At 41.9% G+C, this 60948-nt stretch overlaps 2 protein-coding genes across 6 annotated transcripts; both read left to right on the plus strand.

Moving 5' to 3' along the window:
- Positions 1-5793: 5793 nt before the first annotated feature.
- Positions 5794-13470, plus strand: LOC127206441 (guanylate-binding protein 5-like). Its single transcript, XM_051165725.1, has 8 exons — positions 5794-5889; positions 6092-6299; positions 6766-6893; positions 7823-7945; positions 9745-9987; positions 10741-10843; positions 10951-11132; positions 12453-13470. The coding sequence occupies exons 2-8, from the start codon at positions 6110-6112 to the stop codon at positions 12567-12569; spliced, it is 1086 nt and encodes a 361-aa protein (XP_051021682.1). The 5' UTR covers positions 5794-5889; positions 6092-6109; the 3' UTR covers positions 12570-13470.
- A 7795-nt stretch (positions 13471-21265) lies between these two features.
- On the plus strand, positions 21266-60071 carry LOC127206633 (guanylate-binding protein 4-like). 5 transcript variants are annotated; one of them, XM_051165969.1, is made up of 11 exons: positions 21266-21372; positions 23593-23788; positions 25271-25398; positions 27199-27308; positions 27507-27703; positions 28592-28837; positions 30408-30688; positions 31514-31726; positions 32762-32864; positions 33174-33367; positions 33634-34164. In XM_051165969.1, the coding sequence occupies exons 2-11, from the start codon at positions 23599-23601 to the stop codon at positions 33853-33855; spliced, it is 1884 nt and encodes a 627-aa protein (XP_051021926.1). In that variant the 5' UTR covers positions 21266-21372; positions 23593-23598; the 3' UTR covers positions 33856-34164. The 5 variants fall into 5 exon arrangements, with proteins under 5 accessions (XP_051021926.1, XP_051021927.1, XP_051021925.1 ...); XM_051165970.1 differs by lacking the exons at positions 21266-21372; positions 27199-27308; positions 27507-27703; ... (4 more) ...; positions 33174-33367; positions 33634-34164 and adding exons at positions 45196-45305; positions 45507-45703; positions 46647-46892; ... (3 more) ...; positions 52082-52275; positions 59345-60071 and having other exon boundaries at positions 23310-23788; XM_051165968.1 differs by lacking the exon at positions 21266-21372 and having other exon boundaries at positions 23310-23788.
- The last annotated feature ends 877 nt before the right edge of the window (positions 60072-60948 follow it).

Consider the following 60948-nt stretch of genomic DNA (forward strand, 5'->3'; position numbering starts at 1 on the left):
ATTTTGCCATGGATCTTAGGAAGGTGGAGGAAGTAGAGCTTTGTTGAAGACCCATTAAGGTAAGGCTATTTCTTCTTGGTAAAGCATAGCTACTTTATAGACCTATTTTAAAAATTGTTTTAATTCACTCTGTTGCTTGAGATTTGCTCATAATAATTTGACTTGGATCATATCTCTTAGGACTCTGCTTTAGTCTGCTTACCTGTGATATCGTTGCCTACCTGCTATGGCGGTGTGGCCCTGCCCAGGGCTATCTAAATGGACAATCCTACCGTGTCCCTCCCTCTTATTATTCTTCCTCTCTCTTCGTCTTTCTCTCTCTTCTTATCCCTTACTCCCTTTCTCTCTTCCTCTGTGTCTGTCTCTCTGACTCTGTCTCTCTGTCTCTGTCTCTCTCTGTCTCTCTGTCTCTGTGTCTGTCTGTCTGTCTGTCTGTCTCTCTCTCTCTCTCTCTTGGGTACCACTCCCCCTTTCCTTCTTCCCCATGCTCATTTAATAAATCTCATATATTCTAATATCTGATATCTGGTATCTTCTTATCACTTTTTTATATTAAATATAAAAATATCATTAGCTCTGGAGGAAGACATGACATTCCATGCTGTACCAAACAGTATAAGATTATAAACACATATTGTTCCCTTCTTAAGAGTTTATCTAAATGAGCCTGTCAATCACCTGGGCAAAAAAATGCCCCTTAAAAAGTTCTAACTTTTATATTTAATAAATATGAAAATAATTAAAAGGTAAGACAATAAGGGAATAAGATTATAAAATGCTAGGCAACAGATATTATGTTATAGAGGACAGAGAGAGAGAGACAGAGACAGAGAAAGAGAGAGAGACAGAGAGAGAGAGAGAGAGAGAGAGAGAGAGAGAGAGAGAGAGAGAGGAAGAGAGAAAGGGGGTAAGAGAGAGAGAGTAGAAAATAAAGAGAGAGAAAGCCATGAGGGGGGGGTTTGTCTTTCTATATAGCCTTGGGCAGGGCCACGCCCCGTGGCAGGTAGGCAATGACATCACAGGTAGGCAGACTGAAGCAGAATTCTAACAGTAACTTCAAACACTTTTTATGCTTGCAGATGTATTACAATGTATGGAGTATTTCTGTAATGAGATAAGTACTTGCATACCCCAGAAGCCCCTCCCCCAGGTAGAGAGTATAACTTGCTCTTTCTCCTCTTTCCATCTTCCTTTTTTGAATACTAGTCAAAGTCCTCAAGCCTGCTGCTGGAAAGCTCTAGGCCTTTCCATTCTGTCTGTAGAAACATCTCCCACTCCCGTGCAGCTGCTTAGGGCTCTCCCGCTGAGTTAGTGTGCTGCCTTGGTCTCTAACACAGAAAACAAACCCAAAAATCTCTTTTTCCTTAATCGCCTCCCGCTTATGGTCACAGGCTGCGATCTGCAGTTTGTCTGCCCTGTTGCTTTTTTTCTCTCCAACTCCAATAGTCGTCCTCAATTTTCTTTCTAAATCTGTTTTTATTTCTTTCTTTTTTTTTTTATATGGGATTTAAGAACCCACAAAAGACACTGTGTTCCTTAGTCAACCTACTGCCAATGAAATAAGTATTATCCTAAGTGGATACAAATCAATTGAGTCCTCAAATATTATTTTTGAGTCCCTTCAAAATGTATCAAATATTATTTTTGAGTCCCTTCAAAATGTGTCAGTTTCCAAACCAGAGAAAGTATCACTCTAGTTCAAAAGGAATAAAATAAACAGTGCTTCCAATAGTTACAAAAGATGTCCAAATTCTTCTTTAGGAGATAGGGGCAACTTCTGGGAAATCAGCTCAATGGCATCCAAGCTTTCCTCAGACCATACTGCGGGAAATCCCCGGTTACTGGGTGGTCTGAGTTGTGTAGTTTCAGTTTCAGTTTAAAATACCCTGTTGGAGTTTCCAGTGCTTTTCATAGGCAAGTTCTCTGTCAGAGAACCGGAAGGAGAAAGGAAATACAGGGCGTGGCCTTTATTTCTCAAAGCTGGCACAGATAAATACCAGCGAGCTTGCCAAGTCTCTGGAAGCGGCTTTCTTAGCAGCTTTTCCTCTGGTCCTTTTCCTCAAGTTTCATTAAGGTAAGACCAGGCATGGGTAGGACGAGACTGCTACGGTTTGGTTTTTAAAATGTTCTTTCCAGGATGGGATGCATCCTAGCCTGGCTGCTGGATTAGACCTACTTAAAATTAAAGTGTAGCGTTATCAGAGAAACAGAATTGTGCATCTGGCAGTCAGAGTGGGGTTTTTCTTCAGTGTCATTTTGCTTCATATAATGAGAGGCAGCACGGGTATGGACTAAACTGAAAGCTAGAAGTGCCCTCTGGCTGGTTTTCTCCCATTGATCTAATTTTTGGCATTCTTTTTTAAAATTTATGTTTAACCAGGTACGATTCTGATATCATAGGTTTTGAGCTTTTAAACTGTGGGGCAACGCCTCCCATCATTTTGGTGGAGCTGTATCTGTTCTTTTTAATTTGTTTATTCATTTCACATGCTGCTAGCAGCCCCCCTCCCTCCTCTCCTCTCAGTCCCATTCTTGCTCCCTTCCCCCCCATCCTCCTCCCTTATTCCTCAGAAAAGAGGAGGCCCCCTACCCACCCACCCACCCCATCTTGTCAAGTTGCATGAAGACTGAGCACATCCTTTTTTCCTGTGGCCTTACAAGGCAAGCCTGCCAGGGGGAAGTGATCATAAAGCAGGCAATAGAGTCCTTACTGGAGACAGCCTCCCCACAACCCAGTGCTAGAGGACCCACATGAAGCCTGAGCTGCATCTGTGTAGGGGTGCTAGGTCCAGTACATGCATGGTCCTTGGTTGGTGCTTCCGTCTATACAAACCCCTTTGGGGCCTGGTTCATTGGCTCTGTTGGTCTTCTTGTGGAGCTCCTGTCCCATCCAGGTCCTTTTCTCCTTCCCCCACTTTCCCATAAGACTCTCTAGCTTGATTCCTAATTCGAACAGAATTATCTCCACAGAGCAACCTTTCAGTTTCGTTTGCATGAGGAAGAGCAAAGCGTGAGTTGCAAAGTCAAGTGCTAACTGGCCCTCCAGCGCTCCTGACGTGGCACTTCCTGAGTGGGGAGGTGAATTCCCAAGAGCAGGGCTCCATGCTGTGAGGGCAGACTCTGGAAGAGAGGCTCAGAGTGGACAGATGCCTCCCTTGCCGGAGCTTGGAACTCTAAGACTCTAGCCGGGAGAGTCTATCTATACCGGGAAGCATCAAATGAGAGAGACAGAGACTGGGTCGATGCAAAAGCAAGAGGCTTTATTGTTCCAGTGCACTGGGGTCTACCTGCACACAGGGGTCAGGCGACCCTTAACGGAATTTTGTGTTTTATATTCTTAGGCTGGGCAGATTTTGGTCACAGTTCCTGGAGGGGAGAGATAGTTGAAGCTGTGGAAACGTCACAGTTCCTTAGGCAGGTTCGGTGGAGACTGAGTTTCCAGGGAAGCTGTTTTATCTCAGCTAATAGCTCCGGTGGCGTTTCTGAAAACTGCTAGCAGGTCTAGTTTATGGCAGTGCATGGTCATTCCCGCAACGCAGGAAGAAGTGAAGTCACCTGGAGACAAGTTCTCATACAGAACATGGTATTAAATACAGAAAATAAATTACATACAGGATATGGCATTGATTTTGCACCTACAGAACAAACGCAGGGCCAGCTTAGAGAGAATAAAATGCTAAGATGCTAAAGACACAACAAAAACAAAGGAAAAAGCCAAGGGGAAACTTGAGGGAGCACAGGACAAGGGGTTCTGACTTAGCAGGGGACTTTTTAGCTGGACTCTCATCTCTTGAAGGTTCTACGTTTGTTTTTTCCTTGGCACTCATTCACTTTTTTAACCCCTTTTGTGTTGGATTCTGTCTCTGCAATCTCTATCCTTATACATTGATTAATCAGAAATTACCCACTTGGACCATTCAGTATGGTCTAGCTATGTGGGTCACTCCTGGGAACTCTTTCAACTTTTCACCATGTCACATGCCTCCTGCATGCCATATTTAAATATGCAGTCTATCTGCTAAGTGAGCACTTTACCCACCCTATCTTCAGTTTCAGACCAAAAGCAATACAAAACAAGAGAAAAGCAAAAATTTGAAACCCGAGCTAAAACCACTTCTCTTCTAGAAGTTTATCTCCTCCCTGGGACTCCTCAGCGTTTTCTCTCAGATTTCTTTGTGTGTGCGTGTGTGTGTGTGTGTGTGTGTGTGTGTGTGCGTGCGTGTGTGTGTTGAGTATATTTATCTACATCAAATGGTTGCCAGTGTTCACAGAGGTAGGGTTAACTAGGGTTAACAGGTAGTGGTGAGCCACCTGATGTAGGCTCTGGGAACAAAACCTAGGTCGTCTACATGAGCCTCAAGTGCTCTTAAGCACTGAGCCATCTCTCCTGCCCAACACTCTACTGATGTACATGCATATTGATTTATTTACTTCTGGCTTGTAGGGAGCAGGCAGGAAGAGTTGACAGACAGCATCATGCTAATCAGTTGCAAGGCTGAGACTGGAAATCAAAATCGTACCTAACTTACAACAAAGCCAAATGCGATTACATTTTTAAAAATTATGTTTATTTTATTTTATGTACATGGGTATTTTGCCTGTAGGTTCTTGGACTAAAACCTGAGTCCTCTGGAGGAGCAGTCAGTGCTCTTATCAACAGAGTCATCTCTCCAGGACCATAAAAGCTGTGGGAATCTAACAGTTGGAGGGAATGTATTCCTGAGGCATAGGCTGGGTTATACAAGGCAGGAAAATGCAAAAACATCAGCGATTTGGTTCTGGTAGAGTATTAAGGATTGTATCCACGTGTAAGTGCCAACATGTAAATACTATAATTACTAGAGACACACATTGCCCATGTTCTTCACAACGGCTAAAAACTAACTTGAATTAGTTTCTTCTTCCATTACTGACATCATCCAAAACCAAAAGAGGCTATAAGCACCCACATTTCTTATTGATGTTACCATTCACGTTCTAGCCAGTTGTAGATCATTTCTACAAGCTTTCCACATCTATATCATCTGCAGCAACCATTCTAACTCCTGCTGCATGTAAATAAGGCTATCAGAATTCTACCAACACAAGGTAGCAATACCGCACCAGAAATAGGTTAGCATGGAAAAGCCCTTGGCACCCAAGTGCTTGCTCTATGCACATCCTGATGTTCATGACTTGATGCTACTCCCAGAAAAACGACTTCTGTCTCAGCGTGGTCACAGGTGTGATTCATGATCAGTGTGGTCACAGGCGTGATTCATGATTCATGCCCTGGCTCTGGGGACGAAGAGAGAGTGTGTCTTTATGATCATTATATACAACGACAAAGAAATGCAGACTTTTTATGGTCTGCTAGTGCAGAGGATTCAGATCTTGTCATGTTAATGTTGTAATCAAAACGCACTTGATAATGGGCATGGCTTTTTAGCTTCTCTAATAAATAATCATAACTACCATGAAAAATAACTGCTCCCCTCAAAAGTGAAGCCAAAAAGCAAGTGTTGTCTTCATCATTCAGCTTAAACTATTTTATTAGACAGTTGTCAGGGTACAAGTATTGATGTTTTTTCAATTATTTCACCACTTACAAAATGACCATGCATAAAACTTTGAGGCTAATAAAGGCTATTCATAGTTATGTAAAATATGGTTTCTTTTTTTTTAAAGCACACCTTTAAGAAGTGAACATATGTAATTCTCTTGAAAAATGATATGTGCTGGCATTATGGTTTAGGGGCAGTAAAGTAATGCAGTTTTGTCATACAGCTGAGTGAGAGAAAAGCAACAGGTGTAAACAGCCAGTCACTTTGGGGAAATCAGCAGGTATAAACCAAGAAGCATTGGCAAGCCAGCAGCCAATGGAATGGGCTGGACACAAGTTGTCAGCAGGTAGGCTCAGGATACAGCTTTCCTGTGAATCAAGTACTTTAGAGGTGGTAGAGTATGCCGTTACAGGTTCTCTCTGTTTTTATTTTTCTATTTCTCAGAAACCCAGGCAATCGAAATGGGCCATTTGTTCCAGGATTCAGTGGGCAAAATGCCTTCCCTTAACCACTAGAGATTTCAGGTCATCCCATTTCTTTCCCTGCAGACAAGCAACAACTTAGACATGGCCACAGAGACCCACATGCCAGAACCCATGTGCCTCATTTGGAAGACCGAGGACCAGCTAGTGGCTAATGAGGAAGCCCTGAAGATCCTAGCTGCCATCACAGAGCCAGTGGTGGTAGTGGCAATCGTCGGCCTTTACCGAACAGGCAAATCCTACCTGATGAATAAACTGGCTGGGAAAGAGAAAGGTGAGCACCACTGGCAACACTTGTTGAGTCCCCTCTTGTTGACCCACACTATGAGCATCCTGCCCAGGGTATGAGGAGGGAAAATTAGGGACCCAGGTGCATAATGAAAGCTAGAGTTTGCATCTTCTGGTAGGTAAAGGGAGGCCCTCTCTTTATGCGACTTAGCATGTATTTATTACCCAGCATCTTCTGGAAAAAGCAAAAAATATGTTCCCTTTATAAGAAGTAACTCATCAATGAAATGAATGCAACTAAATAGAGTTAAACTACTAAGTTTTTAGAAGCATGAAATCACCCCAACTTTCAGTCCTTTAATATCATCTGCCCATTCCTCTGAGGCCATTTAGATCATCACTTGTCTTTTCTACTGTCTTCTTGTTTTCCTTACATCTTAATTTAAATTCTCAAGGGAATCCATGAATTCCAGAACCCCTCTTCCAGCATCCCTGCTCATTTTGCTTTTTAGGCTTTTCTGTTGGCACCACTGTGCAATCTCACACTAAGGGAATCTGGATGTGGTGTGTGCCTCACCCCCAGAAGTCAGGCCACACCCTGGTTCTGCTCGACACTGAGGGTCTGGGAGATGTGGAAAAGGTAAGGAGAGAGGTGTCCATTTGGATTCTGCTTGTTGCCTCATGCCTTGAAATACTCTTACTGCAGGGAGTTCCCTTCTCAACACCCATTAAACTAATGTAACCTATCCTGCAGAGAATATGGGCTAATAGTTGCCTACTGGGTAGATCAAGTTGCACAAATCATGCCTGCAGTACCTGTAGCTCTATAATTTTGACAAAAAGAGGAAGTCTCTTCAAATGTTTTTCTGTTTGTCTTTTCCAACTCATATGAACAGTGGAAAAATGGGTGCTCTCTAGTTGTACTCTGGTAAGCCCTCACAACAAGTAGAGCACTTCAGTCTGCTGCACTTGACTTTTTCCTAAGTGTTCCTGTCACCCTTGACTTCAGGCTTCCAATATAGAGACTGACTTGGGCCTGGGGAGATGTGCCTTTTATGAACTGGTATGAGCTGGTTCTGGGACATAGCTAGGTCTTTCTCTTGAATGCCCATTGTGAAAGAGCTTTTCCAAAAAAATTTTTTTTGATTTGTCAAGATGCAAAGATGACAAGCCACAATTTGAACTTGATTTACTCATGTTTGTGGGTAATAATACATAATATACATACATGCATATATAATGAATATAAAGCAGTATGTTTTACCCCTATAAAACTTTAGTTTTAAGTATTTTAAATACTAACTATAAATATTTAGTTTTAAGTATTAAATATAAATATAAACACTTAGATATCCACTATTTTTATTCATTTTGTAACTATCCGAGTGTCATTAGAAGAAAGACTAGTGAGCTTGTGACGAATAGATCAGTATAAAATTACTAATGAGAAAATCATGCCTACAATTATTTTGTTTGTTTTGTTTAATGTTTACATATCAACATCTTATTTTTAGTGATGCTCACGCAAGAATGCCCTGAGACATGATTTAAATTTGCTCTGATTTCTAGATTGATGACAAGAACGATGCTCAGATCTTTGCACTGGCAATCCTTTTCAGCAGCACCTTTGTTTACAACACCATGAACAAAATTGACCAGGGGGCTATCGACTTGTTACAGTATCCTTTTATGGTCCAGGGCGAACCATAAACACTCCAAGACAGTTGCAGAAAACATGCCACTTGTGCACCTATGAGACCTTGTGGACTCCTAACAACTAAAGCACAGACCTAAGGAGAATGCTCGGTCGATGAAATATTTGTCACACAAGAATGAGGACATGAGTTTGGGACCATAGCGTCCACATAAAAAGCCAGGCAAGGCACTGTATACCTGTAACCCCAAGGTTGGGTTTGTTTGTGGACAGTCAGAGACAGAAGGATTCCTGGGGCTTGCTAGCCAGCTAATATAACCAACAAGTTCCAGATTCAGTAAGAGACCCTGTCTCAAAAAACAAGATGGAGAGTTATAGAAGAGAATACCCAATACCAATATCAGGCCTTAACAGATATGCATATCTGCACACAGAAGTGCACACACACACACACATGCTACAGAGTAGAAACACAAGGAAAAGAACCCTCATGCGTGTCTTGAATGCTGGTTTGAAACCTAGAGATCCACCTGTCTCTACCTCTCTAGGGCTGGTATTAAAGGCGCATACCACCACTGTCTGGCTGAAGTTTCTTCCATTTTTAAACAGCAGATTTATTAAGGTGTTTTATTAGGGAAAAGTGAGGAGAAACTTGTGTGAGAATACTCTGTCTTGTTCTCTTTAACTCTTTATTCATATCCTGATGTTTTCCTATATTTATGCATTGATAAACCCATGTTTATCTCCGCCACCTTCTCCCATCTTTTCTCTTTCATCTACTGAAATTCTTCTTAGTCCCAAGAAGTCACTCTCCAGTGTGTGTGTGTGTGTGTGTGTGTGTGTGTGTGTGTGAGAGAGAGAGAGAGAGAGAGAGAGAGAGAGAGAGAGAGAGAGAGAGAGAGAGAGAGAGAGAGAGAGAGAGAGAAATGTCAAGATCTTTGCAGCCAGGTCTTTCTGGCTTGCCCGTTTTCCAAATAAACTCATATCAAGGCTTCATGAGTGACTCTCATAACTTTTCATTCTATTGGGGACTGATTTTTTAATTAGTCCTATTTTACCACTTGCCCTCTGTTGACTCTGATGTCTATCAACAAATACACAAAATAATGACCTTCAATTCTTTCTGGAAATGTTGGTCCTCATCCTTGAAAGAATGCTTTATGAAGATTTCCATGGCCTCGTTCTCACAGGTCCTGTGCAGGTCCAACAGCTCCTGGATGGTCTCAGTGGGCAGATGTGCCCTCTGGCTCATCTGCTGGTCATAGTGGCCAATGGCTTTTTGCACTGCAGCCGAGTTCTCTCTCCGAGCCAAGGTTACCAACGTGTTTTCTATGCAGGGCAGTGCCCCGTTGTTGATGGCCTCGACATAGGTCACCACCAGGCTTTCTAGACCTTCAGAGAAGGAAAAGATGTTTGTATCATTTGCAGAAAAGGTGTCTAATCTATATGGATTTATTCTTAGAATGCTATAGTTTGCCTGAAGTGTTTCAGCATCCTGGGCAGTATTCACATGCCCAGAGGAGTTTTTGTTTTTGTTTTTTGTTTGTCTGTTTGTTTTTATATTTATTTTCCTAAAAGGAAAATGTGCCTTGATCATCTAGTTCTTCAAAAGTTCTAGGACAGCCAAGGCTACATAGGGAAACCCTGTCTCAAACAACAAACAAACAAACAAACAAAAAAGGAAGAAACTTCTAATACCAAATAGACAAAATTTTTCTTAGAGTATTATTTTTACAACTTTTCCAGCTTTGGTAAGGATATAATCTTATATACACTTCTCTATAAAATGTAGATTCTTTTGAAAAAACAATTCTCAGAAAGCCTAGAGTGTATCTAACATCATTTTTTTTTTTTTGTCTATTTAAAGAGCCTACTAAGCGCAAAGCAGGATGAGATGTGTAAGAAAAATGTGGAAGCTTCTGCAGGCCACTGCTCAGCCCTACTTCAGAGCATTTTTAAGCCTCTGGAACAAGAAGTGGCACAGGGAATCTACGCTAAACCAGGGGGCCACACTCTCTTCCTTCAGAAGATGGAACAGCTGAAAGCACAGTACCACCAGCAGCCAGGGAAGGGAACACAGGTATTCTCCATCCCCGGTACAGATGCAGTAAGGTGCTTTAGTTCTCTGCCAATGAGGCACTCATCTGTTGCCTAAACACCTGCTTGGCACGGATGCTACGGCAGAGAGCTTGTGCTTCAGCAGCAGATGTAGATTAAAGCACCCATCACTGTGATCATTAGACCGATATTGTAGCCATCAAGTTTCATGTGCATCAAAGGACTGATTAGGACTGCAGAAGACAAAGCCTCGTTTAGTGAAGCCAGTGGAAGGAAACCCAGTAACTGGTTGGCTTAAAAGACTTTTATTCCATGTATGGATACATTCCAGAGTTCAAATGAATGATGTCATTCATTTTTCTTATTTGTATTTCTTTCCAACCCCACCTTCACTGTTCTGTTTTGTTTTCCTGATGGTTGGCTTCATTTTCAAGCCCTGCCTGGCAAAGACCTCTGACATGTCCCAACTTTAGCTTGCCCCTAGTGATTTACATCTCAGAGGAGGACAAGCATATCTGCTCCAGCACCCATATTAATTTTTTTTTAACACCCACACTTTAGTGTTTATCCAGCTGTAAATAAGACTGTTTCATGTAGCATTCCTGAGTGCTCTGATTGGTCAAGCCAGCATCATTCCCAAGGGTGATAGGTGGGTCCTTCATATACAGGCTGAGAATCCCCCAAGAGCGAGAGATAGTGGGAGAAGAAATAAAGACATTTCCCAGGTTGCAGATTAGCATTTCCCAGTTCTAACAGCATGTTTTGGGGTCCCCAGGCTGACGAAGTGCTGCAGAAATATTTGAAGGACAAAGAACCACTGAGCAATACAATTCTACAAACAGACCAGGCTCTCACAGCCAAGGAGAGGCAGAAGAGAGGTGAGAGGGAACGGAAGCCATGCCCGATGTACAAGAAGGTTATTAGCACAGCCTGCGTTTGCAAGGGGAGAACACTCACCCTAGAGATTGTTTTCCTTTTTCCTCAGAGGAACAAGAGAGAGAGGCAGCTGCAAGGGCTGAGGCACAGAGGTTGAAGGCCATTCTTATCAAGGAAGAGGAAAGGAGAGCCGAACAGGAGAGGCAGCATCAGCAGCAACTGCGACAAATAGAGATCGACAGAGCAAACTTCCTGGCGAAGCAAGAGAGGATCCGGAAACAGAGGATCCAGGTATTTGTGAAGCGTTTCCCCTCAGGTGTCACTAGGCTACTCCAGCTCTCTCCCATCTGCCAAGGTGGGAGATGTCAAGATGTCAAGGCCCATGGAGAGAGGCAATCTTATGTGATAGCTCAGGGAGGGGACCCTGGAGCCAGGCTGCCGGGTGGCAACCTCAGGCACAATCTTTTACCAAGTGTATGATCATGCAACTTGTCTCTTCCTTCTGTACTTTGGTGCAGTGTATAGGCAGGAGCAACATGTGTTTTGCAAGATTATTATAGTAAAAGCTCTTGTGTTAAATACTTGTGTTAAAATGATGTTTGGCACAGAGTATACATAATTATTAAATAAGAAGGCATTTCTTGATAACATTACACTTCTCTGGACAATCACCTGTCTTGATTACGATGGGGATTGTTTTTTTTTTTTTTTTTTTTTTTTTTTTTTTACATGAGGTTCATGTTCTGTCTTCATTCCTGTCCTATGGTGATCATTTCTATTTCCCACGGTCTTCACCTTGTAGTTTGTCCCTTTCATTTTATCAGCACTCAAGAAGTAGTAGGCAGTATTTAGCAGGCATACAGCCCTTTGTATGCATTCTCTGATCTAATAGCCATGAGGCAGAGCTGCTGTGTTCCGAGATCGCAGATGAATTCCCACAAAATAATCCAAATACTGGCATCCCACAGGCTTGCAAATGGGATCTTCTGCTTTGCTGCTTCTGCAGAGATGGTGCCATCACTCTTATAGAACTTTCCTTACCAATTCCCCAATTTACTAGTACGGGTACAGATAGTAGCTTTCTTAGTAGCTACTCTAACTTATTTTTGATAGCCCAGTGCTTTTCCTGTAAAGGCAGAGTAGACACCACTTCTGCCAATCAAAGTATGGCAACCTGGACCTTACATCACTTAGACCACAGGGGGCTGATCCTGACGCTCTGCATGGCAGGGTGTCACCTCTGTGTACAGCCTCTTCTTGTAGAAAAATATATGACTCTATTCCGTGTATGAATGAGAACCGAAGTGAGTATGTGACCGAGATTGCCAAGGACATTTTTTGGTCTAAGGAAGAAGGGCGTGTTGGGATGGAATTCGAGAGACACTAACATTTCAGAGTTTGGAACAGGCTGCATCTGGAGCTAGAGAAAAAGGATGGAAAGCGCTAAAATTAGGCTGCACGTATATGGATATAAGTCCCACAGCTTTACGTAAGTATGGACAAGCCAATGGCTTAGGAATGAGAACAGAGTTGATCTGAGGTTTTGTTGTTTGCTTGTTTGTTTGTTTTTGTTTCTGTTAAGCTTATTTGTTTCTGCTCATTGCTTCTCAGGAAGAGGCTGAAAGGATCAAGGCAGAACAGGAAGCTCGGCTCAGAGAAATTCAACAACAGCATCAAAGGGCTATGGAGATGAGCTACCGCTCCAGTAACCACTGTATCTTAAGCTAATACACCAGACCCCAGGACTTCCCTTTCTTATTGCTCCTTACAGAAGACACAAAGGAACAGGAGACTAAAGGACTTGAGACAAGCAGTAGTTCAGAAGCCCGAAATGCCCCCTGTCTGACTGCCATATTTGTTTCGAGATATTTTAAGATACTCAGGGGTTGTTAATCAAGGAGAGCTTGACCAACATCTTGCACTCACATGGTATCTTTCTTGTGGGTGGCGATGGGAAAGGTACCAATGAGAAATCAGAAACAATGCGTGTTTCTCAAATGGGTGGAGGCCACTGGTCCGTGGGCAGTGGGCTGGCCACCCGCAGGTTCTTTCTCCTCTCCTTTTCTTTGTTGGGAACCCAATCATATTATGGTCAACCTTGTCACATGCCCAGCTATCATGTCACTCACACTTAGAGGTAGATTTGTTCCTTAGATTGTCGTCTCTGTCATGTCCACATTCTGTCTTTTGTTACATTCATTAAAGAAATTCTTCATCACTAATACTGTGGTTTTGATGCACAGAATTACCCTTTGGCTCTGTCTTTTTTCATTTTTCTTCCTTAAAGTCTACACCTGCCCATGCATATTTCTCACTTTTTACCAGATTTTTTAAACATAGTAATCCTACTGATTTTTAAATCATGTTAATGATTTAACATTTTAATGATTTAAAACTTTAAAAATTTAAATTATTTCTGATCCTTCTAAGTCTGTCTCTATTCCTGGGTCTATTTGCTTTATCTCTTTAAAATAAAAGCTGTACTTGGTTTTTCTGTGTGTCTCAAAAACATTTTAATTAACTGTTGTCCATTTTTGGTGACATAACTAAGATTGTAGATTTGTGCTTGGACTGTGCATCCCCACTTTATATTAAGATGCCTTTGGCAAACTTTGGCTCCGGTAGCTGTTCAGCTAGAAATAGCCTTAGTTTGTTCTAGTAAAATAGCTCTTGCCTGTCTCCATCCAGAAGACAGCAGGGGGGGGGGGTGGGGGGGGAAGCGGAGGAGGGGAGGAAGAGGGAGAAGGAAATGGTTACTTGCTTATGTAAGTCTCATTCTGCTGCTCAATAAATGGAATAAAAATGTAAAGTGCATTAAATTAATTCACCTGTATGCCTCAACTTTATATCCTGTAATTTTTGCTCATACAGAAATTCACATATAATAGGACAGAAGCATCCTAGCAGAAGCAAGAAATGAAAACTGAGATCAAATGTAGCATTTTCAGCATTTACAACTGCACTGATTAGTATTTATTTTCTCACTTTAAATAAGTGTTTACTTTTGAGCCTAAATAGTCACTATCTCATTTAGAGTAGGAATCAAGGTAAATTAGCTTCATGACCTTATAGTCTAAACAGACAGCTTAGAATAAGCAGAAAATACAATCTGCAAGAACATTAAAAAAAAAATAAAGTGATTACTTCTGAATGATAGCATTAGTGATTCTTATATACAAACCCACCTCTGTCTGTCTGTCTATCTGTCTGTCCATCTGTCTGTCTATCTATCTATCCATCCTATTTCTATGAAAGGAGTAAATTATCTTAATAGCATGAGTACTTTTTAAGGAACGGTGCAGGTGGAAAGAAAAAAGAAACCAACAAAAACTATGAATTCACACTGGCTGTGGGGTAAACACAGGAGGAGCTAGGCCAGGTGGTCAAGTGATAGTGTGTGGTCAGAAGTTGCACATCATGCCTTCAGTCTCTGCATTTAAGGCCTGCAGACCCCGAACCCCAGGGCACACAGCTCTTCTTTGGGCGTTCAGTAGGGGCTAAAGCAAAGAGCAGGTGTTTGCAAACCATTAGCTCTTCCTAAGGTGGGCTAACAGAATGAGAGACCACGCCCTGGGCCCTCTGCAAAGACACTACTGTGCAGTGCTTTCCTCCTGGCTTCTACCTTCACCCTCATATGCTTCTTACATGTTCTGTAGTAGGGCTTTGCAAAAGTAAAAAGATGCTCATTGTACGTATGGTTTAATGTATACTTTGATTTTTTAAATATAGACATATTTAATGTTCCATAGATTCCACAATGCTATGGAGTACTCCAATCCCTTTGTACTAACTACCCATAAAAAATAACTCTCAGGTTTGCCCTTATTTCTTTACCTTGTACTTTAAAAAAATGTATGGCTCACTCAAACTATGGCACCAGCCAAGGACAATACAGGCCGTAAACTTCAAACCCCTACCCAGATCTAGCCAATGGACAGGACATTCTCCACAGTTGAGTGGAGAGTGGGGTATGACTGTCACACGTACTCTGGTGCCTCATATTTGACCATGTCCCCTGGATGGGGAGACCTGGTGGCACTCAGAGGAAGGATAGCAGGCTACCAAGAAGAGACTTGATACCCTATGAGCATACAAAGGGGGAGGAGGTCCCTCTCAGTCACAATCATAGGGGAGGGGAGTAAGGGGAAAATGGGAGGGAGGGAGGAATGGGAGGATACAAGGGATGGGATAACCATAGAGATGTAATATTAATAAAAAATGTATAATTCATGAATACATCAACATAATGTGCTAGAGTTATTCTCATTCTAGTTAAATGCAGAGTTAGAATCTAGAATCTCTTAGGTTTTGTTATCCCTGTCTTACTTTGCAGTAAGAACAAAATCCAAAAACAAGGAAACAAACGACAAAACACTCACACCCTATAACTTTGTAAACTCATAACTTCGTAAACTATAACTTTGTAAACTCCTTCCTTTAGAACTCAGAAATATACATATGCAATGCAACACATACAGCTAAGTATAGCAGGACATTCTTGGACCAGCCAGTGATTAAATAATGACATAGAGACTGTAATATTTTAAAGCTTAGGCCTTTAGGATAAGGAAGTCTGCCAACCAGCTATATAGCTTAACATGTCTAATCCTGGAACTATGACCTGTCATGTGGCTAGCTCTACCTCTCTGCTCTGCTCTGGTCTGTCCAATGACCTCCCTGTCCACTGGAAAATCTCCCATACCTCTCTTCTCCCAGCATCTCTATCTCTACCTCTCTGTTATTGTCTCCGTCTGCCTGTCTCTGTGTCTCTGTCTCAGTCTGTCTGTCTGTCTGTCTGTCTCTATCTCTCTTGGAAGTTCTACCTTCCACTTCCTGCCCATATATTGGTTGTCCGCTCTTTATTACTGCCAGTCAGATACAAGTCTAGATTGCCTCTAGGCTAGTGAGGAAGACAGTATTTACAAACTACAAGACTGGTAATGGGCCATAGAAATAACAATATCAATATCCTGCCAGCATTAGCTCTCTGCTAGTACAGAATTACGAACTAAATATACAGAGACATACCTGCACACAATGTACTCCAATACTCAAGGCTCAGAAAAACATGTGAAGAAGGACAGAAAGAGTGTAAGACACAGAGGGCAAAACTCCTGCTGCTGGAAAGTGTGCTCTAGACAGAAGAGGGTAAATGTACCCCCTCCCCCCAAAAATAAAAAATATGGTTGCCTGAACAAAACTGGTATAACGGCAACACCAGGTGCAATGCTTACATGGGCAGGGGAAATTCCACTTGACTCTACCCTTATATGTAGATTGCTAACAGTGACCACCACCCTTAGAAAGAATTTGGAAAACCAGATTATTTAGCAAGGTTAGGTAAAGATGATTTTGCTATTGGCTCTGATGCAGAGACTCTTAGGGAACAATCTGAAGTTAAGAAAAGGTACATTCTTAGTAGCTAGGGACTTTTTGAGGTCGGAGAGCAAGAACAATAGCCCAGAGCAGCACTGGTTGATGTGACTCTTTCAAGCTGGGCTGATGACTCATTTCCTCATCCGTTTTTTTGTCCTCAGTTTCCTGATACGAATTAATAAGAATATTAATGAGTAGATGTGCACCTTTTGGATTTAAAGTAGAAACGGCTGATTTTTTTTTAAATACAGAAGTTTAGATTTGTGATTGTTTCAAGATTTTTATGAGATTACTTTTTAAAATAATCAATTTTCTCCTTGTAACTGCGAATTCAGCCTGCCAGTAAAGAAAAAGCTGGCTGAGAAATTACCTTGCTTGCTAACACTTCGTTAGTATATAACAAGTTGCCCAGTTACAAATGTATATTGGTTCTTGGAAATAATTTGCTTCCCATATTTGTTTCTCACCCATAATACGTAAAACATTTGATCATGTGAAGGTATTGGGGAACATGTTTTTCTTACATATACTCATTGTAATCATTCACTTAAAGAAAATAGAATGTAACCACATTGTGGCTTTTGTACTGCTTGAAAGATTTTGCTGGGATATATGAGCTGTGGGAAAAAGAATAAAGTTATTGGAACTTGCTCTTTGCAGTTTGTTCCATCCACCAAGATGTGTGTGTGTGTGTGTGTGTGTGTGTGTGTGTGTGTGTGTGTGTGTAGTTGTTGTAATCCGTTTCCATCCATATGTGAATGTATGTATGTATGTATGTATGTATGTATCTGGATGAAGATAGAGCAGCTAATGGAAGCAGCTTGTTGGAACCTACCTGGAGTCTGTTTTACTTCATCATCAAATGTAAGTGTGTATGTGTGTTCCTTTCCTTTCTTTCTTTCTTTTCTTTTTTAAGATGCTTTGTCACTACTAGTGGAAAGCCCACACTGGCCAACAGCTCTAGCCCACGCTTACCAAAATAGGTATAAACCCATGCCAGGAAGCTACCAGCACTGGCCAACACCAGCAATTTAATTCTTGCCTCTCAGTTGCCACTATCAGTGGAAGCCACTGTTTGTAACAATCATCTTTGGCCTGGAAATTTTCTCTCAGAGAAAGTCTGTTAGGTGGCCAGACAGCCACTGGATCTACGCCCTGACTCAGTTTACCCCTGTTATTGTCGAAGCTTGTCTTTGATAAAAATCCAATGTCACAAATGTAGTTTTAAATTTGGTCTGCATGTTTCTTTCCAGACCTTGTTTGATCTAAGCAGGGTTCCATTCTGTAGCTTGTAACAAACAAATGCTCCATCAGTGTAGATGGCCACCTAGAGAAGATCTTGAAGCTGGTCCCTGGAATCCAAGCAAGACCTGGGCAGAGAAAGGCTCAGAGGAATGCAGGATCTTCTAAGTCCAATAATTTTTCATTGACATAAAGCTTTGAGAATGATTGATGCTCATGATACTGGGGACTGGTGGTTGGTTCCTGTGGGATATTATTTGAAAGATTCTGGTGTCTTGGATTTTAAATCATCAAGGAAACTTATGACTCAATGGTAGACCAAGTCATGTTAATATAACTAGCACTAAAATGAAAGTGCATAGAGTACTTTCAATGTCATAATTTCCCAAGGCCTACACAACCATGCTCTTGGTTGTATGTTCTGACTGGTCACCACCAATAAACATAGCTCACCAGACTGGAAGTTCCTATGAATACAAAATCTCAATGAAACCAACTTATTTCATGACACATGAATTATTTCATGCAGATATTTTACCTATTGGATGAACTGTCTCATACTTCAAAGAAATGAAGTTCAGACATTAAATGATCCAGAAAATCATAGCTGTAGGTTTTCAGTAAACCATCAAATCTCTCTTTTTATTTCTTCACATGGTAATCTTCCTCATTCTGTATCCTTATGTAATGTGTTATTTTAATATTATAAAAATAACATATTATTTACCAACATAGATAACTGTTGGCACCTAGGGGGGCATTTACTTCATTTATTCATTCACTTCACTATTCTGTGAAGAGATGTGTATTCGAACATAGGATGTACATCATAAGAGACATATTGTAGGGAAAGCATAACATATGTGCTGTGGAGAAGTGAAAAACTCTCCAATTTTATGAGGTTAATTTAAAGGAAGTGTTCAAGAGTGTTTATGACAGTTTTGCTTATATTTTGAACTTACTTTTATATTGACTTCAATACTTTTTTCCCTCTTGACATTTTTTCTTTCAAAACACTGCCCTTGTTTCTCACATTACATTACTCAAAGTCTCCTAAAGTCTCCTTTTCATTCCTCGCAAAACAAAAATCATCAGATGTACTTCTGAGATTTTAAAATATTTTATTAATCAACCACCTAACAAATATTTAACACATACTCAATGGCAGACACCACACAATGGCAGAATAAAGCAGACAACAATCAATTGGCAGACTCAATAATCCACAGGGATTCAAATCAGAGGGAAAAGTCAGAAGAGCTTTCTGGGAAGGGCGACGGGGCCATTGAGATGAAGTGCTTGTGCTAAGGGCTAAAGAATAGCCAAGGAGCCAGGCAGGAGAAAAATAATGTGCAGATATAAAAACCAATCAGTTAAGTGCTCAGGGAACCTCACAGTGATTTGGTGGTCTGGAAGTTGGCGTGAGTGGTGACTGTGTCATTGGGGCAGGAAGAGTCTAAGAAGCTGAGAGCAAAGCTACTCGGGGGAGTTTTCATGTCTTCCCAGAGTTTAGACTTCAGTTCATCCACACCCACAGGAAAAATACAAGGATGCAAAAGGAAAAGGAAGGCTGCGACCTTTACTGTGTCCAGTGTATAGTGACCTTTACTGTGTCCAGTGTATAGTGACCTTTACTGTGTCCAGTGTATAGTGACCTTTACTGTGTCCAGTGTATAGTGACCTTTACTGTGTCCAGTGTATAGTGACCTTTACTGTGTCCAGTGTATAGTGACCTTTACTGTGTCCAGTGTATAGTGACCTTTACTGTGTCCAGTAAATAGTGACCTTTACTGTGTCCAGTGTATAGTGACCTTTACTGTGTCCAGTGTATAATGACCTTTACTGTGTCCAGTGTACAGCAACCTTTACTGCGTCCAGTGTATAGCAACCTTTACTGTGTCCAGCGTATGACTGTATAGAACAGCGATATATTCAGAAAGAGGCTGAAATTGTGTCTGCAGTGTCTGCTCCTTGTGCTCCCTTCGGCAACGGTGTTTCTCTGGAAATTCCTGAACAGTAAGGCTGTGATGTGAAAAGTCATCCTTTAGTTAGAGTTTTCCCTGGGAATACAAGCTATACAAGATAATGGGCAGAATTCCTCTTAGAAGGCTGGCTGGGAGGAATTTCCTATAGCAAAAGGCACATTTCCATGGCAGGCACACCCTTCTGAATTGGAAAATCTGTAACCCTGGTTGGAGGTCAGCTGATTAGGGTCGTCCCCACCATATTCCAAAACCAGCTCTTGAGGGCTCAATAGAAAATAGTCCAGGCAGTCTGTTCTCTTCTCTCTCTACAGTCTCTGCATAGCACTCAGTGGGCCATGAAGGAGACACCGAAGCTGCTAAGAACAAAAGAGAATCAGTAGTAAGCAGTGGGTGCTAAAAGGGGAATGCTTCAAGGTATGCATGGACCAAATAAAGGAGGAAATGAGGTCAGAAAGAAAAACACCTGAGAGCAGGCCGCTGGAGCTCAGGGTCAAGTCTTGCTGAGGCCAGGGCAATGCTGGACAGTGCCCTGGCTCTTTCTGAAGGGAACTAGAAAAGTTGCCCCCAAAGCATGTAGCCAGAGGGAGACACAAAGGCATATGGCTTATTAAAGTCTGTAACTCACATTGTTACAGTATTTGCCACATGCTGGGTCATTATAACTGGTGATAATCAGGGGGATCTCGCTGTGCTTCAAGTCAATCTGAAATGCATCCATTATGCAATTTAAAACACATCATAAAGCAGAGGATTATGAAAGCTATAAAATTTGTGTTTCCCCCCAACCTGTTGCTGCATTCAAGCCATAGCCTCGAGTCTGACAACTAGTATCCTACAGAGTTCACAGTGTCCTTTCTTCAATGGGCAAAGTTTACTTTAATTAAACTAACAGCCAGGAATCAAATCTACATTTCCATCTGAAAAGGTCATCTTGAGACACACTAGGGATGGTCCTCAGGCCTGACCTAGCCCCACTTCCTCCCTGGCTCAGTAAGATCACTCCGAGGGAACCCTAGGAAGGTCTGAGGTATAGTACTTCATTATTCTGGTCTAAATATAGACACTCCTCAACCCAACATGAGGTTCCATCCCAATCACAAAATCACCCTAAGGTGAAATTTTGTGAAAACTGCCCCAAGACACACCTAACCAACCAAAGTTTACAGCTTAGTCTGTTGTATGTTAGCAGGCATCTGGGCAAAGTCACCTAAGACAAAGCTTATTTAAAAATTTCAAAGCATCTGTTGTAATGCAATTTTTTTTTTTTGTCCTTAAAAAGCTTCATGTGGTAGAAGGCATAGGCACGGTGATCAGTGGGGACTGTAGAAAAGAGAGAACCCAGAGTTCTGATGGGTTGCTGCAGAGCAAGGTGAGTGTGACAATGTGATACACATCTCAAAAAGACATGCTAACTGAAGAGGTAACCGTGTTAACCCAATCTACGTCATATGTCACATGACGTATACAGTGCGCAGAAGCACCCATTACCTTGTTGATATGTACACTGTTAATATCATTTATGGGTTGAAATTTTTTAACTTAACTTTTCATTTGCATCAACTTCTTAGAATAAGCTAATAGCTCACTGTGGCAGGAGCTAGCATACTCCCGTTGCAGCACTCTGTTATTTCCCAATAAAAGTTGTCATTTGGAGGACCAGCTAATTGTTTTCCTCTGACACATCCAGGGTGATTCCCACTTTGCTCTTGTCTCCCATGATTCCATTTTCTTTCCTGGAAACGGTGCACACACTTCTCAGAAACTAAGCATAAGCCAGTGTAGTTTCAATTTCCGTTCTCTATCTCACAGCTGCGTAATATCCTGTTTGACTCCAAGTTTTGAAGACCAGAGCTTTCAGGAAGAATCAGGCGCAGCAGCAAGCCTCAGGGTGCTGAACCAGGGTGCGGGAGAATCATCCCTGCAGGCAGGTGAGTTTCCCGCCACTCTGTACCCAGGGTAGACTTTTCTTAAGGATCTTCCTGGAGATCCCTAGGTCCCTGGACACAAACTCCACACTCCGTGCAAGGTGGGGAAGGGAGATGATGATCAGAGACAGCTCGGTGGCCTCGGGGCTAGTGGACAACGCTGTTCCGTGCTGCGAGAGGCAAGGCTTTTCTGGCGCATAGTGATGCTTGGTTTCAGCCAGAACATCAGGCAGAGGCTGGCTGCGCAGTTCGCATCACCTCTTCCACCATAAGGTGGCGATGTCCTTTCTAGTTCAGAGGGACCTAACTCCAGTCTCCAGACAATGCTTCTTCCTTATCCACCACAAAGTTTAGGTGCTCCCGCCCTGTGCTCAGCCTGGAGTTGAAGAAGCAGAAAACATCCATGCCATGTCTTGTCAGATAGACTGAATCTCCTACACCCTCTGATGCATTTCTGTGGTATTAGCGGAGCACTCTCATGCCCTGTGGTGCAGGAGTCAGTCACACTCTTACCAGGCAAAAGTTAACAACATGATACTCTGCTGTGCTTGCAGACAGGAGCCTAGCTTAACTCTCTTCCGAGAGGCTTCATCCAGCAGATGGAGAGACTGACAGTCAAACAATAGACCGAGCTTGGGGAGCTTTGTGGAAGAATGGGAGGAAGGATTGAGGGACTCAGAGGGGTCAAGGAGTAAAGAAACAGGCCCTGGATTTTAAGATGACACCACAAGATGAACAGCACCCGATCAGAGTGCACTTTGTATCATAATGACATGTCACTAATCAGCTGAGAACAGTTAGCACATCCCAATTAAGACCTTTATCAGTTAAAAAAAAAAAAAGCTGGACTGGGGATGTGGATTCTGGTAGAGAAGTTTTGATAGTAGGGTTTATAAAAGGGAGACAGGCAGACTGGTATTTATCCCCTGCTCTGCTGGGTAACTTACAGACTCCTTAAGCATTCCTTCAGCATGAAGCTTGGCTCCAATGCCTGTGAAGAGGAGAGTCTTTAATGCGCATGGTTCTTTTAAGAGATAACACAGTGTTCGTACCACTGTCAGAACTTTGCTCATGCAAGTGTTTATTCATTAGGATGTATTTTTAGAGAAACTAGCCACTGGAGAGAGAAATAGCATGTGTCACCTTCAGCACCATGGACATAAAGCAGATGGGGCATGATGCATTACCAGTGTAAGGCCACACACTTGTCATTTATCACTGGGCAGAGAACAAGTTGAAATCCAGGGGCTGATAGCAGCTGGTAGAGTGCTTGGCTAACATTTGTGAGGCCCCGGCTTTGACCCTCAGCAGCATATATACATGTGGCATGGTGATACCCATCCACTCAGGCAGTGCAAGCCTCAGAACCAGTAGTTCAAGACCAGCCTCTGGTACACAAAATAAGTAAAATAAAAATAAATAAAGATTAGAAAAATTCGAGGCCATCCCGGACTTGGTGGGCTCCTACCTGAAAAGAACCCTATAATGTAACAAAGCAACACCCCCTTGCCTCAGAAAAAAAAAAATCACAATTAGAAAGCCAGTTGTGATGATGCATGCATGTAATCTTAGCAGGATCGGGTGTTCAAGCCAGTCTACCTACACAGAATATTTGATGGTGTCCTGGGCTACTTGAGACCTTGTTGAAATACAATAAAGTGACAATGACCAATTATTAGATTTACGGAAAGCACTGCACTTGGCTCTGCTTGTTGCCAAGCATGGCTTCGCTTTGCTGTCCGGTACAGAATGATCTGGCAACACAGCTAAAACACAGTGGGCCATTGCCCTTCACCTGACCACAGAAGCTTACCCCTGTCAAATGGATCATATATCTGCGTGAAACAAAAAGATAAGTGTCGTATATGCTTCTGTTAAAAAAAAAAAAAAAAAAAAAGAATCCTTTTTACTTGGCTGCTTGCCACACCTTGTGATCTTAGAGTTATAAAACGAGAATGGAAACTGGACCGTGGACAGAATCCTTCAGGAGTTATCCTGGCTTTGGTCCACTGGTGAATACATTTCTTCTCTTCCCCTCTGATGGGTTTTGGAGTGCTTATTCCAGAGAGATTCCTGAAACACTGTCAGCTAAACCCAACAACAAGGAAGAAAATAAGAACCTAAGTTGATGCACACATTGAACACACACATGCTAAGAGACTTGCTGCTAGGGGTGGCTTGGAGAGCTCACGTTCTGCTGACAAGGCCTTTTGGGTTTTGCAGGTTACCATGGCATCCAGTGTCGTCATGAAGGCTCCCATCTGCCTAGTGGAAAACGAAAATGATGAGCTGAGGGTGAACCCCAAAGCAGTAAACATTCTTGAGAAGATTACTCAGCCCGTGGTGGTGGTGGCCATTGTCGGACTGTACCGTACGGGGAAGTCCTACCTGATGAACCGCTTGGCAGGACAGAACCATGGTGAGTCCTGTCCCCCGACAGAAGGGCAGAGGCTTCCTGCTTGGAGTCATTGACAATGCAAACTGACCATTCTCTCCCGCTCAGCTCAATTCCCATCACCCTCCCCTTTCTCTCCTCTTGGAGTCGATGCAAATGCAACTCCTTGTCTTTCATTTATCAAAATACTGAAGATGGAATGACGGAAGGAAGCCAAAAAGAAAGGAAGAGCTGGCAGTTGGTTTTGAAAGTATTGCCTTGTGAGGCAGGAAAAGAGAGGGATGGAGGAGAGAGAAGAGGAACAGGGGAGAGATGAGATGAGAGAGAAGAAAGGAAAAGAGGGAGGGCGGAAAGGGAGGGTGGAGAGAAGGAGGGTGGGAGCATTTGTGTTCATGGCACATCTTATTTGACTTAACTTCGTTTTTATTCTGTACTCCATCACACTTTAATAACTATATCAATGTTTCTTTCATAAGCCTTTTCAAACATGAATGATGTAACACACAAGATTACATAAAGTGCAGTGTGGCATAGTTAATAAAGAGATTTTTTAGAACTTTACTGACCAGGTCAAAATATTAAACTTTGTGATATCCAATACCTAATTCATATCATCTTATGCTCTCCCAAGGCTCATCAATAATTTTATTTTCATGAGCCATCCCCTACTGATTTATAAAAACAGCTATAAATTCTAAATACGTATCTATTAAAAAATTCACTTTGACTTAAGTTCACTTACTTCTAAACTCCTTGAGGATGATACATATATATTTAATAACACGTATAAGTATGTTTTATTGTGTCAGAATACATATGTTGGATGCATCCTGATGTCACTGCCTTCTTTTGCTCAGCAAATTTATAAAATTCATTCAGTTTGGCATAAGTAATATTAAATTACTTATTTTTAATTTCATAGTATGTCAATAAATGAAAATAACACTATTTTTTGTTGTGAGCCTTGATTTCTTTCCCGAGCTTATTGAGATGCCGAGGCTTTCACACATAAGCTGGTCTTTGTGTTGGCACATCTGTGCATGAACTTCTCTTTGTATAACAACCAGAAGCGTGTTTCAGGACATTGAAATGACAGCATATTTCTTTTTAAATTTTATATGTAATTTATATGTTTACTTACAGCAATAGGTAAGTCTGCACTTCTTTACAGAAATTCCACCTGGCTTTAATTTTTGCTAATGTGGTGAGCTAGGATCTGTGCCACTCGCTTATAGACAAGGTGGGGCAGCTCCCCGCGCCTTACAATTTGCACGTCCTACTTTGTAAACTGCACACTTTGGATTTTAAAAACCAGGTCATTCTGTTTTCTTCTTATTGATCTATAGGCGTTCTGGCCTGGTCCCACTACTATTCTCTTCCTGTATAGACCAGGCAGCTACCTTTTCCCTCCTAATATCAGCTCAGTGCCATTATGGGTGGAACCTCTGCATCCTACAGTCTAAGCATTCATGTGCCTTCACGTTGCTTTCTTACCGTTTCATACAGGCTTCAACCTGGGCACCACAGTGAGGTCTGAAACTAAGGGCATCTGGATGTGGTGTGTGCCTCACCCCAGCAAGCCAAAATTCACACTTGTGCTTCTGGACACAGAGGGCTTAGGTGACGTGGAAAAGGTAAGTCTGGTTTTCATTCTTTGTGTAGGATTCAGTTGCTGATTTCGTCCAACTTCTGTGCTGGCTGCAAGAATTGCAACCCGGTTGTTGATAAGGAGAGTAAGCTGAAAGTGAAAATATTCCTTTGACAAACGCAAATTCACTATTGTAACCGAGGGTAGCTTTTAAAAAAATTTTTTTATTAATTTATTCTTGTTACATCTCAACGGTTATCCATCCCTTGTATCCTCCCATTCCTCCCTCCCTCCCATTTTCCCCTTATTCCCCTCCCCTATGACTGTGACTGAGGGGGATTACCTCCCCCTGTATATGCTCATAGGGTATCAAGTCTCTTCTCAGTAACCTGCTGTCCTTCCTCTGAGTGCGACCAGGTCTCCTCCTACAGGGGACATGGTCAAATATGAGGCACCAGAGTTCCTGTGAAAGTCATACCCCACTCTCCACTCAAGTGTTCTTGACACTTATGTGAATAATACAGTTCAGTAAATGTTTATTGAGTATTTGAGTTCTAGGGTTTCATACTGTATACTACGGGCACTGCAGTGCAAGGCACAGGCACACAGCTTAAGTCTAGGATGAAGCAGATGCATACAGCGAGATTAGTACAAATTGGGCTCATAGAAGTAGAAAACTAACCAAGTTATCTGATTGGATAATACTTCCTCAAGGTGCTCTGTCACCTTTGATGTCATTGAAAATTTGAATGTAACTGTAGGTAGCAGCAGTAGCCTTAGACGTTTATTGCTGTGGATGTAGGGGTAAACACTCCATTATGGGCTGTAAAATCCCCAGTAACCAACCCTGTGCAAAACCAAGATCAATTCTCATAGAAGCGAGTTTCTGTCTGATCTAAACTTTGCTTCTATTTATATAAATTCAGTATTTTTAGAGATATCAAAATAGGGACTTGGAAAAAACATGTCCTCAGAATAGAAAAGGTTTCCTGCCTGCTACATCGTATCTAGTAAGCACAGAAACCATACGATGCACAGGAGGAACAAGGGAGAGACACCATAGCACATGCTGAGGGTTCTGGGATTGAGTAGCATCTAATTCTATTTGCCTGGCTTTCACAGCATCTTACGTGGAGGTCCCTGCCCCAGCTTCCATGCCCTCACACAGCCACTATTTCAGTCAAACAAAATAGGTATGCAATGCACTTATATGATCTGTACTTTATTATACTTTTTACTTACTGAGTATGGATCTTCTCACATGTGTGATATATTTAAATCTATTATTATACTTTCTAGCAATTATTTTAAAAGGAGCTGATTTTCTACCTTAGCCATCACATTACTCTAAAGTCACATAGCCCTTTTTGCCATCTACTAAAATTGTTTTCTTCGTTATTAGCATTTCATTCTACATTTGGCACAGGTGATCATTACGGTTGTATTTCTATATTTATGGGACTTTCTGGCCCTCCCCATTGTTACTTGAAAGTTTGCTTGTACACAGCCCAGCATAGTGCCTGATATTCTGTAGATGTTCCATGAACAGCAGTTAAATTTCAGGAAATATTCCTGCCTCTAATACGACATAATGAAAAAACTGTTAATGCAATGGCATGTTAATATTGGGCATACACTGTGCTTAAGCACCATAGCAAACATTTTTCATATTTTGAATTTGGTTATGGAAACTATAAGGATGAGTTTCAATACTGAAAAGGAAATATGAATTTGTTTTTCCGTCACCCTACTATTCTGCGGTGTTTCTGCCGTAGCAGCAAATAAACAAACGAATGCAGGAACAGAGGTTAGAGTCTGAGGTCCCTCACTCTCGGGTGTCTTCCAGGGTGACTCTAAGAATGACTCATGGATCTTTGCACTGGCCGTGCTTCTGAGCAGCACCTTTGTGTACAACAGCATGGGGACCATCAACCACCAGGCCCTGGAGCAGCTGCAGTATCCTTCCGGGGACTCAACGCCGTCATGTTTCCTTGATTTAAGAGAGTGACAACTGGAAATATTGCCCACGTTACTCGGTTCTTAGGATGTAGGGAAAGGGTATGAGGGACAAAGGAGGGTGCTTGTAAGATGGGTTTGCAAGAGAAGTCTGGGAAGGGTAGAATGGTGCCTTTTATTCCTTAGCTAGGTTCCCAGCTACGTCACGGAACTGACGGAGCTGATCAGGGCAAAATCAGTGTCAAGATCTGAAGAAATGGATGACTCTGGCGAATTTGTGAGTTTCTTCCCAGACTTCGTCTGGACGGTTCGAGACTTCGTTCTGGAGCTCAAGTTAGACGGACGCCCCATCACAGCAGATGAGTACCTGGAGAACGCCCTGAAGCTGATCCCAGGTATCAAGGCTTAGTGAGGGCGGGAATGGCTTTAGCTGTCTCAGTCATTACTTGGCATAAATGTTGATTTGACGCTGACATGAGCTCTAACAATAAACTGATGATCGCTGAAAAGCAACTGATGAAAGTTTCCCGTGGTTATTAAATCTTCAGTGTCCCCGACCCGCGGGTTCAGTTATTCGTGGAGTGGCGAGGAGGGTCGCGACCTGTGAATAAAGAATTAGGCGAGAAAGAGACATGGGCCCAGGGAAACATTGCTTGTCGAGGGCCGTTTATTGTAAGGGGGTATCCAAATTTAAAGTGAGCTTCTGAGAGGGCAGGGGTAGGAAGGAATGCAGTGGAAGTTACAAAATCTTCTGGGCCAGGCCCAAGGACAGCAGGTGTGGAGTGGGGCGATTATTCAGAAGTCGCGATACACCGAATGTTCTCTTTCTCAAGGTCAGGCTGGATCTTTTGTGGTTGCCAGGCAGAATAATTATCTCAAGTATGCAGACAGCTGTGGCTTTCAGCCAGCAGGGCCTCTCAGCCACTGGGGCAGGTCAGGCAAGGTCCTATGGCTCCTGACACTTCAGTGCTAAAGTTTAAGCACAATGGAAAAAGTGAGGCACAAACGTGGGACCAAGTGATCTTATACCAATTAACAGTGAAAAAGTAATTTGGATGGTAATACATTCTATAATATCCACACTCCACACAGTCTGCTTTAGAAAGGATTTCTGTGTTCTTTCTCTCTCTCTCCCTCCAAATATATATACATATATTATCTCCAAATCCTAACAATATATATTCTAGTATAAATATATAAAAACATAAATATTAAATAAATAATATTATATTTATGTATGTACTTATATATATATCTTTCTATACATATATATTTTTTTACAGGCATGAGCCGCAAAGCCCAAAATTCTAACATGCCTAGGGAATGCATCAGGCACTTTTTCCCAAAACGGAAGTGCTTTGTCTTTGATCGACCTACAAAAGAAAAAGAACTCTTAGTCCATGTTGAGGAAGTGCCAGAAGACCAGTTGGATCACAATTTCCAAGAGCAATCAAAAGCATTCTGTTCCTACATCTTCTCCAATGCGAAGGCCAAGACTTTGAAAGAGGGGATCATTGTCAATGGGAGCCGTGAGTCACCTTTGCCTTAGTGACTATCTCTTTAATTTGAAATTATGCACTGTAAACCTTTGATTATGTGTTAGTATCTGATATGAATACAAAGAAACTGTTATTCATGCTACTCAGAAAATTTTGTCTGCTTAAATACAGTCTCTCTACATGGGGCTTTATTAAAATCTAATATATCTTAAGAAATGACTAATGATCAATGAAATAAGATGAAGGTTAAAGAGGGAATGCCAGTGTTTGAAGATATGTACAGGGACACAGTGTTTCTTTTTCTGGCTAGAGAAGACAGTTCTAAATTAAGTAAGAGACCAAGGTTCCTAAAAGCTCACTGGTTTTGGCTAGAGCCGTGGCTCAGTCAGTAGAGTGCTTAGCTTGCAAGCATGAGTTCAAATCCCAGATTCCAGCTGTAGAGCTGGGAGTGGTGGTGCCCACCTGTAACTAGGGGCCAGACAGAGACAGGCAGATTCTGGAGTCTTGCCTACTTCCAGCCAGTGAGAGACTTTGTCTCAATAAATTATAAAATTGAAAGCAGGCAAAAGCATCAGAAACAGCTCCTGCTGTGTTGTCTTGTCTAGCCATTATATGAAGGGTGGTACCTAATCTTTGCTATGCCAAGCTTGGCTGATATCCCTGGGAGGCCTGCCCTTTTCTGAAGGGAAATGGAGGTGGGGTGGATGGAGAGGGACAAGGTAGGGAGCAGAGGAAGTGAGGGAGGGGAAAGTACAGTTGGGATGCAATGTATAAGAGAGTAAATTAATAAAAATATAAAATTAAAATGAGGGACTGGATTTGCAGCAACAGACACTGTCATTTGGCTTCTACACACACACACACACACAAATACATGCAAGTGTGCGCACACACACAACGCCGCCCCCCAAAATTAACTATTGGCTTATATGTACAAATATTTCAATGAAATGGCTCTGCACAGTCACATGATGGCCATACTATGAGCTGCTCTCACACAATGCTCTGTTATTGTCTTGAAATTGTTAAATATTTATTTGTTTGTTTATCATAATAGACTATTACTTTCATTTAAGGCTGAGTCCCACAAAATAGGGCTTTGCTTTCATATGTAAAATTTTCATTGCCTCAGTAGTTTACTTCATTGCTGATTCATAAATCATGAGATTTTTTTGGCAGATGAAATATTTTATTATAAAAAATGAATTGGTGCACAGAAATCAACTTTCCCCTGACACACAGGTTGAATGTACTTTGGGTATATTCTTAAGTCCATATAAAAATGACTTATCTGCCATCAAAGAAAGATCAAACCTATTAAAGAACCAAGTCAGTGTTTTGTAGATTTAAAATTGAATTTTAAGAGTAATGATTTTAAATATACTTATACTATTAGTTTCAATTTTATTATTCTATTTAAAATTTTTTATTTTATGTGGACTCTGTTTTTAATACATTAATTTGTTACACATGTATAAAAAAACTACATGCAGCAGGGAGAACTATGTGACAATCATGAGAATCATGAGTTCTATAAGAGATTTTTTTTTAAAGAAAAACTAGCTTGATAGTTAACTTTAAAATTCTTTGCCTCGGTCAGGGCTGGCAACTCTTGTGACTACCTATGTGGCTGCCATCAATAGTGGAACAGTGCCATGTTTGGAGAATGCAGTGACAACACTGTCCCAGCGTGAGAACTTCATAGCTGTGCAGAAGGCAGCTGACCACTACAGCGAGCAGATGGCCCAGCGAGTGAGGCTCCCCACAGACACGCTCCAGGAGCTGTTGGCTGTGCATGCAGCCTGTGAGAAGGAAGCCATTGAGGTCTTCATGGAGCACTCCTTCAAGGATGACACTCAGCAATTCCAGAAGAACTTGGTGGTACTGTGTCTGTGTCTGTGTCTTTCCTTTTTTATCCCAGATAAAGTGGATTTTATCCCAGATAAGGTCAATTTTATCCACCTTTAGGAGTGTTGACTAATGGCTGCCATTTTGACCTCGTCATTCATCTTGATTCTTGTGACTGACAGGGTTGCACCAGCTCAAAAAGTTAGGGATTTGATTAGTTTTTCATTGATGCATAGGGATTTTCAATTACTTTATCAGTATTGAAAGCACATGTTCATTAACTCAGGTTTGTAGGTTATCAGCACTATGCAGGGAGGATGGAAGGCTCAGCTCTGGGTATCAGAGGATGGAAACAAGATGCCACTGAGTTCACTTCTCACCTCAATGCTCTGGAGGGCCTAGTAACTCGGGCAAGAGAGTCCCTCAGACCGTAATTTATGAGTACAATGCAAAGATTTATTATTACGTCTCCACTCACCCATATTCTCCAGGGAGCAATTAATGAAAGGATTGTGAACCTATACAAAGTTGCAGTCACCAGATGAGTTGCTTTTTCATTGATATTCCCTCCATATGAATCCCTGTAGGAAACTGGCAGCCCACCACATTCCGTTGCTCAGTTGGGGATAGTGTCGCTGTTGATCTCAGTGCTACAGAGGGAGCCACAGGGTCTGCTATTTGGCCTTATTATATCACAGGAAGAGCGTGGCCACAGGAAGGGGCTCAGAGATGTGGGACTGAAGAGAGTTTGCTAATCCATCATTTTTCACCTCTGAGTCTATCACTTCCCTCAGTATCACAGTTAGATCTGTTTTCTAACAGCTTCCATTTTCTGATATCTCTACACTCCCCTGGCAGATCACCATAGAGGGAAAAAAGGAAGATTTCTTGCAACAGAATGAAGCAGCATCTCTCAGCCACTGCCAGGCTAAACTGGAGAAGCTTTCGGAGCCCCTGAGGGAGAGCATCTCACGTGGAGTTTTCTCTGTTGCTGGGGGGCACAGCCTCTACTTAGAAGCCAGGAAGAAAGTTGAGCGGGACTATGAGCAAGTGCCCAGGAAGGGAGTGAAGGTGAGCAACGAGGAATAAGCAATAGGGAGATGGGATTCAGGGTTACCAGGGAGTCTCCTTCCTCCTTAGAGCTCGACTGAGCTGTTTGACAGGCAATGGCAGAGAGAGTCTAGATCCAGAATTATTGTTCTTAGTTTCCTTTTTAAAATTTTCATCACATATTATACTGACATACTGCACATGTTACTGTGTTACATTAAGAAATTTTCATATACACAAACACACATGCACACACACACAAACACACAGTATGATAAGCATATCTGCCATGCCTCTCTATCCTTCCCTTTCTCAATAAACCTAAAATTAGTTTTTCCCCCCAGAGTAGTTTAGCATAAATAATCCTAACTGGAATAGGATACTTTTTTCCATTGACTAAACAATGCAATTGTTTCAGAACGAACAGATCGGATTTGAAGATCAAAGACACACTTGTCTATGAGATTCTGATGACCTTGCTTCAGATATAAATAGCCACTTGGATACATCAGGGTAAAAATTATCCTGGCATAAACAGAGAGTAGAAGTAGTGGTGCAGTTAATATTATGGTGGTTGCAATAACAACAACAACAACAACAGCAATGATAATAATGTTCAGATATTCAACACCCTCGCTTTAGGTTTTATTTCCTTTTGGGTTGTTTTGAGATAGAATCTTGATGGAACAAAGCCAGACTAGCACTGAACTTGCAATCTAGCAATCTTAGCCTACCCAGTGCTAGGATTGCAGACATCAGCCACCATGCTCAGATTTTAATACCTCATGGTATATGATGACGTAGTCAGTAACCTGAAAGCTCATGCCACTTTAGAAGTAACAATTCAGTCCTCAGAAAAAGGGTATAATTCAGTACTACTGCTGTGTACATGTGAAACTTGTATGCCTGAGACCCTAATGTATTGTCAGGCCTCAGAGGAACAGGCAGGGTCGCTCAGTGTACTTGGCAGCCATGCAAACCTCAGCAGAATGTTCAGGGATGTGCTCTTTGAAGTGTGTTTTGTGCTCTGACAATTTCACTTTCCTGTTTCACCAGGCAGACCATGTCCTTCAGAGCTTTCTACAGTCACAGTTTCCCATAGAAGATTCCATCCTACAGTCAGACAAAGCCCTCACAGATGGACAGAAGGCCATGGAAGGTACATGGGAGGACTTGGCTCTCCTAGGGATGGGTGGGCTATTGCTAAGCTTGCTGACCAATGACAGGAAGATCCTCTGACATAGGTTGCATTACACCTTGCGAATCTGAAATGAAGAGGGTGGTACGGTGTCCCTCAGCTAGAGTGACAGGTGCCTTCCAGCATCATTCTGACATATGCTCTGGGAGTGTGGTGACTAGAGTTCAGACTTCTCTCTTGCGTGTTTTAAATTCAGTCATGTCTCTGAGCCCAAGAAAGAGCTCAGCCTCTACCACTGTGTTTTGCTTCTCTCAAACCCTTGTGGGACAGCTGAGAGAGCTCAGAAGGAGGCGGCTGAGAAGGAGCAGGAGCTACTAAGACAGAAGCAGAAGGAGCTGCAACAAGTGATGGAGTCTCAAGAGAGAAGCTACAAGGAAAACATGGCCCAATTGCATGAGAAGATGGAGAGGGAAAAGAAGAACATTCTAAGAGAGCAAGAGGAGAGGCTGGCACACAAGTTGAAGGTAAGGCTGGTTGGGCCCAAGAACTTATCAGAAGGACGGAGCTTAGTTTAGCTCTGTCTGTCATCCATCACTCTTGTGAGTGGTACAGAAAGAATCACAGGCCTAGGTTATTTGTGTTGCTTCTCATAACCTAGGAATCAGGTAAATTCATCAATGAGCACCTTTTGGTAGAGTAATAGATACACGTCCTTAACTACTTGAGTTGCAAGTGCAAGCTCCCGACTTTCAGTAAGTATGGCTCTCCAAGTCTATTTTCCTTTTTACAGGTCCAAGAAGAAATGCTTAATGAAGGATTTAAAAGTAAATATGAAGCAATGGGTTCAGAGATAATCCAACTGCAAAGAGAGATTCAAAATAGTAAGGAGCAGCATAAGTCACTGGCTGCAAAAGTATTTGATGGATTTGGGAACGTGTTGCTTTCAGTATTGCCTGGTTCTGGTAAGTTAGTTGGTCTAGGGCTGAAATTTATAAGCAATCAAATGAAATAGGCAAAGAGCTCTTGTTAGAAAACCGTAAGTTTGGCTTCTTTCCCCCTAGACTTATTTTTGAAGTCCATGTGTGTTAATTTCATTTACTAAGTTCAAAAACCAAGAATATACGCCGCTCTTCACAAACTGGTGGCAAGGCCCCATTGCTGAGGACAACACATATACAACTCATTGAACTGGAGAACTAAGCTGGTGCCTGTATAGCCTGCACCTTACATGCTAATATCTTTAACACAGGAAGATACTTTGCAGGTTACCAAAGGAAAAGCATAAACACCAGCCCAGTCAGAAACCCTTTGATCTACTATGGTATCCCAACCAATATCTGATTTGATGTAAGACTCACTCAATAAGATGAAACCCACACCTAACACTGCTTGGGTGATCAGAAACCCAAGACTAGACAGTCCAGGGAACCTAGAGTAAAACCAAATACTATTGTTGTTGTTTTTTTTTTTTTAAGTAGCAATAAAGTGACTCCTAATGATGTTCTGCTGTGCTCATAGATTAGTGCCGGCTCAGCCATCTTCAGAGAAGCTTCCTCCTGCAGGAAATGGCAATAAATATAAAGGCCCACAGCCAGAAATTATACAGAGTGGGAGACTTGGGGACACTAAGCCCTAGATGGGGTGTCCTTATTAAATCCCTCCCCTCAGGGAACTCTGAAACAGGAAGAGGAAAGAGCTTAAAACCAAATTCTGTTCAAGATGAGAATTTTTATTTTTACCTGGTAACTTGAAATTTTTATCTTAGGTAAGAGTTTTTCAGAATTTGTCTCCTGTGTAAACACTAAAATAGTAATCATTCAATTTTAAATAGTCAATATGTCCAAAATACTGGTAAAATTTATTTAAACTATTTGTGGACAATAAAGACTTATTAGAACACATGCATATGTATACATATACATTTGAAGCCATTGAATATGTTGCAAAAAATATGGTTATTTCTGAACTGTTATTTTCTTGCTGTTTTCCAACTGACCATGCTAAGAAACATCTTTACAAACAGGTGCTAACTGATATGGAGATCATTTGTTATAGGCTGATAGAATGTTAATAATGATGGATTTAATGATGTTGTTTGGATTTAAAACTATTTCCATCCTTTGCTATTTTGCATTACTTGAAGAACATAAGCTTAACTTCAGGTATATCATCAATAAAGTTTTATTTGGAGTAAGAAATGCTCCATTGTATTCTTGTGCTATAATGTGGGAAAATGTTATATTTTTCACCTATCAATGTGAAATAAAATTTAATTATGGCAAAAAAATCTCTATATGGTATGTGCGCACGCGCGCGCGCGTGTGTGTGTGTGTGTAAGAATGTGTGTGAGTGTGAACATGGCAGACACTTCTATTGTCTGTCTTCATAGTCCACCTTGTTTGAGACAGGGTTTTGTATTTTTCTGTTGGTTACTGTTGCTTACCCCAGGCTAGCTTATCAGGTTTTCTGAGGCTCTTCAAGCCCTGTCAATGCACACTGTCTCTGAAAGCCACAATTACAGCTTTCCAGCACTCCAGCCTTGTTTCTTCATATTCACTTGCATGGAGGAAACAGATGTCAAGGTTCCTTGAATAATGTTTCTAGGCTTCATGGTTAGGTATCAGAGAGTCTTGGGTCTCATGGCCAAGAATTCGGCCTATGTCACTTTGAGTCAACTGGGCACGACTTCAGTACAGCAAGAACGCAAAGAAACTCTCTGACGTCTTGGGAGAGGCCTCCACGTGAAGCCTGGGAAATGGGACCATGAAGTTCTGTGAAATGAATTGTGGTCTGAATGTGATATTTGGGTCAGGTTCCCCTCTGGAATGGGGTGAAGGAAGGCAGTAGGTTCTGGCCCTGAAGCAAATTACTGTATGAAGGAAGTTAAAATATTGTCCAATTCCAACCCGCTATTAGTATGACATTTTGTCTTTGACTTATTTGCAGGAACATGCATACCCTCCTTTGTTTTCTTCAGTAACTCCAGCGTAACCTTGGTTTCTCTCTAAGTCTGCGTGCTAGGACAATTCCCCATTCTAAAAAGCCTCTTCTTTTTACCTCTCTTACAACTCACCTGTGCCCCACACTAACACAATGGCTTTGCACACAATCTTATTTATTAAATAGCTTCCTGTCAAGTAGATAAATTGAAAGGCAACCCTCATATATACCCTGGGACTACCTCTTTCAATGGGTTATTTACTTTTATAAATGAAAACCACACAATTGTTATGAAGATGCACGTGTGTAATTGCAAAAAACAACTCATATTCAGCGAAATTCATAACAAAGCAAAAAGAAAAAATAAATAGAGCCAGAGAGACAACTCAGCAGATGGAGGTGCCTGCCACTGAGGCTGATAACATGCTATCTGTGCTGGCCTACATGGTGGGAGGAGAGAACTGACTTCTGCAAATTGTCCTCTGACTTCCATGTGTCTGCTATGGCACATAGGCATTTACATATGGACATGTGTCCACACATGCACAAATGTGCACATAAGCAAATTATTTTAATTGTAAAATTGCAAAAAAGAGGTAAACTTGGGTGTGGGATTCTGGTAGTCAAGCTTGAAGTCTGACTTCTACCGGTACCCATTTTGCCGGCCGGGCTAGGTCTATGAAGGAGGATTCCCTTTCCTTACCGGAGGTTCTAACTCCACCTGATCTGGCAACCCTAGATATTGTAGGAAGTGTCACAATCACATAGCCCTCTTGAGGGGAAGATTTCAAGTCCCACCCTTTCCTGATAAGGAACCTGACCGGGAAGCACAGTGAATTCTTGGAAGCACCCACTGTATGCTGAGACCCTAGCCTCCAGAAAATGACCTTTAATTGTACCTAGAAGTCACCCCCTCACACATAGGATAATTAAGTACTGTTTTCTCCTTCTTGTGATGGGAATAACCCCACCCCCACCCCCAGTGTTACTGTACCACTGTATGTAGAGTAAGTATCCTGGCACCCTTAGCCCTAGCAACAGCCATATTAAACCTCAACTCCGGTCCCTAAGGTTTACAAATAAAGGTTGGCTGGCTTGTTGGGATGGGGGGTGGTGTACATTCTCATGCTTCGGCCCTCTTGCTAAACATTCATCCAACTATGACCACCTGAGACTCCATTTATTCTGGTGGCGGGGTCAGGGTCAGGGGGGAGGTGACTGCCGCTGGATGCCAGGCGGTCAGGCCCCAATGTCAGAACCACCTTTGCAGCAGCTGGGGCCTGCTCAACCACTGCACATAGTTCCGTGCTGACCCCGAGTGAGGTACTACCAGGCCTGCGTCTCACCTTGCTTGCCAGTGGGTTTCGGACATTTGCCTGCCTCCACTGCTGTGCCTGGCTGAAACAAGGAGCTGTGAGGCTTGGTATCATCACTGGCTTGCGGAGCTCCCAAGTCTCCACTGCCATCTGAGACCTGCAGTCTGATTCTAAAATGAGCTAAGGAACGACACCAGGTGGAAAACTCATTTTCCACTTCCCCTAGCGAGGTCAGGAACCTGGCATAGCACCCTTGGTGTCAGGCCCCACCCCAAGGTGTCCTAGCCATCCCTGAACTAGAAACATTTCCATCCAGAGGCAAGCAGTACCTGGACTAGCCAGAAGGATAGGGGACCCAGGCCAGCCACCCGTTGGACACAGAACAACACCTGGGAGTCATTGCTCAAGAACCATTCACTGTGTTTTAAACAAGGTCTCTCTTTGGGACCTGGAGATGGCTGATTAGGCTATGCTGTCTGGCCAGAAAAGCTCCAGGGAGCTGCATGTCCACATGTGCAGGAGTGGGATTCCCTGCATGTGCCACTGTGTCCAGATGTTTTTCTAAGTGTTCAGGGCTGAGCTTATGTCCTCTTGCTAGCATAGCAAGCATGTTACCAGTGAAGCTGTCTTTGTTCCTACCCACTCAGCTCTCTCCCTTTGTTTACATAATGCATTCAAACTTTAATCTGTTGTCATCTCAGTGTACAGTCTATTCCCTGGGAAGCTGGAGATTATAGTAGGACAGGATTGTGTCCACTCATATGGAGAGAGACATCAGTATGTGTACAGTAGGGGAGAAAGAGTAAAGGAAGTGTATGGAGCAGTTGTGTGGGAAAGTCTCCTGATGGACAGATATGTGCATTTAAAAAGTTGTTTATTCACTTTACATCCTGATCATACCCCCTCCCTCCTCTCCTCCTAGTCCCACTCTCCCTCCCTGTTTGCCCTATTCCCCACTTCCCTACTCCTCAGAGAAGGGAGCTCCACCCACCCACTCACCACAGCATATCAAATGGCATAAGGACTAAGTGTATCCACTTCCCCATGTTGCCTGGTGAGGCAGACCCTCCAGGGGAAATGGATCAAAAAGCAGGCAACAGAGTTCATGTCAGAGTCAGCTCCTCTTCCCCTTAGTAGGGGGGACCCATATGAGGAGCTGCCCATCAGCTACGTGTACATTTTTAAGGAGAGGATTTTTTTTATTGATGTGTATCCTATTTCTTTCTCTCTCCTTTAAGTTATACATATTACAAAGACTACTTTATAGAGAAGGAAAGTAAAAATTTAAAAAGTAGGCAGGCACATCTTTCTCAACTAAAGGGCTAAGTAAGTAGTGGCACTTAAGAAACAAGCAGCTCAAATACAAAGTTTCTACCTATTTCATGTGCCAATCTATCTTTGTTTGGTTGATTTTTGCTTTGGTTTTTTTTTTTTTCAAGACAGTGTTTCCCTATGTAGCCCTGGCTGTCATGAAACCCACTCTGTAGACCAGGCTGGACTGGAACTCAGAGATCCACCTGCCTCTGCCTCCCGAGTGCTGGGATCAAAGGTGTGTGTTACCACCAGGTGTGCCAACATATTTTAAGCCAATGGTGAAGTGGCATGAAGAGATGTTCATGGGAAATCCTAGCAGAGTGAGTTGTTTTTGGAAATTCCTCCAGTGTCTGGTTTGGGAGGAGATAAGGGAGCAAATTCTTTAAATTCACATCTAGTCAGAGTCTCTTCCTGATCAACAGAGAAAAACACACCTGCTGATACTGTGAGCATTGCATTCTCAGATTTGCCTCATTGGAAACACTCTCTACAATATCCCAGAAACTTGCCCAAACACAGAAAGGCAGAGATAAGAACTAGCCGCCCAGAGGAGTGCATGGTTTGGGGAGTCTGCATCTATTTGGAAGATAGGCAGAAAAGTTTATAGGCAGATTTGACTGCAGTAATAATATGCAATAAAGCCCCAAATATGATGTTAATGGATTGTGAAAAGCAATGCGTATTCCACATATATATCCACGTCCAGCTATAACCATGCATTACCATTTCTTAGCTCACACATACAATACTTAAAATAGCTTGTAAAACAGGGAACTTTCATAGAATAGAATTTTCTACTTGTAGTTTTATGTCAGAACTCCAAAAACTTTAGTATTGGGAGGATTTGGAGTTTTGGATTTGTATATTCGGAGTGTTCAAGTGTTTTGGGCAAATGGCCAAGAAAGAAACACAGTAGTCTGACAGAACCCCAGAAAGCAGGGGAAGCACACTGGGATCCTCCTGTCTGTCGGGGCAGGGAAGGAACAGCCCAGAGTGGTTAGCTCTACTGACAGACCTGACAGAATCATGTGTTCTCCTTCCCAAGCAGGCTACACTGGAAATAACGACCTTCTCTATATTCTCACCATTGTTAAGAAGCGTTAGTTAAGGAATCAAACAGGAAGCTGACAGCATATACACACAAAAAAGAAATTGAAGTGGTTTTTTTACACTAAGGCTAACATACTCAGGGCTTGAGCATTCATCTTTGACTCCCTAAACAAAGCAAGTTCATGTCAGGACACAGTTTCAGTTTCTATTTCTCTTGCTCACTGGAAAATACAGGAAAAGGTGAAGGGTGGGCTGAGCTGCTGGGGGAAACCCAGCCATCTGCTTTGGCAAGGACACACATCCCGGGTGACTGTGCTACTTTCTCTTGCCCCATCTCACAGGGGTCATTTCCTCTAAAATATGTGGAGGGGAAGGAGGAGGCCACACTGCTGATGTAGCTGTCCAAATCCAAGAGCCCAAGTGACCCAGAACACTAAATGGCATTGTTTCCTGGGGAGACCCCCAGTTAGATGTGTATGCTAAGTGTGATTCTGTTTTCTCCCTTTTAGCATCTGTGATGGAATGTGCTCCCTGGAAGAAACAACAACAGTCTTTCCATATGACTTCCTCACTTTCTGGGCTCACAGATATTGAACCACCAACCAAAGAGCACGCACAGGCTATACCTAGGCTTGTGCAGCTTAGTTTTCATGTGGGTTCCCTAACAATTGGAGTAGGGGCTGTCTCTGACTCTGGGTTGCCTGCCTTTGGATCCCTTTCCTCTAGCTAGGCTGCCTTGTCTGGCCTCAGTGGGAGAGGATGCACTTAGTCTGGCTATGACTTGAGTTGCCAGGATGGGTTACCCCTTGGGGGGACCTCCCCTTCTCTGAGAAGTGGAGGGAAGAATGGGGGGAAATTGAACATGAGGGTGGAACTGGGAGAAGAAGAAAAGAAAGAAAGAAAGAAAAAAAGAAAGAAAAAATAACACCCTCCCTTTCTAAATGGAACTACAGAGACTTTAGAGTAGGCAGAACCCAACAGTAAAGGCTCAATCAGTAATGTGGCACACGCATAATTTTATCTGATTTTTGTTTTGCCTTGTTTCTTTTCTTCGAGGCAGTGTCTGGAAAGCACTCTCTCCTGGGCTGAACTCGCAGTGGTCCTCCTGCTTCAGCCTCATGCCTGTTAGCCTTGCAGGTATGAACCACGGCTTGCGGATTAATTTGATCCGATTTAAGTGGTGCAGAGAGCAATGGTGAGCTCAAACTGCGAGTTGTGGCATGGTGGTAACTTCAGAAAGTCCTGAGTAAGCTGGGTCAACGCAGCTCAGCTCAGGTCACAAACTCGGTTAATGTGCTCAAGCCCTCAACTACTGAATTATCAGGAAACGAGGTTTCGATTTCGATTCTCTTCATATCAGCTTGTGTTTGGGTGACTGTTACTTTGCATTTCTAACACTGGCTGCTGCAAGGAGACTGGAGCAGTAGGAGGCTCAGCGAAGGAGCCAAGTCGGCCGAGGATTGTCCTGCCACAGAGGCAACGACCGGGTGAGTTACTGCGCGTGCTCGGCTTGCGGTGTGCGAGGGAGGTGGTGGGCGAGCAGGGACTAGCAGGGGACCTCACAGGTGACTCCGGTGGTCCTGGGCAGAGCGCCGCCTGGCGTCCCGACGGTACATGCGCTGCTTCTCTCGCATCTTTAACCCCTGCCTTGCGAGGTTGAGAAATGAGCAAGTCCCATCCTTGGTGATCAGAACAGGAAAGGAAGCCCTGTCTGAAACCCAGGAGCCATACCCAGCAGTTCCGCAGCAGCGCTATTGCAGGGCAGCGTCTCCCAGTTTCCTTCCTTGTGTTCTCAAAGCTTTCTTGATAGTAGACATCTGTCCTCAAAGATGTCTCCAAGAGGCTTCGTTTTACCTTATTCTGGTGTACATATGAATTCCGCCTCTATTGTCCCTTCTTCCTTTTCTATTTATTTTATTCTAAGAAGTGTGTGTGTGTGTGTGTGTGTGTGTGTGTGTGTGTGTGTGTGTAATTTGCACCCATTCTGATTGCTCCTTGATAACAGCCATCTAAGGCAACTCCCAGCCAGCCTATGGGCAGTAAACTTCACACACTGAATGAGACTTTAGACTCTTTTCAGTGCCAGGAAACCCTTCCTACCCACTTGGCAACTTTCTCACGTTCATTTTGCCTCACTTGCTGCAAAACCCGAGTGTCCTCAGGCTCAGAATCAGGATTTTTGCTTTCCTCGTTTTATTCTTTAAAAAAAAAAAAAAAAAAAAAAAAAAATCCAGTCAGTGCTTTTCATAGCTCCGATTAAGAATCGTAAGATAATGCATGTGAATGCTGCAATAGGCTTTGAAAGGTTAAACTCATTTTACCCCCTCTTAGAAAAATACAGAAATTGACATATGTGTTGCACAAACAAAAGTTGAGATGTGCCTGCCTTAAAGAATAACAAGAGGTGACCTCAGGGATCACATATTTCAACAAGGGACTGTTGTGGCTTCCAGGGTGCTGTGGCATCTGAGCCGACCATGGAGGCACCCATTTGTCTGGTGCAAAACTGGAAAAAGCAGCTGACGGTAAATCCGGAGGCCATCAGGGTTCTCGAGAAGATATCGCAGCCTCTGGTGGTGGTGGCCATTGCCGGTTTATATCGTACAGGGAAGTCCTACCTCATGAACCGCCTTGCAGGACAGAAGCAGGGTGAGTGTCCTTCGGGCGTGTGGGGGTCAGTTTCCCCTGGACTGGTGCCAGATGGAGCCGAGCACGCTTTCCTAGGCTCATCTTAAGGAAGGGTGGGGTCCCCCTCATGTGTGAACATTTCTCGTTCTCGTCATAAATTCATTTCTTCTGAATATTGGTAGTTCCCCAACGTCATCAAGAGGTCTATCCCAGCCTTGCTCTCATCCCTCTGATCTGGCCTGACCAGCAGCTGAGCCAAGAGCACCTGTTCTTCCTCCTGTACTTTTGCCCAAACCTGTAGCCCATTTCAAGCGTGATTGTTGTTTCACCCGTCCTACTAACACATAGATGGGCTGAAGGGTATGTCCTGGTGCTTTCATACCGACATCCAAGGTGGCCTATCATCCCTTCTGCGGGGCAGGAGGTTGCTTTGTTGTTTTTGCTTTGTTGTTGTTGTTTTACTTCCTGTCAAGCCATTTTTAAAACTTTATTAAGTTATTTTGCAATATTGTGTTACATATGCCATTTTCACGCATGGATATACTATGTGGAGCAGTTCTTCCTCCATCATAGCTCCTGGTCCCCTTTCTCCCCTCTCTTTCCCACTTTCCCTTTCAGTCTTCAGTTGCATTTCTACTTTCACCCTTATGCATATGGTTTGATGTATATATTTAAATAACGACCCGCAAATGAGAGGGGAAAAAAGATCATTTGTCTTTCTGAGACCAACGTAATAATCATAGCAAAGCTTGTTATGAATTCTTGACAGTGAAATTAAAGCATATGAAATGCATATCCCCATCAACATCCAGATCAAAAAATAAACCCTGACCAACGCCAGGAACCGAAACCATATTCTCTCACACTCTCTGAAGCTCTGCGACACTTCCTTCTTTTCTTTCTTTCTTTCTTTCTTCTTTCTTTCCTTCTTTCTTTCTTTCCCTTGTTTCTTTTTCTGGTTTCTATTTTTTAAAAATTTATTATAACTTATTCAGATTACATCTCAGTTGTTATCCTCCAGCTTGTATCTTCCTGTTCCCACCCTCCCTCCCTCTTCTGCCCTATTCCCTTCCCCTAGACCTCCGACAGGAAAGGACCTCTTCCCTCACCATATGACCACAGCCTATCAGGACTCATCCAGACAGCCTGCTTCCACTTCCTCTGTGTGCAGGGGCCATGTTCATTCTTTATTTTTGTGTAGGAGAGCATATAAGTTTGTGTGTGTACAGTTGTGTGTACTGTGTCCATATCCACAGGCCAGACAAGGGCACTGAGTGTCCTGTAATTGTCACACATATCCATAGTTTGTTTATTTTCACCACTTTATAGCATCCTGTTGCCTGAGGGTACCACATACCATTTACCCATTTGTTGTTGATGAACAACGATCTTTTTCTAGCATTCTACTCATCCCTCAAAAATTGGGAGCATAAGACACATTTCTAATTTTTCTGACTTGTAGACTTCACAGTTGTATGGTATGTAGACCACTGTAAATAACTGTGAGCATCCTGGCACTTTAATTTCCTACTTTGTAAAGTATGGTGTTTTCCCTCACTAAGTTGTCTCTTGGTATTTTTAATGGACCTGTTGGTCACTCTTCTCATGATTCTGCCTCGTCTTTCCACCTTTTAAAATCCTGCAGGCACTCTGGTGCCTCACATTTGACCATGTCCCCTGGATGGCACTCAGAGGAAGGATAGCAGGTTGTCAAGAAGAGACTTGGTACCCTATGAGCATATACAGGGGGAGGAGGTCCCCCTCAGTCACAGTCATAGGGGAGGGGAGTAAGGGGAAATGGGAGGGAGGGAAGAATGGGAGGCTACAAGGGATGGGATAAACATTGAGATGTAACAAGAATAAATTAATAAAAAACAAACAAACAAACAAACAAACAAACAAACAAAATCCTTCAGGCAGCTTTCTTCCTAATGCACTACTTAGGTTTTTTTTTTTTTTTTTTTTTTTTTTGCGTCAGTGATTCAGTGCTGTTTCTGATAGAAACTTGGCTGCAAAATTCTAACAGAAGCAACAGGACACAGAAGGTCCTGGACGCAGATAAAAACACTCCAATTAGAGTCTAAACTAGTCCTATAACACAGCTATTTTGAGGAGTTGCACAGATAAGGTAAGCAGAAGTTACCAAGTCTCTCTTGGGAGAGTCTATTATCTATAGACTGAACTCATCGTCCTTGCTGAAAGAAAAGTGAACCGTTTCCTTGCTGTTTGCTGAGTACTCTCCGAACGCTACCAGCCTTGGTCTCCCCGCCTTTACCTTCTGTTGTTTGTGCTGTTCCCTTCAGGCTTCTCCTTGGGTTCCACAGTGCAGTCTGAAACCAAGGGAATTTGGATGTGGTGTGTGCCCCACCCTACCAGGCCGACCCACACCCTGGTCCTTCTGGATACCGAGGGCCTTGGCGATGTGGAAAAGGTGAGGTAGTGTCGTCTCTAACTTAATGATCTCCTGTTCAAAATTCTCAGAATAACTCATCCCCTCTATGTGGTTTTCTATGACTTTTTTTTTTTTTTTTTTTTTTTTTTGGTAATTTTGGGTCTCTTCCTGGCAGAAATTACAGTGGTGGCTGTACTTATATGTTGACAACTTTATTTGCTATCGAAGAAAGTCATCTTCCAGAAGAAAACATATGGAAACTGATCGCCACAAACTGTGCCTCTGCATTTTATCAGAGTAACAATGAAGGGTTGTACTTAATGGACTAGGGTTTGTGTCTGTAACTGAGATGAACATTGTAAAGGTGTAACTGCCCATTGATTGCTGCCTACTATACTCCAGGCACTTAGGAAATGTTTTAAACACATTGAGTCTCTTTTCTTTTTAGCAGTTGGTTCTGGAAAATAACCCCAGGTCCTTGTGCATGTCCGCATGCCTACCACTCAGCTATGTCCTAACGCTGTCAGTTAACTTAATCACTAAGCAATGAGAGGGTTCAGCGTATTAGATAATGAGGATTGAATGTAGCATTATCTTCATATTTTGTTATTTTTCTCAGATTGAATAGTGGTGTATCTAAAAGAATGAATAAACAACTGGGTAAATGAATGAATGTTAGACTCTTATTCCCTCGCTCTCGGGTGTCTTCCAGGGTGACTCTAGGAATGACTCGTGGATCTTCGCACTGGCCGTGCTTTTGAGCAGCACCTTTGTGTACAACAGCGTGGGCACCATCAACCACCAGGCCCTGGAGCAGCTGCAGTATCCTTCCGGGGACCCAATGCCGCCATGTTTTGATGAGTTTACTACCCATTCATGAGTCCATTGTTGTCTAGTCTAAGTCAGTAAGTCTTGGTTGGATTAGAATAGACACAGGACAAAGGGGACTTTTTTTAATAATTGACTCCACATGAGACCAGGACGGGAAGGTGTGTTGTTTCATGTCCTTAGCTATGATCTCAGATATGTGACTGAATTAACACAGCTAATCCGGGCAAAGTCCAGCCCCAGAGAGGATAGAGTAGAGGACTCCAGTGAGTTCGTGGGTTTCTTTCCAGACTTCATCTGGGCTGTTCGAGATTTTGCTCTGGAGCTGAAGTTAGACGGACGCCCCATCACAGCAGATGAGTATCTGGAGAACGCCCTGAAGCTGATCCCAGGTATCAGAGGGCGAGGGAAGTTTCAGCAGGGAAGTGGCATCAACAACTAAGCCCTTCTTAGCACTTGACATATCTGCTTAAGACTGGATTGAAGCTCTTGTTAGTTCTGATGGCAATTGACAAGTAGCCATAGTTTGGACAATCATTATTACTTGAAAGTATCCAGAGGCTAAGATATAAAGCCATTTTAACACAGAACATGTCATACCAAATAATTTTATAGCCACTAGAATTACAAAAAATAAAATAAAACAAAACCAAAAATATGTGAGGATTACATTTACTGTGACTACTTCCTAAGCCTTATGTATTTTTTACTTATTAATTTATGTGTTCTTCATAGTCTATATTTAAAACAGTAGTTCATCAAATAAATGAGAAAATCTAAAATCACAGGAAAATCTGTGGATCCAATTTCACAAACATTTCTTACTCAGAATGCTTTCCTAGCTCAAATAGTTATTCTTCCCAGTGGATGCACACGTATACAGTGTATAAACTAAGTATCTCTCAGTGGACAGATGTGTGTGTGGGGCCAGATATATGTTTCTACTACTGCAAAATAATTTATTTTTTACCAGAATTTCACCCTCCAGCCTTATGAGATGTGCTATGTTAATATTACAAATGTATTACACAAATTATATTTAGTAGGAAAGATAGGTACCTAGAACCAACATTTGTGTTTATCCACTCAGCTGTTATTTAGACAGGTATTTATTTGAAACAGCTAATCTGTATCACAGAGTCTTTATGCAAAACAATGTCAGGTCCAATCCAATGACTAAGTAGTGAGGTCTCCAAATGCACTGGTTACTTTAAAGCTATTGGCACAGCCAGTTAGATGAAGGAAGACATTGCAACTGCAGCCTGCAAGATATTTTGGAAACATCAGTCACCTTATCTTCCAGCTGTCTCCTCAATGAGTGCTTTTTCCCCCCAGGAAACAATCTCAAAGTCCAAAAGTCCAACATGACCAGAGAATGTATCAGATTTTTCTTTCCAGTACGGAAGTGCTTTGTCTTTGACCGACCTACAAATGACAAAAATTTATTACTCCAAATTGAAAAAGTTCCAGAAAACCAACTGGAATGGAGTTTCCAGGTTGAATCAAAAGAGTTCTGTTCCTACATCTTCACCAATGGAAAGAGCAAGACCCTGAGAGGGGGAATTGTTGTCACAGGAAATCGTGAGTTTCTTTTGTCACAAGCCTGCCTCTATGGCCTAAGGTGTGTGGTGAAGTGGTGATTCTTTTGTGGTCTTGAGAATTTTTGTTTGCTATATAAAGGAATATGGAGAGACAAATGTACATATCACATATACATGTTACATACTTAAACTTTCTGTATATGAGTGTTTATTGAGGTCTAGCAGATATCAGACAACTCATGCCATAAGATGACTGGACAGATATCTACAAGATGACTTCAGGTGCCACAGGAAGAGGTTCATCTCAGTTTGATTATACAGATTATTTATGAGCTAACATTGGTCAAAACACAGCAAGCTAAGAGACCCATGCAATTTGAGAAACAAATTTAAACAAGTCTCACGGGCACTCTGCCAGTGTAACTGTGCTTTGCCCATGAGTCCATACTTGGCTCCATGTTCTATAGTCTTCAAATTTCTGATTTTTTTTTTCTGATGAGACTTGAATTTTCATTTGGAATTTGGTCTCACCAAATATGACATTTACTTTCTCTTTCTAACAAAGTTTTATATGGTAGAATGGTCCCCTACCCCAAAGAAAACTTGAAACATCTTGGTTATAATCACTGATTATTTTTTAATGTACTGAATGTGAGAACTCCAAAGGAAAGAAGTTGATCTTATTAAATAGATACTGATTCCAAGAGGGCATGAGGAGAGAACAGAAGATTTTGAAGAAGTAAGAGGAGAAGAAAATTTCAAGATGAATAGAACTTTTGTTGCTTTGGATAATGCAAGATCCAAAGCTTATAAAAAAATAATTAGTGAGAACTTCCTGTTTCTTAACAATGTTTTTCTCAGGTCTGGGGATTCTGGTTCAGACCTACGTAGATGCCATCAACAGTGGAACTGTGCCTTGTTTGGAGAATGCAGTAATGACCCTGGCCCAGCTTGAGAACTCAGCTGCTGTGCAGAAGGCAGCTGATCACTACAGCAAACAGATAGCCCAGCGAGTGAGGCTCCCCACAGACACGCTCCAGGAGCTGTTGGATGTTCATGCAGGCTGTGAGAAGGAAGCCATTTCTCTTTTCATGGAGCACTCCTTCAAGGATGATGAGCAGGTGTTCCAGAGAATGCTGGTGGTGAGACATCTCAGTGTTTCTCTCTCCTGATCCATGCACTTATGATATGACTCTTAGATTCCATATTCCTTATCTTGCAGTCTGTATCTCTCTCATTATAATTTTTGTAGATAAGTTGACTCACTGGCTAGAGTTTGTCCTTTCTCAAAACAATCACATTTCATTGTTTTTCTTACTATGAAACAAGATATTATGTGCTTAGTACCTTGAAGCAATATGCATTTTATAAGTCAAATTTTTACAACAGAGGTGAGGTAAGGGTGTGTGAGTTTCTGCTCTGTGCACTACAAACAGAAATGTTGTGTCAGATGGACTTAGTTCTGATCTGTAGGCTTGGGGAAAGCCCTCAACACTTACCAGCAAACAAGGAAGCACTGAGCCTTTTCTTATTTCTACATGTTCTGATTTCTCTTTCTGCCACAGCCAGACAAAAATTAAGTACTAAAGGGTTTGGGAGGATTACTACTTATCATGTTCATTAGCCCAGGGTGATAAAAGCATTGACACTAAGAAATAACTCTCAGGAGAGGACCATGACCCACCAGACCAAAGGCACCTGCCCTTTAGTTGCTGGTCTTCTGTTTATCTGAGTTTGAACTCTGGCAGAAATCTCTTAGTTCATATTGAGGAAATTAATCAAGATTATCACTTATGAGCACACATAAAGAAACAAAACTTATCTAGTCTAGTATCCTGACTCTCAACAATTATTGAGAGAATTCATGAGGTTTCAATGCTTGCATAAGAGTACACTTACCTGTGGAGAATTGGTTTGTCAGCCACACCGACCTCCATTCTCAGAGGAAATGTCACTTCTAACCAAAACCAAAAACTAGCTTTGTGTTGTTCATTTCTGAAATCTATGTCTCAGAATAAACCATAAACATATGTCTTCCAACTCGACTTCACAGGTGTCGGATAGGAGCCCAAGGAAGGGAAAAGACTTACTGACGTCACTAAGATTTTACCAGACTAAAGCAAGTTTCCCTGTCCTCCTGGTCCTCATTCTGTCCCAGTCCACTCTGGAGCTGTCACATGGCATCATCCAGGACAATCACAGTGGCACCTTCCTTCTAACAACCGATGTGTTGTGTCTTCTCCTACCCACTCTGCAGGCCACCCTAGAGGAAAGGAAGGAAGCACTCATGCAACAGAATGAAGCAGCATCTCTCAGCCACTGCCAGGCTGAGCTGGAGAGGCTTTCAGAGCCCCTGAGGGAGAGCATCTCATGTGGAGCTTTCTCTGTTCCTGGGGGGCACAGCCTCTACTTAGAAGCCAGGAAGATGGTTGAGCAGGACTATGAGCGAGTGCCCAGGAAGGGAGTGATGGTGAGCAATGACAGAAGCAATGGCTTGAGAGTTCAGCGGGAGTGGTCACAACTGGGTACTGGTTGGACTAATCAAGGTGATGATGGGTTCATGGGCAGCAGACACAGGGCACTCAGTTCTGGCACGAGGGTTCATTTAACTGACTTGGCTGGATTACCAGTTTAGTTCTCAAGATATATAAACTAAGTACAGACTTTCTCATGCTTGGATGACCTACCATGTTGACTATGTGACCACATCGCCACACTGGAAGATGTGGCAGGTCAGTCATTAGAATCTCAGAATTCCATTTTGTTTTTGTTTTTTTCCAGAATTCTGTTTTCTGAGGAATCTTTATGGTGTTGTGAATAATGACTGTAACCAGTTTCAATTCCACCAAGAGAGCTACAAAGTTTCTTTTGTTTTCCACGAATACAACTCAAACTTTTGAGTTTTGGAAACTAGCATAGTCACAAGAGTGACATGACACCTCATTGTGGTTTTAATTTATTATTTCACAAAGGACCAGTAATGCTGAGTGCAAATACTGTTCATCAGACATTTGAATTTCTTGTTTTGAAAAATATCTTTTCAGGGCAGTTACATGTTTTTTAAGCATGCTAGTTTCCCCTATTGTGTTGTGTAAATTCTTCATTTTCTTCATATAAGCTGACAGCTAATCATTTTCTCTCTTTTCATATGGCCCCTTTTGTTTCATCAATTACTTCCTTCACCGTACAGAAAGTACACGGTTGGCTGTAGTCTCACTTACCTATTTCTCTTTGCTCTTGTTGGGAAATCTAAAACACCATCACAAAGCCACTAGCACATGGCTTTTCTCCTAACTTTTGTTTTAAGAGGTTGAAAGTTATAGGTCTTAGGTTTAATCCTTTTAGTTTGCTATGTAGAAAGTGCAACACAAGGATATAATTTTATTATGTCTTGGCTATCAGTTCTCTTTTATTGGTATATATGTCCATTGTATTCCAGTAACATGCTGTTTAGAATACTAACTAATTAAACTATATTATTTTATCTACCTAATTCTATAAATATCATCTATCTAATCTATCTATCATCTATTTCTATCATCTGTTATCTATTCCATATCAGTATAAAGAACCACTATTCTGCATTAAAAATGTTGTCAATTATGAAACTATGAATGAATCTGGAAGACACTATGATCACAGAAACAAGCAAAACATCTTGTGTATCGTGACTCTCATTCATTGGTACCACTGAGAAAGAGAGAGCAACAAACCAACACAAGCTAATATTAGCTCCTATTACTGTTGTACTGCCTTGAAGAGATACTATGACCAAGGAAGTTCTTATAAAATAAAGCACTTAACTGGGCACTTGCTTACATTTTAGAGGGTTAGTCCATAATTATCATGGTGGGACGCAGACGGGCATGACACTGGAGCAGTAGCTGAAAGCTTTACCTCATATGCACAAGGACCAGGCAGAGAAAGAGACTGAGACTGGTGGGGACTTTCAAACTCTCAATGCCCACCCACAGTGACACATTATGTCCAACAAGGCCATACCACTTAATCCTTCCCCAAAATTCCATATGAGCCTATGGGGCCCATGCTCCTTTAAAGCATCACATTAACATAGAGTGCAATGGGGATTACTGTGGTGAGAATAAAGAGAAAAGGGAGATATTATTCAAGAGGTATGAATATACAGTTATAAGACATACTGGTTTTGAAAGGCAAATGGTGACTTTAAATAGAATAATACACTATATACCTGAAAGCTGGAAAAGAGTGGACTTCAAGCATGATTGCAAACAAAGGTTATTACTGGAGGCAAATGATACATACATTTCTTGAATTATATTAATTACTTAACAATAGATAATGGATCAAAACATGTTGTGTGTCTTAAACAGGTATACTTTTCATTTGTTACTAATACCACAATAAAGCTGGGTAAAAGCTGGGATGTTATCTAGAGACATCAATATAGACCATCTGAGAAATAAAATGACATATCTGTACATGTTATCTTAGCTATAAAGTCTGGGACACACATGTAGGTAGGAGATAAAATATATTGAAACATGGTAAACAACGAAGGCTATGTGTCTGAGGAACTGCACGTAACTGTGGCTGGAGCTGTCACCAGGGGCAGTGATAGGCGGTACCTCTGGGAAGGGTAGCTGTGAAGCTAGCAAGGAGGCTGAGGCAGAGGGTTTTTGTATCTAGGAAGAGTGTAGAATATTTGTCATGGCTGTGGAATTAAAGGAACATCGTGGGCCAGGATTCAAACAGTCAGATGATTTATTCGTCAAAAAAAAATGCCTCAGGAGAAGACAAAATCTTTACTTCCTATATTACATAGTCTCTTCTTGGTTCACAGGCAAAAGAGGCTCTCAAGAGTTTCCTACATTCTCAGGCTACTGTGGAGAACTCCATCCTGCAGTCAGACAAAGCCCTTACAGATGGAGAGAGGGCCATAGCAGGTAGGGTAGAGGGCTCAGCTGCTGGAGGGGTGGGTACGTTCTGCAAAACCTTCTGACTGATGAATAGGCAGGTCTTTCTGGAGTAAGGAGCTTTCTCCTGTTGGGGGTCATGACCACTCCTAGATGTGGAAACAATAAGGGGTGTTGGTGGTGTGTTGTACGCCCAGTAAAACAGAGCCTTTCCATCATGTTAGGAACCATTATGCTGCCAGCCTGGCTAATGGGAGTACGCAGAGGTTTCTCTATGAGCCTTCTCTTCATTCTGACTGTGATTGCTTCCCTCTCTCAAACATCTGTGGAACAGCTGAGCGGACAAAGAAGGAAGTGGCTGAGAAGGAACGAGAGCTGCTGAGACAGAAACAGAAGGAGCAAGAGCAAGTGATGGAGGCTCAGAAGAGAAGCTTCCAAGAAAACATTGATAAACTTCAGGAGAAGATGGAGACAGAAAGGAAGATGCTGATGAGGGAGCAGGAGAGGATGCTGGAACACAAGTTGAAGGTGAGTGTGAAGTAGGCTTGGCAGTGCCAGGCAATGGTGCTGTGACTTCCCAGGAAAGGGAGTGTTAATTGCAAGCCTGTGATGTCAACTGTGAAAGTTTCATCAAAATTCACCTGGGTCTTACTGAAGCCTTCACGCATACCAGATCCCAGAATCTGGCTAGGGTTAGACTTTAGACTATATGCATAGTGTTCCCCAGGCTTCTGAGCTGCAGCTTGTTAAGTTTCTAGCAAGGTCTTCTTGTGCTATAGTTGACCCTTCCCACTAGTCTTTAGGATTCTAGGATTTAACCTTCCAAGAGAAATGAGGTGGGCTCACCTAGTGAGAATGTATCAGATTTGGTCCAGTATAAAACAGAGAAAGATGTGGCTGGGAAATGGCTCAGTCAGTAAAGCTCTCATTGAGCAAATTCAGATCTTCAGAACTCACATAAAAAACATGTAAGATTTTTACATGTGCCAGTGACCCTGACACTCTTGGGGTAGAGACAGAAGGAACCCTGGGGCTTTCTTTTTTGTTATTATAATTTATTCAGATTACATCTAGATTGTTACTCCCTCATTTGTATCTTCCTATTGCCCCTACCCCCTTTTCCTCTATTCCCCTCCCCTAGACCTGTGACAGAAGGGACCTCCTTCCCTACCATATGACCACAGACTATCAGATCTTATCCAGATAGCCTGCTTCCCCTTCCTCTGTATGCCACCTGGCCTCTCCACCAAGAGAAAGTGATCAAATTTGGGCCACCAAGTTCATGTCAGAGGCATCCCTAGTCTCCCCACAACCCGTAGAGAATGAGCTGCCCATTGGTTATATCTGAACAGGAGGTCTAGGTTCACTGCATGTATTGTCCTTAGTTGGTGCATCAGATCATGCAGGACACGCACACACCCATGCCCGTCCAGATCCACCAGTCTTGATGGTCTTCTTGTGGGGTGCCTGGACCCTCTGGGTCTTTCCATCCACCCATTCTTCATACCACTCTCATCTGGAGTCCAGCAGCGATTCCCAGCATCTGTCCTGATTCCCTGCTGGTGGAATCTCTCGGAGGACATCTATGCTGGGTTAATATCCACTTACAAGTGAGGATATAGCATGTGTGTCTTCCTGGCTCTGGGTTACCTTACTCAGAATGATCATTTCTAGTTCCATCCATTTGCCTGCAAATTTTAGGATTCCCTTTTTTTTAATAGCTGAAAAATAGTCCATTGTGTAAATGTACCACAGTTTCTTTATCCATTCTTCAGTTGAGGGACAGCTAGGTTGTTTCCAGATTCTACCTATTACAAATAGGGCTGCTATAAACATAGTTGAGCAACTGTCCTTGTGTGGTGGAGCATCTTTTGAGTATATGCCCAGGGATGATATGGCTGGGTCTTGAGGTAGCACTATTCCCAATTTTCTGAGAAAGCACTAGATTGATTTCCAAAGTGGTTGTATAAGTTTGCACTCCCACCAGCAATGGAGAAGTGTTTCCCTTTCTCCACATCGTTGCCAACATATGCTGTTACTTGAGTTTTTGATTTTGGCCATTCTGATGGGTATAAGATGAAATTTGAAAGTGGTTTTGATTTACATTTCCCTGATGACTAAGGATGTTGAGCATTTCTTTAAGTGTTTCTCAGCCATTCGATGTTCTTTCATTGAGAATTCTCTGTTTAGCTTTAAACCCCATTTCTTAATTGGGTTATCTGGTTTGGTAGAGTTGAATTTCTTCAGTTCTTTATATATTTTAGATATTAGCCCTTTGCCAGATGTAGCATTGGTGAAGATCTTCTCCCAGTCTGTAATTTGTCGTTTTGTTCTGTTGACAGTGTCCTTTGCTTTACAGAAGTTTTTCAGTTTCAATGGGGTCCATTTATTAATTGTTGATCTTAGAGCCTGAGTTGTCGGTGTTCTGTTCATGAAGTTGTCTCCTGTGCCAATGAGTTCTAGGTTCTTCCCCATTTTTTCTTCTAACAGATTTAGTGTGTCTGGTTTTATGTTGAGGTCTTTAATCCACTTGGACTTTAGTTTCTTACAGGGAGATAAATATGCATCTATTTGCATTTTTTTACATGTAGACATCCAGTTGGACCAGCACCACTTGTTGAAGATGCTACCTTTTTTCCATTGTATGGATTTGGCTTCTTTGTCAAAACTTAAGTGTCCATAGGTGTGTGGATTTATTTCTCGGTCTTTGAATAGATTCCATTGATCATCCAGCCTATTTCTATGCCTGTACCATGCTGTTTTAATTACTGTTGCTCTATAGTACAACTTGAGATTAGGGATGGAGATTCCTCCAGAGGATCTTTTATTGCACAGGATTATTTTAGCTATTCTATTTTTTTTTCATATGATGTTGAGAATTTATCTTTTAAGGTCTTTAAAAATTGTTTAGGTATTTTGACAGGGATTGCATTTGAATCTGTAGATTGCTTTTGGTAAGATGGCCATTTTTATTATGTTGATTCTCCCGATACATGTACATGGAAGATCTTTCCATTTTCTGATATCTTCTTCCATTTCCTTCTTCAGAGACTTGAGGTATTCATTATACAAGTCTTTCACTTACTTGGTTAGAGTCACACCAAGATACTTTATATTATTTGTGGCTATTGTGAAGGATGTAGTTTCCCTAATTTCTTTTTCAGGCAATTTGGCATTTGTATACAGGTGGGCTACTGACTTTCTTGAGTTGATTTTGTATCCAGTCACTTTGCTGAAAGTGTTTATCTACTGCAGGAGTTTTCTGGTGAAATTTTGGGGATCACTTATATTATCACACCATCTGCAAATAGCAATATGTCCTCCTTTCTGATGTGGATCCTCCTGATCTCCTTTTGTTGTCTTATTGCTCTAGCTAGGACTTCTAGTACTATATTGAAGATATATGGAGAGAGTAGACAGCCTTGTCTAGTCCCTGATTTTAGTGCAATTTAATTGAGTTTCTCTCTACTTAATTTGATGTTTTATATTGGCTTGCTGTATATATCCTTAATTATGGTTAGGAATATGACTTGTATACTTGAACTCTCCAAGACTTTAAACATGAATAGGTATTGGCTTTTGTCAAAAAAAATTTTTGGCATCTAAGGAGATGATTATGTGTTTTATCTTTTCAGTTTGATTATATGATGAATTACATTTATGAATTTCTATATATTAAATCACCCTTGCATGCCTGGAATGGAGCATATTTGGTCATAGTGAACGATATCTTTGATGTGTTCTTGGATTCAGTTTGTGAGTATTTTATTTAGTATTTTTGCATCAATGTTCATAAGAGAAATTGGTCTGAATTTTTCTTTCCTTGTTGGGTCTTTGTGAGGTTTAGATATCCAGGTGACTGTGGCCTCATAGAATGAGTTTGGTAATGTTCCATCCATTTCTATTTTGTGGAGTAGTTTGAAGAGTGTTGGTATTAGCTTTTCTCTGAAGGTCTGGTAGAATTCTGTGCTAAAACCATCTAGCCCTGGTCTTTTTTTGATTGGCTTACTTTGATGACTACTTCTATTTCTGTAAGAGAAATAGGACTATTGAATTTGTTTACCTGATATTGATTCAACTTTGGCAAGCAGGATATAGCAAGAAAACTGTCCATTTCCTTAGTATTTTCAAATTTTGTGGCATATAGGCTTTTATAGTAAGACCTAATGATTCTTTGGATTTCCTTGGTGTCTGTTGTTACGTCTCCCTTTTCATTTCTGATTTTGTCAATTTGGATAGTGTCTCTCTGCCTTTTAGTTAGTTTGGCTAATGGTTTGTCTACCTTGTTGATTTTCTCAAAGGGCCAGCTCTTGGTCTTGTTGCTTTTCTGAATTGTTCTCTTTGTTTCTAATTTATTGATTTCAGCACCAAATTTGATTATTTCTAGTCATCTACTCCTCTTGGGTGTTTCTACTTCTTTTTTCCTAGGGCTTCCAAATCTGTAATTAAGTTGCTTGTATGAGATGTTTCCAATCTCTTTATGAAGGCACTTAGTGCACTGCTTTCAATGTGTCCCATAAATTTGGATATGTTGTATCTTCATTTTCATTGAATTTTAGGAAGGCCCTAATTTCTTTTTAAATTCATTTTCTGACTCAGTTATTATTGAATAGAGAGTTGTTCAGTTTCCAAGTATGTGTAGGTTTTTTATTCTTTCTCTTGTTAATGAGGTCCAGCTTTAGCCCTTGGTGATCTGAAAGGATACAAAATATTATTTAAATCTTCTTGTATTTTTGAGGCCTGCTTTGTGACTTACTATATGGTTAGTTTTAGAGAAGGTTCCATGAGGTGCTAAGAAGAAGTCATAACCTTTTGTGTTTGGGTGAAAAGTTCTGTAGATATCTGTTAGGTCCAATTGATTCATGACATTTGTTACTGTCATTATTTCTTGGGTTAGCTTCTGTTTTGTTGACCTATTCTCTAGTGAAAGGGGGTGTTGAAGTCTCCCACTATTAATCTGTGGAGACTGATGTGTGGTTTTAAGCTTTATTAATGTTTCTTTTATAAATGTGGGTGTACTAGTATTTGGGGTACAGTTATTCAGAATTGTGATGTCGTACTGGTTGAGTTTTCCTTTGGCAAGCGTGAATAATCCTTCCTCATTTCTTTTGATTAATTTTGGTTGAAAAGTCTACTTTATTAGATATTAGAATGGATACTTGACCTTGCTTCTTGTATCTATTTGCTAGGAAGACCTTTTTCCAGCCTTTTACCCTGAGATAATGTCTACTTGTGGCTGAGATGTATTTCTTGAATGCAGCAGAATATTGAGTCTTATTGTACATCCATTCTCTTAGTCTGTGTCTTTCTATTGGAGAATTGAGACCATTGATGTTGAGAGAGATTAATGACCAGTGACTGTTAGGCCCTTTTATTTTGATGTTAGTTGTGGTAGTGTGTTTGCCTGGTTTTTGTTTTGCTAAAGTGAAGTTATCTATTTCTTTCATTTTCCTGGGTATAGTTACCATCATCTAGCTGAAGTTCATTTTTTCCATTTTCATCTTCATTAGGAAATATTTGAGGTCATTTTGTGTGTGCGCGCGCACATGCGCTTTAGTTTTGTTTGAGTTTTCAGGGCTCATTGTTTTGGGATAACTGAGTTCTGGAGATGCCATATTATTTTGGCTTTTGTTGTTTATAGTCTTATGCTGGCCTTTAGGCATCTTGCTGTTTCTGGCATTGGGTGGTAGTTTCTGGTGTCCTTCACTGGCCATTGAAGGCAGCTCATAGGTGAGTGGCTATAAGTTGAGATCACCTACCTGTGGGGATCAGGAAACTTTCTGTGGATCAGGTGGGTGACCTCGGTTCTCATCCAGGGACTTTCTGTGGATTTGCCAGGTGGGCTAATGTCAGATCCACTTGTGCTCTACACCATGGCATCTCCTCTGGGCTCTAAGACCCAAACAATATCACCTTGTGGCCCATAGTTGTATCTGAAACACAGGGCACGGGTGCTGCTTGCTAGCCGGCTTGTGGCTAACTACACTTTGGAGTCTGTGCCTGAGCCTTTTTGGACCCAGGAACTCACCCTGAATTGACCAGGTGGCCTGAGGTTAAATCCACCTGTGCAGCCTCAGACCCTTGTGCGCTGTAGTGCATAGTTCAGCCTGAGAAAGAATGTCTCTGCAGCATGCTGGCTGGCACGTGGCTAGGCTTTGTTGACTTTGCCAGTACCAGTCTGCACCCTGGAGTCTTCAGTGGATTGGCTTGTTGATGCGAGGTCAGATTCACATGTGCTCTACATTCTGGGTTCTCCCCCTGGCCTAGCAGACCTAGACACTGGTGCTCAGCAGCCCACAGCTCAGTGGGAGAGAGTGCTGGTGCAGTGTGCTAGCCTGCATTTGGCTGGGCTTTGGTAAACTTGCTGTGCCTGCGTGGGCCCTGGGCCCTTTTGTGGATTCATTGGGTGATCTGAGGTCAGATCCACTTGTGCCCCACACCCTAGGTTCTCCCCTGCCCTAGCATACCCACATGCTTGTGCTCTGCAGCCTACTGTACAGTCTGAGACATAGAGTCTGAGGTTTAGAGCACAGATGCAGCTCACAGGCAATTATGCATCCAGACTCTGGAGGCTGGGCACAAGCTCACAGGGATCCAGAGACTCCTCTGTGGACCAGCTAGATGGCTAGAGGACAGAACCACCTGTTCTCCACACAGTGTGGACCCCTCTCACCAGGGCACTCCATCTCTTGTGGTCTGTAGCTCCCAGCCCAGTGCCTCCATTCAGTGCTGCCTATCAGACACACTGTGTGGTCGGCACTGCCATCTTGGATCTCCAAAGCTTCCCCTGGGGCTTTCTAGCCAGCTAGCCTGGTAGGGTCAGCTAGCTATAGAATCAAGGGGGGACTTCATATTTGAAATGAGGCTCCAGAGTTGACATGGTTGTTTAGAGCTCTTATTGTACCACACACACAGAGACACACAGACACAGACACAGACACACACACACACACACACACACACACACACACACTACACATACATGCAAGCAAAATATTCAAACACATAAAATAAAGATAAATATGTCTTATAAAAAATATGGTGGAGGCAATTGAAGAAGATGTATGACATCAACCTTTGGCCTCCACCTACACATGTGTTCACCCATGCAGGCACAAAGAGAGTAATTAATTAAATTCAAAAATACAATAAAATAATGACACAATGTCATACATTGATCTATTTATTCCCATACCTTATTGATTCATCTTATACAATTGAAATAAAATAAACTATCTGTCCCATCCTGGAGTTTAATAATCAGTGTCCTTGATTCTAGGTCCGCACCCCTCTTATTTGTTAAACAATCAAAGAGATACCATCTCATTGACTTGATAGTCAGTTTCAGTTCTCCTGACTTCCTCAATCTGTCTCAGATGACATTTTGTGCTGGAACAAAATTCTTCATTTTCTGCGGAGGTGCTGAGGAATGCCCCCACACATGTATAAAGCATGAGCGTTTCTATTATCCTGAGCAAACATCCTGAAATAGCTAAGACCCTCCTGAGATGGTAAAAAAATAGATAATGTAGTTAAGCTGAACTTGTGAAATACAAAACTCTGCCTACAAATAGTGGTGGATTCTTTTCCTCTACAGGTCCAAAAAGAACTGCTCATTGAAGGATTCAAAGAGAAATCTGACATGTTAAAGAATCAAATAAGTCGACTGAGAGAAGAGATTGAAAGAACTAGAGAGAACCGCTCACTGTTCTCGCATATCCTTGATACAGCTGCCGATGTGTTCATTGCGGTTTTGCCAGGAGCTGGTAAACTATGTGGTGCAGGGCTGAAAGTGCTCAGCTCACTTATTCCATAGTCTGAGAGTTACTGGGAAGGAACTTATAAAAACCAGGCTTCTATTATTTTGATACAATAACTCTGTGCCTTGTTTTTAAAATACGTGTGCTAGTTTGGTATCAGAATTCTCATTATTAGTTACATAATCAGATGTTGCTTCATTGTAATTGAGAGTCAGTGTCAGTTCATTGGCAGTTACATTCTCAAGGTCCAAAATGCAAACCAATGGTTAAAGAATATGAGGTCTGTCATCATACACCCCATGAAATTTCATTGACATAATATATAATAAAGTTTGAAAACAGTCATAATATAGTAAATTTTTTTCTAGAAAAAAATGTAAGTAAATCAGAACGAAACATGGCCAAATGGAGAAACATCGGCAACTGTATCCTAATTGTACGGATAATTTGTTGTGAAGAGCTCTTGTAAAAGGTAGCAAGTAGTTTCCATAGGACAAAGTGTGAGAAGGATGTTTGGTTGATTGATAATAAAAAGCTGTTCAGATTAAAATTATGAAGCATTTGTGTCACTTTTGTTACATGCAGAGAAATCTGATTTGGACAGGATCTGGAACATAAGGGGTTAGTTGAAATGGAGAGAAGCCACTATTTTCTAGGGAAACAATGAGAAACCTGGCCTTGTGGTCCTTGGGCCTATGGAGCTAGTTTGCAGGAGAAACGTGGAGGAGCGTGGAACGTTGGCATAGGAAAGCTCTAGAATGTTGTAGAACTTAGTGCACATTTGGTTTGGGAGACCAGAATGCCAGGAGAAAGACAGTGGTGGCGTAGTCCATGGGGTTTCAGAGGAAAACAAGGATTCCATTTGGGATTTGGATGTTGTGGCTCCATATTCTGGCCACAAATCTGGCTGCACTCTGCCATGGTCCTATATATGTTTGTGATGTGAACTTGAAAATAACTGGTTAATTTCCTTAGCAGAAGAAGTTACAAAGACATTGAAATGGCTGCTGCTGAGTGCTTTCATTAAGATCCACAGTGAGACAGGTTTTTAAAAATAAGGAAAATGTGAAGCTTAGAAAGGAAAGTTGCAAAAGTAAGTTTAAAATTCCTGGAGAGAACAGTAAATCTCCTAATCTTCATTTATTAAAGAGACACTCAGTCTCTTCATTACAATAGCAAAGCCCTGAGAACACAGTCCAACCCATCTCATCAAAGGCACCAACTTATAAAACCACAAATTTATCTGGGAGATAAAAGCCTGTGCTGAGAATATCGCAGAAAGGGGTCCCTGCTTTTAAAACAACAACAACAACAAAAACAAAAAGCAAAACAACAAAAACTACCTAGGAAATTAGTTTTGTAGATTCACCCAGGAAAGCATAAAGCAATAACTGCCTCTGTGGTCCAGTGGACCCTAGCTACATCTCGAATTAGGAACAGA

Source organism: Acomys russatus, chromosome 23 (genome assembly GCF_903995435.1).
Source record: "Acomys russatus chromosome 23, mAcoRus1.1, whole genome shotgun sequence".
Lineage (NCBI taxonomy): Eukaryota > Metazoa > Chordata > Mammalia > Rodentia > Muridae > Acomys > Acomys russatus.

What these genes read in the sequence shown, in the direction of transcription:
- LOC127206441 (XM_051165725.1), top strand. Translation starts at nt 6,110, where the DNA reads ATGGCCACAGAGACCCACATGCCAGAACCCATGTGCCTCATTTGGAAG. An exon ending in TGTTACAGTATCCTTTTATG is followed by an intron (nt 7,946 to 9,744) that starts GTCCAGGGCGAA and finishes GAGTGTATCTAA; the next exon opens with CATCATTTTTTTTTTTTTGT. An exon ending in CAAGGAGAGGCAGAAGAGAG is followed by an intron (nt 10,844 to 10,950) that starts GTGAGAGGGAAC and finishes CTTTTTCCTCAG; the next exon opens with AGGAACAAGAGAGAGAGGCA.
- LOC127206633 (XM_051165969.1), top strand. Translation starts at nt 23,599, where the DNA reads ATGGCATCCAGTGTCGTCATGAAGGCTCCCATCTGCCTAGTGGAAAAC. An exon ending in CTTGGCAGGACAGAACCATG is followed by an intron (nt 23,789 to 25,270) that starts GTGAGTCCTGTC and finishes CGTTTCATACAG; the next exon opens with GCTTCAACCTGGGCACCACA. An exon ending in GGCTGGCACACAAGTTGAAG is followed by an intron (nt 33,368 to 33,633) that starts GTAAGGCTGGTT and finishes TCCTTTTTACAG; the next exon opens with GTCCAAGAAGAAATGCTTAA.